Source organism: Podarcis tiliguerta (genome assembly GCF_965153285.1).
Source record: "Podarcis tiliguerta genome assembly, chromosome: 9".
NCBI classification, from domain to species: Eukaryota; Metazoa; Chordata; class Lepidosauria; order Squamata; family Lacertidae; genus Podarcis; species Podarcis tiliguerta.
In genome coordinates, this window is record NC_139542.1 from 32,648,339 (window position 1) to 32,720,427 (window position 72,089).

The window sequence follows — 72,089 nt, forward strand, 5'->3', positions numbered from 1 at the left end:
GTGAAAATAGAATAATTTAGCTTTCTGTGTCTATTTTTCAAACCTCACCACACTATTGCAGAAGGTGACAGTGACAGAATCACACAATGATGAATGCACATATTATCCTTTAATAAAATATATAGCAAATTGGTGAGATTCTAGTTTAATAGCTGAATGCAGGAAGTTGTAAATCTCACAGTCTAATCCAACTTGAAATCAATATTTGTTTTCTCAAGCATTTTAAAGGAAACACTAAAAAAAAAGAATATGCTTTGTAGGCATGCTAAATGTAATTAAATCTTATGAGCTAAATTATGCCTTCAAGTGCTATAGCTGCAGTGCAATGATGGAAAGCATGATGGGATAAAATTGCAGAACTCTTGCGACAAAGACCACAGCAGCTGAAAACAAACATCTAATGTGTTGTTTAAGCTGCAGTCTGGACTCAATGGAGACTACTTCAGAGTAGACATGTATATGACTGTGCTGTGAATTATAACTCACTGATGGGTTGCAATGTTCCTACCTTCTCTGCTATCAAGATGTTAGGTAGGAACTTTGCAGCCTTCATCAACCTGTTCTCCAGATTCATGACCTGTAACGGAAGGTAAAGAGAGAGTGTATGGGTAAAAAATTTAGGAGAGGGAAACAACAGTGACCTTAATGTGGGTATAAACTTAGGCAGGAAGAACCAGCTGCACAAATATAAGATGGGGGACATCTGGCTTGCCAGTAGCTCATATGAAGAAGATCTAAGGGTCTTAATAGAACAAAGCTTAACATGAGGCAACTGTGTAATGCAGCAGCAAAAAAACAGTAAACCTTGAGTATTGCATACATTTCTGTGCACCACAATTTAAGAAGGACATTGAAAAGTTGGAATGTGTGCAAAAGAAGGAAACCAAGATGATCAAGGGTCTGGAAACTAAGCCTTATGAAGAAAGGTTGAATGAGTTGGGTATGTTTAGCCAGGAAAAGAGGAGATATGATATCCTTCTTCAAAAACTAAAGGGCTGCCACATGGAAGATGGGAAAAATTCTGTCAGAATATCCTTTCTTGTAATTTGAAGCCATTGGTTCAGGTCCCACCTTCTGGAGCTAGAGTTCTGACTAAATATAAGGAAAAGGTTTATAGTAAGAGCTGCTGGATAGTGGAATAGCCACCCTTGGAAGATGGTGGACTCTGTTAGTGGAGGTTTTTAAACAGAGGTTGGATGGTCATACGTCATGGAAGCTTTAGTTGAGATACCTGCATTACAGGGAGTTGGACTAGATGACCCTTGGGGTCCCTTCCAACTCTATACTTCTGTGATTATATTATTTATCCAAACTGATACTTGGAAAATGGGAAAGGGTCAACCTACCTTGTCTCACGTCATTCTTTGTATAATTTACACAAAGTTTGCCTAACATATTGCTTCAAGCCAACTGTCATACCTCTCACATATAGGCCAAATCTCATTTGTAATGTTGCATCTCATCATCTTGTTTTGCAAGGCTCATAACTTGCAGACTCATTCTGTCCACAAATGTCACAATAAAAGCTGGAGGAGGAGAGGCTTGCTTCAGTAATTTTGAGTATGCACCTCATTTAGGGGTGAGAAGAATAGCGCCACTCTTCTCTGAGACAAACAGGACTCTTGTTACAGGAGCAATACCAATCTGTACATATGGCCATCTTTGCAAGATTCTCTCCTTTGTTAGGTCTCTACATTTACAGAACTTATGGGGTTTATTTTTTCTTCCAATATAGGTAGAACTGGGCTGAGTTTTCCTGGCCAAACACACACCTTTGCATTCATGTTCACCAAACAAGATATAAATTATTTAGAGGGGATTTTTTTTTGGGGGGGGGAGAGAAAAAATAATAATTGTTTTCCCTTAATGATCAGTGGCTGGGAGCTGCCATTTTAATGTCTGAGGATACCCGCAGACATGAAAACATAGGCCACCACTGCCCAAGTATCATTACAGATAAAGACTAAGAAACAAGAAGCCATTTTCATCCTATAAGTCCCCAAATTCAAAGAGAACTTTTGGCCCAGTTTTAATTTGAGAGACACATTTGTTGTTGTTAAATATTTATAAGTCAATAGAGTAACCTTTATCCTTCAGAGGCAGTTTCTAACAGTCAGTACACAACATAGATACCATTAAGCTTCAAAAACAGTAAAGGTAAAGGTACCCCTGCCCGTACGGGCCAGTCGTGTCCGACTCTAGGGTTGCGCGCTCATCTCGCTCAAGAGGCCGGGAGCCAGCGCTGTCCGGGTCACATGGCCAGCATGACTAAGCGGCATCTGGCGAACCAGCACCAGCGCCGCACACGGAAACACCGTTTACCTTCCCGCTATAAAGCGGTACCTATTTATCTACTTGCACTTAGGGGTGCTTTCGAACTGCTAGGTAGGCAGGAGCTGGGACCGAATGATGGGAGCTCACACGCCACGGGGATTCGAACCGCCGACCTTGCGATCAGCAAGTCCTAGGCACTGAGGTTTTACCCACAGCGCCACCTACGTCCCAAAAACAGTAAAACCACATTATTAAGAATAAGGAACTGAGAAGATTCAGCAATATCAATAAAAACAGTCCAATAAAAACACTAAGATCCAAAAAGAAAATGATAGCAAAGACCACTTTCTACGGTGGGATTTTATTTTTCTTTGTATGTTTACCTAAGATGGTCCCAATAAGCATCTTTGAAAAGATCTATTTTAATTTTACTATGTATGAAAAGTTGCTAACACCAGTAAGGTCATAAAGTAAAATATGAGAAGAATTAATACTCATGAGATGTAGATAAAAGCCAAGTATAAAAACATTTTTAGGAAGGAAGGAATGGAGGAAGAAAGAAAGAAAGAAAGAAAGAAAGAAAGAAAGAAAGAAAGAAAGAAAGAAATCTCTTATTTTTTGTTTTGTTTTTGTTTTTGAATCTGCTGTGCTGGGAATTGTATGGTAACATTACCTGAATACTTTAGCCTGAAGCAGTCATTTGTCAATACCATCAGCACACCCCATCTTTCAGCTAATTTGGTAAAGTTGGAAAATCAATTCTGTTTTAGAAATACTAATGCCACAATCATTATCTTTGCTCTAAGGGCTTATATTTGAACACAACATAATTCAGATTAATAATGCATATTTAATAAATGCTAGCATGGGCACCAAAGAAGCATTCTGGCTTTCAAATGAGACTCAACACAAGGTTGTAATATCTAATCAATAATTAATTATAAACTGGTTGACCCAATAGGCGTCTGGCAAATGTATATATTAAAGGCAAGGGACCTAGTAAGCTGATTTGGGAGGTGACTTAAAAAAAACAAAAAAACTCTAAAATAATGCATCATTTTATTTTGGAACTTTTCAGCAGTGAACCCCATAAATGAAATTAAAAGCACAATTTAATATATAGTAGCTGCAGTGCTCTGGACTAGTGCCACATCCATGACACATTTTATAACAGAAGACTAGATGGTATATGTTGTTACTTCCATACTGTTTTGAAGCAGATTTCACTAATAAAATGCATTAAAAAAATTATGGAGGTGGGCAGAGGGACATGGAACCAATCCTGATCAGGAATGAAGTACTCGATCCTTTCCCTTCCCATTTAATTGTCCCAATGAAAATTGCCATCACCCTCAAACATTTGGGGCTTGGGAAAGAGGGACGGCCTGCTTGGCTAGAGGGTAATGGCTGTCTGGAAACAGAGTTGCTATTCCACTTCCAGCTTAAAAACAGAAGAGCAGCAACTAGACATTGCTGAATTCATCCATGAGAGGAAGTCACCCTGTCTGATAACAGATTCAGGAGAGATAGTAGGATGTATTGCAGTGGGTTGGATAAGATGACTCTTTGGCTTTATAATTCTCCAACCCTATGCACTTAGGAATTGTTTGTTGTTGTTGTTTAGTCGTTTAGTCGTGTCCCACTCTTGGTGACCCCATGGACCAGAGCATGTCAGGTACTCCTGTCTTCCACTGCCTCCCTCAGTTTGGTCAAACTCATGCTGGTAGCTTTGAGAACACTATCCAACCATATTTTCCTTTGTTGTCCCCTTCTCCTTGTGCCCTCCATCTTTCCCAACATCAGGGTCTTTTCCAGGGAGTCTTCTCTTCTCATGAGGTGGCCAAAGTATTGGAGCCTCAGCTTCATGATCTGTCCTTCCAGTGAGCACTCAGGGCTGATTTCCTTAAGAATGGAGAGGTTTGATCTTCTTGCAGTCCATGGGGCTCTCAAGAGTCTCCTCCAGCACCATAATTCAAAAGCATCAATTCTTTGGCGATCAGCCTTCTTTATGGTCCAGCTCTCACTTCCACACATTACTAATGGGAAAACCATGGCTTTAACTATACGGACCTTTATTGGCAAGGTGATGTCTCTACTTTTTAAGATGCTGTCTAGGTTTGTCATTGCTTTTCTCCCAAGAAGCAGGCGTCTTTTAATTTTGTGGCTGCTGTCACCATCTGCAGTGATCACAGAGCCCAAGAAAGTAAATTCTCTCACTGCCTCCATTTCTTCCCCTTCTATTTGCCAGGAGGTGATGGGACCAGTGGCCATGACCTTGGTTTTTTTTATTGTTGAGCTTCAGACCATATTTTGCGCTCTCTTCTTTCACCCTCAATAAAAGGTTCTTTAATTCCTCCTTACTTTCTGCCATCAAGGTTGTGTCATCTGCATATCTGAGGTTGTTGATATTTCTTCTGGCAATCTTAATTCCGGCTAGGGATTCATCCAGCCCAGCCTTTTCCATGATGATTTCTGCATATAAGTTAAATAAGCAGGGAGACAATATGCAGCCTTGTCGTAATCCTTTCCCAATTTTGAACCAATCAGTTGTTCCATATCCAGTTCTAACTGTAGCTTCTTGTCCCATGTAGAGATTTCTCAGGAGGCAGATGAGGTGATCAGGCACTACCATTTCTTTAAGAACTTGCCATAGTTTGCTGTGGTTGACACAGTCAAAGGCTTTTGCATAGTCAATGAAGCAGAAGTAGATGTCTTTCTGGAACTCTCTAGTTTTCTCCATAATCCAGCACATGTTTGCAATTTGGTCTCTGGTTTCTCTGCCTCTTCTAAATCCAGCTTGCACTTCTGGGAGTTCTTGGTCCACATACTGCTTGAGCCTTCCTTGTAGAATTTTAAGCATAACCTTGCTAGCATGTGAAATGAGTGCAATTGTGCGGTAGTTGGAGCATTCTTTGGCACTGCCCTTCTTTGGAATTGGGATATAGACTGATCTTCTCCAATCCTCTGGCCACTGCTGAGTTTTCCAAACTTGCTGGCATATTGAATGTGGCACCTTAACAGCATCATCTTTTAAAATTTTAAATAGTTCAGCTGGAATACCATCACTTCCACTGGCCTTGTTATTAGCAGTGCTTTCTAAGGCCCATTTGACTTCACTCTCCAGGATGTCTGGCTCAAGGTCAGCAACCAAACTACCTGGGGCGTACGAGACATCCATATCTTTAGCAACTACTTAAATTGTAAAACCCTGGTTGACAATACTCTAGGATCCTCAAAAATGGAATTGCTTCCTCCTTTTGACAGCAGGAATCTAGTATTTTTTCCTCGGTACAAATCTGACTAGAGAGACTATGTACTTCATAAGACAGTAAGAAGAGTGGCCTTCTGAGGGCTCCAGATAGTAAGAAACAAGGTAAGCTAAAATATGATGCTCAGTATGATTTATAGTGTAGAAACCCCAGCTAAATGGAGGGCCCTGCTGTCATGTAATTATCTGAGAGTATCTCAGTTCAGAGATTCCCCATAGCTCATAATACGTTTCTGTTCACTCATTACAAGGCCAGAGAGTGTTTCCCACTCTCCCAGTTGTAGAGAAATTTAAAACTTGGATAAGTTGTCAAGCATGAGATTGTCCCACTTCCTATTCAGCAGCAGATTTCAGGATGCAGAGTTAGAAAGGTGGGGAGGATTCTACAGTCAATGATACATCTATATTCCAGTCTCACCAGGGAAGTCATAGCAATTTCTTGCAAGGAGCCTCCCAGCACATTGCATTCTTCCAACACACATTTGTGAACGGGTACTATAGCAGGAAGGGGGAACCTGTGACTCTTCAGTTGTTGTTGGACTTGGACTCCCATCAGCCATAGCTGCTGGCTAAAGGTCAGGGATAAGGGGAGTTGTGGTCCAACATTTGGAGTGCCATAGATTGCTTATCCCTTGAATATAGAAAGGATTGAATATGAAATGCAAATTCTTGACTTGAAGAACAGTCCTGTGGGTTTCTGCTCAGAATAATGTCCTCTTGAGTTCAATGAGGCTTAATCCCAGGTATGCAGGTAAATGGGGCTTATTTCCAAGCAACTGGAATAATTCTCCACCCTGCTTTGGAATAATCTTAAATTCCAAAGCAGAGTGTAGAATTATGGTTTATTTTTTCAGTTACATTGGCCCCATGTGTCTATTCCAGGGAACAGGGACTTAGGTCTACCACTCTGCCAGGTATCCTACTCCAAGTTGGGGATGAAGCTAGAACTCATCACAGTACCACAGGCTAGGATGCCATATCCTATTAATATTGCCTAAATAACACCAAGGTTGTTGTTTCTAAGCATTTCAGAGATTGATCAAACATGGAAAGTCCTTCATACCACATGTCAAAGCCCATGTTTGTGCCTGTGTGTGCTGATGTGCACCCATACACTTATTTGGGTGAAGGAATTTCACATCACACCAACTTCCATCCATTTTGAAAACTTAAGCCACAGTTAAGCTGAAATGTTCACATTTCAGGCAGTCACTGCACATGCACAGATGACAGTGCATAAACAGAGGTTAGTTTCATTGAACTGGAATTTTAGGGGGGCTTGCAGGCACAGGGAAATAAATTAGGTAATGTGCAACAGGTGAAGATGCCCCCTTCTGGGGTGTTCAGCAACATAAATATGCAATTCGAAATTCAGCAGAGGGGAACGACGTTGCTGCATTTCAAGCTGTTAATGCTTGCATTCCTGAAGTCTCACAAAGTCCATTTCCAAATAGCAGATGGGAGCAATTGCAGCCCTACAAGAACGTGAAGGCCATGATTTTTAGGCGAAGCTGAAATCTTGACAGAAAATTATACCTTCCATAGAAATCTATCCATCTGGGCTGGCAAACAGACTTCTCAGGATGATTTTGCAATTGTAACTGCTGCCTTTCTAGGGAGGGTTAAAAATTGGTTTGCAAAATGACAATCTGCCGAATTATCACTTGCATAAAGGGGTTGATTTTACAGAGGCATAACTAAAGAAGATAGCAAAACACACCACATAATATAGCACAGCAATCTGTCCTGTAAATTGCATACACATTTTAATGAGCATGCTCTAGGGGCAAAAAAGTCTACAATAAGGGAATGGGGAAAACACCTCTTTATTCAAAAGACAGTACAGCAGCAAAAGGGAGTATCTGAACTTCTGACATGCTGGCCACAAGGTAGTTAGAGGTCAAGGCCTAAACTCTGAGCTGTCCTCCCAGGACTCACACCAAGTTATGTATCCAAGGGCTTGCTTGCTAGCTCATTACATTTCTTATCACTCACTTCATTTCTCTGCAAAGCACTCCTTTTTTCAGTTGGGCTTGTCTTCTGCATTGCATTAGCTCAAGGCATAAGCAAGAATAAATAAAGGTAGCCATCATGGGGGATGGGGATAGAAGAATACAGATTTAATAATCCCTATTAAAATAATACCTTAAAAAGATGTGTGCTATATGAGCATAAACATGATCTATAAGCGTTTACATGTTTTTCATGCAAACATTACTGAACCACAGAATACCTGGCAACAAATCCTGCTGGCGTACACAATCCCATGGTAGATGCTAGCATGTAGTCTGGAAGGCTAACAGGTCCAGAATCTAGTCAGGTCAGGTTCCCACCTCTGTAGCCAATCCAGGGGTCAGGGCACCTGGAGGTGAGTCCTGCACAAGCACAGCTCTGAAGAGCTCCTAGAACATCCAAGTCCTGATCCAACCAATGTGGAAAGTTGAGCAGACAAAGCATCTCACTTTCCTTCCCTTTTATACCTTACATGATGATTGCAGCATCTGGGCTTGATGGGGCATGTGACCTTCATCTGTTCTGAGCCTACTCCAGCTGAGGAATCACACACCTCCTCCCAGACCTAACACACTCGACCTGGCCAGTTAGGGGGCTGGCTGTGGGCCCTTGCCTACCACAGCCTCCTAGAGCCTTCCTCTCACTGCCCTTATGCTTTAGAGTCCATCATGTTCAGGGAGACAGGGGGCCCTCTGGCTCTGGTGATGGGACCCCATCCCCTTCCTATTCTCCATTGCCCCATTAGTATTTTCTACACCAACCTCTCCTTTTCCATCTCCAGCTTGCCCCAGTGTGTCCCTGTGCATCTTAGCAGGGTTGCTTTCACTAGTTTGAAGCTGGATTTGCAGGTTGAGAGCTATAAAACATTGTATTAAAAAGTTCTTGTGCAGAACATGGATGCCACAGAGAATTAGGGACTCAGAAGGTTAAATTATAGAAATGATATATAATGTGTAAGTTACTTTCTTTCACCCAATTCCCCAACCAGTCTTCCTGTCTTTCTGCTTAAGGGGCAAAAGTGCACCTTGCTACCATTAGTTAACCTTTGTTTCACACAGTTCCCCAGCCCTCCTTCCTAAGAGGCAAAAACACATTTTTCCTACAATTTGTTGAGCTTTCTTTCACACCTGACCTAAAGCAAGTTATGTCATTGCATTAATTCTGCAGCCAAGTGTGCGCAAATTAAATATGCCTTGGATTAAGAGTCTTACACTTGGCAGAAATTATGCTTCTTGGGTTCCATGCTAAATTTTCTGCGACACCACCAGAGACAGGCACTTGATTTCTACCATAAAGTTACTGACTGGTACTATGATTCTTTTATGGAGAAAGATTCTTTTATGGTTCAGTGGTAGAACATCTACCTTGGAAGTAGACAATCTCCAGGAAGGCTTTGAGAAGACTCTTGCCCAAATGACTTGGTAGTTCCTGCATGTCAGCAAAGACAATACTAAGCAAGATGGAACAATAGTCCAATAAGGTATAAGGTAGCTTCCTATGTTCTGGTGCTATACAAAATATGACTGACCTATCTTCTAGGGAAAGTACTGTTAGAAGTAGTATTAGAAGTTATAAATGAGATTGGCTATCCAATCTTAGTCATGCTCAGACAGCAGGATGGAAAAGATGAAATTGGAATGGTTCGTAAGTCCTAGCCTGACATTCTTTCTTAATATATGATGGACTCCTAGAGGTTCAGGAGTAACAAATACATTGCAGGAGGCTGGGTATGCTTCTTTGTGAATTAGTGTTGTGGGGTATATTTGGACAAAATTGAGAAATAAATAGACAAAGGTGTTGGTTTCTGTTTTCCTTCACTGTGCAGCGAAAGGGCTTGTCACGAGACAGGTGTTTACATTCCACAGTCTGTACTGTACTGTTGGAGTTTCTCACGGGAAAGGGAGACTGGATGTGACGTACACTGGTTTCCTGTTTTTCACTGTGTTGTTTCTCTCCAAGCTGTCGAGGAGAGAGGATGCTTTTCTGCTCCGGCAGAGGCAAGATGTCTTTCTGTAATATAACTGCTTTGAACTGTAAATAAAGCAACCAAGAGTATGCAGCACGTACTCCTCATCCTTCCGCTGGGCACGGAACTCTGCTTTAACCAACACGTGGTTATGGGCCCAGAAGTCGAATCGGAGTGCCGGCAAAGGATCGGAATGCAGAGGGACAGATCGGATTGGAATCTGCTCTGCGCATAAACATGATTGATGAGGTATGTTGCTACTGCTCCGGGCAGCCTGCCAGCTTCTAGTTAATGGCTTTATGGCTGGACTTTGAACTGTTAAAGCCGTTTTGCCGGGAATAGGAAAATGGCTCCCAGGCTCAAGTTACTATGCTGGGGAAATCGAAAGTAACTTTTAAGTGCGCTTTTGGAATAAAGCAGGTGCAGCAGTGACGCAGCAAGATTTAAAGCAGCATATATGACGCTGAAGGCTAATGCCAGAGTCATGATGGCCCTTCAGGATGCTTGTGGGATTCCTAAGCTCAACAAGAAAAATTATGCCGACTGGGTTTTGTATGCAGAGGCAATTCTGCGGAAAGAGGGTTTGTTTGAGGTCATTACAGAAACCCCCCCAGCTCCAGTTACAGATGCATGGAAAGTTAAGGATTCCAAAGCACGGGGAACACTTACATTGATAGTATCCCCAGAAGAGCTCTGTCTATTGCGTGATAAGACCTCAGCCAGAGAAATTTGGGATTCTTTGAGAGAGGCTCACTTAAGGACAGAAGCTGGATCTACTATGTTTTACTTTAACAAGCTGCATAATATGGCTCTTGCTGAAGGTGGAGATGTGCGTTTACATCTGATGGAGATGCAAAATCTGAGACATGAGCTGCAACAGAGAGGACTCAACTTTCCAGAGGCTGTGTATTCTTTCATGATACTACAATCTTTGGGTTCAGGTTGGGAGTCTGTTGCAACCCAGATTGCTGTGCAGCCAACAGCTCAGCTAACAGTGGACTTTGTTACTGCCGTGGTGTTAAATGAAGCAGATCGCCGGGGTGCTAGCTGCATGGGCAAGGGGGAGTCTTCACAGACGTCATCCCATAGTGCAGTGGAACCACCAGATGGCGCCAAAGCTTTGAAGGCAGTGAAATGCTACTCGTGTGGACGTCTAGGCCATATGAAGAGGGAATGCAGATATCCCAGGGCCAAGACAGAGCAGCGCAGCGAAAGCTCATCGCGTGGAAAAGGCCGAGGCAAAGGCAAAGGTCCGGTGTCTAGGACAACGCAGCACAAGGCTATGGTTTCACGCTTCACTCCAAAGGTTGCAGAGGTCCAGAAGACGTCTAGATCTTTCTTCGTAGTTGATTCGGCGGCGACCCACCACATGTGCAACGATAAGAGACTTTTTGTGTCTTTTACACCGCAGGAAGGTGCGATTCACCAGGCGGATGACCACACTATTCCCAGTAAAGGCTACGGAACTGTTGTTCTTCACAGTTTGGACTTATCGATACAGAATGTCCTTTACGTGCCAGACGCCAAACATAATCTGCTCAGCGTTGGACAACTGAATGAGCGGAACATTGACGTTTCCTTCAAGAACAAGAAGTGCATCATCACAAAGAAAAATGACTATGAATTGCATGCTGAATATGTTGATCGTTTGTTTGTTTTGTATTATGATGATGTTGTGCAGGATGACACTTGTTGCATTGCAGGTTCTAACAAAAGTTTGCATGCAGGATGTATTCATGATTTTCATCGAAAATTTGGTCATTTGCATTTTGAGGCAGTATCTAAAATGCCTGCCTTGGTTGAAGGTATGACTATTAGACCCTGCAGGTACCACATGAAGTGCAAAGCATGCGCAGCAAACAAGGTGAAAATGGCTGCGAAAGGTAAGGTGTCTAGTAGGCAAGCTACGGAACCATACCAGATTATTCATGCTGATTTGGTTGGACCACTAGCGCCCTCTTTGGGTGGAAATAGGTACTTCATGGTTCTCATTGACGCATTTTCTAGATATATTTTTGTGTACAATCTCAAGCAGAAATCAGAGGCTTTTCCTAGGTTCAAGGAATTCTGTGCTTGGTTGGAAAATGTGCATGGTAAGAAGATAAAGACTCTTTTCAGTGATCGCGGGGGAGAATTCACTTCTCAGCAGTTTGAAGCTTTTCTGACTGAGAAAGGAATTCAACACGATTTGTCTAGTCCTCGCTCGCCATGGCAGAGTGGACTTGCGGAACGGGCAAATCAGACATTGCTTCAAGGGTTAAAAACCTTGCTGCATGATGCCAATCTTCCAGAGAGTTATTGGGCCGAATCTCTCTCGTGTTTTGTTTACAGTTACAATCGCAGGTTATCTTCAGCGATTGGTTGTACCCCCTATGAAAAGATGTTTGGCAAGAAGCCATACATCAAACACATGAAAATTTTTGGTTCTGACATGTGGGTTCATTCACCACAAAATTCAAAGTTAGACAAGCGTGGATTGCATGGTATCTTTCTAGGTTATCAGAAAGGGTCTTACAGAATAATGATGACTGACTCTAAGACAATTAAGCTCACGAGAAGTGTTGAATACAATGCAAAGTGGGGGGAGAATGTGGGAATTTTCCAATGTTATCCTGATGACAGTGATGAGACTGAGGATAGTCAGAAGCAACCACAACAACCCACACCCACTGATGAAGGTTCTGAGTCTGAATCTGAAACTGAATCGGGTGATTCAGAGGATTTCAAGAGTGCGAAAGCCTCTATGCGACCCTCTGAAAGCTCTGATCAAGAATTGGAAGAACCATTGTTCACAATAGGTCGCTTTTCTCCTAAGAAGGAAGAGGAGAGTGTTGAAGACTTAAGGCTAATTCGTAGGTCACAGAGAGCCACAAAAGGCAAACCTCCAAAGAGATTTGCTGATGAATTTGCTACGATAGCAGTAACAGCTGTTAAAAGCTCCAAGAAGGTATTTGAACCTTCAAGTTTCCAAGAAATCCAGGGTTTGGATTCAAAGGAAGCTGAACCATGGTTAAATGCCATGAAGGCTGAGCTTGATTCCTTGGAAAGGAACAAAACATGGGAGCTAGTTCCAGTAGTTCCAGGAATGAAACTGCTTGGAAGCAAATGGGTCTTCAAAGCGAAGACTGATCAAAATGGCAAGATAGTCAGACACAAAGCCAGATTGGTAGCCAGAGGTTTTGCACAAGTACCAGGTGAAGACTATCACGAGACCTACTCACCCACAGTGAGGTATGAAAGCATTAGGCTTATGCTCAAGCTAGCTGCAGAGGAAAATCTACACATTAGTCACCATGATATTAATACAGCTTTTCTGTACGGATCTCTAGATGAATCACTTTATATGCTTCCACCTGATGGCGTACAGGTAAAACAGGGATTTGTTTGTGCTCTGAAGAAATCCCTTTATGGTCTCAAACAAAGTGCACGGTGTTGGCACACAAAACTCACTGAAGTATTGTTTTCTCTAGGTTTTCAGCAAGGGAAAGCTGATCCATGTGTATTTGTCAAAGAGGAGGGGCAAAAGAAACTGTACTGTTTGTTTTATGTTGATGATTTATTATTCTTTTGGAAAGATGTCGCAATGTACAATAACGCCCTAGCTCAACTGAAAGAGCACTTTGACATGAAAGATCTTGGTGAGGTAAACAACTACCTATCTCTGGAAATAGAAAGAGATCAAGATGGTAACATTCTAGTACACCAGTCACGGAAAATTGCTGATGTGTTAAGCAAACTAAACCTGATGGATACTAACCCTGTAGACACACCGATGACAACAGGTTATCAGGTAGATGACACTGGAGAAGCATTTTCTGACTCTACACTGTACAGAAGTGTGCTAGGCAAGCTAAACTTCATTGCCAGATGTTCAAGACCAGACATTGCTGTTAGCTGTAATTTGCTAAGCAGACAAGTCAACAATCCTAGTGTCAAGGATTGGAAAGCTCTGAAACGCATAGCGCGGTATTTGAAAGGCACTATGCATTACAGACTGAGATTTAACAATCAGAAGTCTGGTGGTCTTGAGATATTTGCAGATGCAAGTTTTGGAAGTGACACTGAAGACAGGAAAAGTACGTCTGGAGTTTGCTACATGTACAATCAGGGTCTGTTTGATTGGTCATGCAAGAAGCAAACAACAGTTAGCTTAAGTACTTGTGAAGCTGAACTGAATGCACTGTCTTATTCACTTAAGGATTGTGAATGGTTGATACAATTGTGCAAAGATATGAAAATTCCTGTCAAATGTCCAATCCAGGTTTACCAGGACAACAAAGCATGTTTGGCTTTGCTGAAGTCTGAAGGTTGTAAGCAAAGCACGAAGCACTTGCAATTAAAATTGCAGCATGCTAGGGAATGTATTCAGAAGGGACTCGTAACGGTGTCCTATATGCCAGGTAATAAAATTCCTGCTGATGTATTATCCAAGATTGTATCAAGGGATCAACACTGTACCTATGTGCAGAAGTTGGGTTTGTACTGATATTGTACGAACACGCTGCCCAGTGATGTTCACAGAAAGGGGGAGGATGTTGGTTTCTGTTTTCCTTCACTGTGCAGCGAAAGGGCTTGTCACGAGACAGGTGTTTACATTCCACAGTCTGTACTGTACTGTTGGAGTTTCTCACGGGAAAGGGAGACTGGATGTGACGTACACTGGTTTCCTGTTTTTCACTGTGTTGTTTCTCTCCAAGCTGTCGAGGAGAGAGGATGCTTTTCTGCTCCGGCAGAGGCAAGATGTCTTTCTGTAATATAACTGCTTTGAACTGTAAATAAAGCAACCAAGAGTATGCAGCACGTACTCCTCATCCTTCCGCTGGGCACGGAACTCTGCTTTAACCAACAAAAGGACCAGTTAAGACATGTAAATCTGACTTGATAACATCATTCAGTTGAATATGGGAACTAATTTTGCATAATAGCAGCAACAAAAAATGAGTTTCAGCTGGTATGGAACTTTTCTCTGCATATCTCATTTGACCAGCCTTGCCTCATTCACAGATTTTTTTTTTTTACTATAGCTAACCTTTCCCCAATAGATAATATGTGGGGGTATGTAGTCAATGAAAGCTATAGTAGGACCATTGTAAATAGCTGCATAAATATTCTTTGATCGTTAAAGCAGAGGAAAAGAAATGTGAAAACACACAGTTAAGCTGTCATTTGTCAAACTATTGAAGAATGTAGAAAATCAGCTAATTTCTTTCAAAATCAATATCAGAAAACCTAGAGATTTGGTCGGTGCTCACAAAATGGCTAAAACTTTACCCATATTCCCCAAATGCTCAAACTAATGATAAAACACCATTCAGAAAGTGTGGCATAGTGCAAAAAAAAAAAAAATTATATGCAATGAAAATGCCTGCATATCATTCAGTATTCCTTATTACAATCAGGCATCTATTCATCGTCCCTAGATATGCTCATGAATATGATGTATAATGTACTGATACGTTTTCCTGCTCTAAGAACATGTTATCATGTTCAGTAACATTAAAAAGAGGAAATTTGTATTCAGTACTCAATGTGAATGGTATTGCCCTCAATTTGTTTAAATGAATAGAACTATATACTATAATTTTGTATATTTATCTCCATATAAATTAGAAAAATGTAATCACTATAAACTAAACATTTATCACAGAAGACAACTGAGACTGTTGAGTGAATAGGGGAAAGAGTGAATAGGGGAACGTATTGAAAGCATTGTCCCATCTTGAACAGTGTTTAGAGAGTTTTATTTCCTCTGTGTGAAAGAATATTCATTTCTACCCACAAAAAGTGCTACTATATTCACGATAGTGTTAGTATTCTTAAATCCATGCACATTAAATTCTTTGAATTATACCCATTAAAACAATTAAGCTGCCACCACTTATATGTATTTCTGAAAAGACTAATTCTTTCTTACTAGGAGTAGATGTGCATATATATATATATATATATATATATATATACACACACACAACATGTACATTATTGTGTGAAAGGCTTTTCCTCTCTTATGAGTTACCAAAGAGAACTCTGAAGATCAACAAATACAAGGCTCTCCTCTCTCTTGCTAGCAGTCTAAAGAAGAGGGGTTGGGAACTATTTGCTCTAAAAATTAAAAGGGACGTACAGTATTTCCCTGCTCCTCTGCTATAGGTGTTGGATTCAAGAGGAGAAAGAAGCACACAGTAAAATACCACCCCCAACTTCCTCAGTCACCATCCTTTTCCATGACACATGAAATCTGTGATTGGATTAGGGCTTGGGAAGTTCATTTTAAAAGGAACTAGTTCAAGATCAACATGCCTCCAAAGGAACTAATCCCAGTTAACGGTCATGCTTTTACATATGGAGCTGGTTCTTCACTTCAACTCAAGTTCATCCAAATGATCTTCAGCAAAAACCAGCATTGATAATGTTACAAGCTGCTGTGCTGAAGTATAAAATATAAATAGGAAGACTAAGAAAACATCAAAGCACACACAAATCACAGTGGAATGTGAATTGTTTAATTTATTGTTTCCCAGCTGATATGATTTTTAAGATCTAAAGAATCTAAAAACCAAAAAATACAATATGAATTAGTGATTGTTCCACGTTCTCAACTTGATTCACCTGGTTATGATGGAAACTACTTTCAGACATAGTTCAAAAATTTTGAACTAATTCAATGCACTTTGTTAAACATAGTTCCTCCCAAGCACTGGATTGGATCTCCTGGATTTAGATGTAATAGTCAGAATTACAAAGAAAAATATCATGATCAGGTTTCATAGAAACTTGAAAGGGTCAGGTCATCTAGTCCCACCCTCTGCAATGCAGGAATCTCAGCTAAATAATCCCTGACAGATGTCCACCCAACTAATGCAACTAGTATGTGATGCACTGTGCCATCAGCTGCAGCCAACATCAGCAAAGGTGGAAGGTGATGGAAACTGTTGTCCAAAACACTGCGTTGGCTACTCTTATTATAAGCCACTAAGTTGTTTGACCATGCACAGAAGGTCCAGGAGGGACAAATCAAGTAAGTTCATTCCAGAAAGCAGACCAATCATAGTAATCCCTCCTCCCTGATTTCCTTGCTTTTTCTTGTTTGGTCTGGCAGCTCAAACACATTCAGAGATTGAAAAGTTCCTTTGCTTCCTAGGCACGGGAACTTTCTTGTGCTACATCCTACAGGATGGCTGAGGAAATGAATTACTCCCAAAAACTTTGTAGTCGGCCTTTGGGCTTTGTTTTCTTTTGTTTTTGGACACCTGCTCGCAGGATAAGGGTGACACCCTGTGTTTCTTGGAGAAGAAATGGAACGGATATGAAACACTACAAAAAGCAAAAGATTCTCATTTCATACAATAGCCAGTCTAATAATAGATATGGAGCAATCCCTTCTTCAACCTGACACACCTATTTTCTCAAATCTTCTTAGTGCAGCATATTTCTCCAATAATATTGTATTATGAGATCAGTAAATCAAATGAGTAATTGCAGCAATTAATTATTTCGTTCAGTCCTGGTGCTAATAAAATTCATCTTTTGTGGCATAAAACCTAGTGGAAGCTGTTCTGCACAGAAATTTTCTGCTTCTGCTGTTGCTTCAGAATTTTGGTACAAGTTCTCTCGGTATGATTCAGTAGCATAGGTAATATTTTTTTAATAACTAGTTGAGAGAGATCAAAGAAGACACCGAGAGTTACATGGAATTGGTATTGATCAACATGGCTGACTTCAGGCAAAGCAGGACATTCAGTCAGTACTGCACATGTTGTGAGTCTTGACTCATGCCTCTGTGTGTGATATTAATAAAAAAAAACAGTCAAGAAAAGCAATATAACTGAATAAATCCAAGTATATTGACTTAACCTCATGGGGCATCTAAACCATTATCTGTATGCTTAAGAGTGAATGCTTACTCAGAAGTAAGTAGGGCTTTTTTAGCTGGAACTCACTGGAACTCAGTTCTGGCACCTCTCAGGTGGGTGCAATTGCCATTATAAGAGAACAAGGGAAGCATTCATGGTGAGTTCCGGCACCTCTTTTTCTACAAGTGGAAGTAGGTGCTGTTGTGTTCAGTGGGCTGCTCCCTAGAAAGTTCAGTTCACAGTTTCATGTGAACCACTGAAGCACTGTGGCCCCAATCCCCACTTCTCTGAGATACCCCAGAAGGACATCATGATCAACGGTATAAAAAGGTTGCTGAGAGATCAAGAATGAAATTCTTGAAATTCTCTTTCAAATATCATCAACCAGGTTGACTAAGGCAGTTTCAGTGCCATGACCAGGCTGGAAGCTAGACTGGAATGAATCCAAGTAATCCATTTTCTCCAACCATGCCTGAAGCCACTACATTCTTAAGCACCTTGCCCCCAAAGAGGATATTTACTGCTGGGGAATGGTTTAACCCTTCTGGGTCCATGTAGATCTTCTTAAGGAGGGGACATATCACCACCACTTTAAAGGCAGATGGTGCCTCTCTCTTCTCTAATAAAGGATTATTTACTCCCTGGAACCCCCTGTGCCCAGTGAACCCCCTACAGCTAGCTCTAAGAAGCCATGATGAGCAAAGGGGACAGATATCCAGTCACACTTCATTCCAGTGTAGATGGAATGACAGTGTTCTACATGTTAACTTTGGACCTGCTCAAACTGTAGCATCCAAATCTGTCTAAAGCTGAATTCCTCTCAGAATTGTTAGAGCAGGCTGCTTAGGGTGTCAAAACAATGCTGTTTCGTCCAGATGACAAAAACCCATTCATCACTTAGGAAAGCTTGGCCAGATGGATACTCACAGATGCAGTGGTGGTAGAGAAGTAAGTTTGCTTCACCACTAGCATGTGATAGGTGTGATGATGTAGCCACACCTGTATTCAATCATTATGTCTGAGCTGCTTCTCCGATGGTGGGTTGTTGCGGTTGTTGTTGTTTGAAGCCAAACTAATTGTTTTCAAAATCACTTACTAAAAATTAAGCATATTATATGAATGGTGCATATAAAAGAGTTAATCCTCATGTAATACTACTGCATAATTTTACAAGTATTGATGCATAAATATTTATATACATTTCTATTTATGGAATTTGTTTATGTCCTAATTACTTTATGTGCATAATATGTCTAATAATGTCTAATAATGAATATAGTATGTGAGAATTGTTCATTTTTTAAATTTTAAATTAAAAACAACACAAAACCCTTCCTTCTCTTGAGAACAAGGAACAAAATGGAAATTAAACATCAATGTTTTTATTTTATTTTTTAAAAACCAGGAAATAATGCATTAGAGAAGTTATGATTTATCTTTTGCTTAATTTACACTTTTAAAAGGAAAGATCAGATAAATAGGTTGCAACTGGACGACTAAAAGTCTATAAGATCAGAAATACACATATGAACACATGCATTATAATTTTCAAGGCCATGAATAACACAGAAAATAATAGGCTTCCGGTAACCTTTCATTGCCCTTTTATAATTTGATACTCTTTGATGATAGCAAAAATACTCTAAGTGCTTTATACTAGTACCTCTTCATCCTAACAACAAGAACAGACATACAGTATAAATCAGTCTCTCACACAACAGCTTTGCTGGTAATCTAAACATAAACACAGACTTCCCAGCACATCAAGGACTTAATTTTAATAAGTGATGCTTACTTAATGGCCACAAATGCAGCTTTCTGAATGATTGGCAGCTTAAATATGCAAGTGCTGCCAGCTGTTATCATCAAGTCAGGAATAGAGGCTATCGACTCAAAACTGAAGAACTGGAACATTAAATAGAACAACATGGGAAATATAAACAGTTCTAAAATGACAGACCTGTGTGTATCAAACTCACAATTCTTTTCACGTGGGATTTCCTAAGCTTTTCCAAAGTGACAAGCAATAACTGCATGTCTGTTAGACATGCAGATAGTCATTTGTGTTTTCTAGATATTTATCCACTATACTGCTATTATCATATAATTTAGTTGTAGCCAAGATGTAAAAAAAGAGAAAAATATCATCAATAACAGTGATGAACACTCTCTTTCTGCCCAGTTCTCTTCAAATGATCTTGAAATACTGAAGAAATATAGAGGCTTACATTGAACGAAATTGAGTCCAATTGGATCCCATCAGATCCCTAGATGGAGATGCAATGGGCTCCAATATATGTGGGTCTTTCATGTTCCCTCTAATGGTCCACTTATGAGTATCCAACTCTCTCTTGCAATGGGCTCCAAACACTGATGGCCTTCTTCCTCCAACCCTCCACTGATCCACCTATGAACTTCCACTCTTCCCATGCATTTCTGCTGATGCTCTCTCAATAGTGGTAGTAGCAAGAAGAAGAAAGGCTTATCTTATCTCCTCCTCCCCCCTTCGTCAGCGACACCATCAAACTAGGTATTAAGAATGTTGGGAGATGTAAAATAACTCAGGAGTCATTCTGCTTACTTTGTATTTAAGTCTCTTGAGCATCATGTTCCAAGCCAAGCAACACAAATGTTGGGTCACAACACTAATCCAGGGTTATGTATGATCCCAAGTCCAGCCTGCCCATGACATAGGCTGAGGCAGCTGCCTTGGGAAGCAGAACCCTAAGAGGTGGTGCCCCTGTGGGTGCCCCACCTGCCCCGCCATCCCACCTCCAGTGGAGAAGTGGAAGTGGCAGCAGTTTCTGGTGAGATCTTACCAAAAAAATTCATGTGGTCTCATGAGCTCTGTAAGATCTTTCAAGAACCAGCCACTGCTGCTTTGTTGGTACTGCCACACAACTCAGTTAAGGATGGCTGAGGGGTGGGGGGGCTTCAATGGCATAGCAGTTGTGGAGTGGCAGGTTCCTATTTTGCCTCAGGTGGCAAAAGGGGATGCACCACCCCTGAATGACCCTGTTTCTGCCTGACAGGGAGGGGTGGAGAAAAGCCTGATTCTGGGCAGATTCTAAACTAAATCTCCAGCAAAATGAATTCCTGTGCAACCAGAATAAAGAATGAATGTTAATACTATAGCGCCTATCAAGGCATCAGAATCTTTCCTTATTCCCACAATGCTTAAAGCATTTAGTGCAGAAGGGTGAGAGAGAGTGGCTTGCCCAAGTCCTTGTTGACTTAATTGCAGACATGAGATTCAAACAAGGATATCCCCATTCATAGCTCACAGTTTTACTCAATATGTTATATAGTCAAAATTTAACAAAACTGCTTAAGTATTGTAATTTAATGACTTACTCTGCTCCTTCAAGTTGTGGAAGGTTTTTTGTTTTTAAAAAGGGAAATGGCAGATAGGAAGTCTAGGGAAGAATAGAAAGGGATGTAGGAAGAGAAGCCCAACATGACAGAAAAGAAACTAGAGTGAGGGATCCTGTAATAAAAAGTTACTCCAAGCCCTAGTGGTTGGAATTGCACCAGACTCTCTCTTAATTTAAGATATAGTTTGGAGCTCTGAGGATGCATGGGACCTCAAAGCGGGTATCTGATTCTTACACTCTTTTTTATGTCTGTGTTCTGTAGACCAGATAAACTGGAACTGAAATGCACAAACAATTTCGGTTGCACTGCTTGAGATTTTTTAAAAACAATGTATGCACAGCTTTGTTTATATTGTTGTCCTACTGACACAGATTAAATGCAAAAGGGCCCTCATATTCAGTCAAAAGATAAACCAATTAAAACTTCTGAGGAATCAGCATTCATATACTTTGATGTGTGTTTTGCAGCTCAGGTTCCTCTCTGCACATTAAATAAAATATGCAGAAGCATTTTCAAGAATTCCATTTGGAGTCTTAGCAATTGTACTTAAAAGAGATTGCAGTTGCTTGAAAATCATCATGAAAAGAGCCTGACAACCTCCAGTTCTCCAGACAAGTATCCAATTTTTGTCCTCTGCTCTGCCTTGTCTCAGCACCTCTAGAGCAAAACAATAGACAATCACCTGCTCCTTGAATTAGCCAGCAGGTGTTACCTTTGTACTGCAGCTATATAAAGCTCCTGCCTCAGCTGGGTTTCCACTGTACATCTCAGGAAGTTAAAAAATAGAATTGGAATTTTGTTGCAGCTCCCGACATGTTCCTGGGTCAGAACTGGCCGTCACAATGGGCTTTTTTAGACTCGGGGCTTTGATATTGATATTCCATACTATGCTTTGAACTTTATTTTTCAGAGGCTGTTAAATAAAGGCATGCAAGAAATGAAGCAGCACAATTATAAGCTATCAAGGGGGGGAGGGGTGTCTTCATATTCTGATCCACAGTGCAGGAGGTAAATCTGGAATCTTTTCACCTGGCTTTTATCTTCCCTCTTACAGCACAATTTTCTCCGTTCTCTTTCAGACAGTCAGCACTGTCTGGGCAAATGCTTTTACATTACCTATCTAAATGCACTGATAATAGCAACAATTTTGGGTTAAGTACGGTTTTTATCTTTGTGCTGCAGTCGTTGGGGTTAAATCTCATGGTAACATGGGAACAATCCATATAATTATCTGCCCAGTCATTTAGTCAATGATCAATATAAGCCTGACTATAAATCAATATGGGTGTAATCTCCAATCTGTGGATTTCTAAGAACAATCTCTTGGGTATTCTTACCACAAAATCTATATTCGCTCCTGTCTTCATTCTGGCTGATTTACACTCTGATGTAGTTCACTTTCAAGGACCTCCATTGCTCTAAGTGCTGCCTTGTAGGTAAGCAACTATCCATCAAATCACTACCAACATCAAGGAGGCTTATATTTAATTACAGATAACAAGTCCAGTGGGGCCGAGAACAAAGTGGCAGGACCTGAGATTTTATATATGGTAAAATATTGAGAGAGGCCTTAAATTGAAAGAAAATGCCCGTGTTTGCTGTCAAAATAACTTTCTTTTATGCTACTCTTACAGCCCATAAGAATTTTTACAAGGTGAAACCTAAATTATATAAGAACCTAAGAAGAATCTTGCTGAATTCAACTTAATTCCTGTATTGTCCAGCATTCTATGCCCACAGTGGCTCACCAGAGGCTTATGAGAAACCCACAAGCAGAACAGGAATGAAACAGCACTGTTCCACTTGTGTTCCCTGCAACTGGTATTCAAAAGCATGCTGCCTCTGTGGATGATACATACCCACCATTACTAGCAATTATTGCTGTCTTTGTAAAGCTGTCCAAGGTAGCCAAAATAATGTTCTTAGAAATCCAGTGATTATAGAGGAGCAAATATTTATGAACTATTAGAACTAGCAAAAGAAAAGAATAGCCATTTACCTATATTGCCTATAAGTAGCCTCGAGGTCCAGTCACATTTGGCAATCTTCAGTGATATGTTAATAGAATCTAACTTGGTTAGAGGAGGGATGGGGAACCTAGGGCCCATTAGATGTTGGGTACCAGCTCCTATCGGTTCTTGCCAGCATAGCCCATAGCTAAGGATGATGGGAGCTCAAGTCCAATAACATCTGGAGTGCAGTAGTTTGACAGCTAGAAAAGTAAAAAGGTAAAGGACCCCCGACAGTTAAGTCCAGTCGCAGACGATGCTGGGGTTGCGGCGCCCATCTCATTTTACAGGCCAAGGGAGGTGGTGTTTGTCTGCAGGCAGTTTTTCCGGGTCATGTGGCCAGCATGACTAAGCCACTTCTGGCGCAAAGGAACACTGAAACCAGAACAGTGCATGGAAATGCCGTTCACCTTCCCACTGGAGTAGTACCTATTTATCTACTTCCACTTTTTGGCGTGATTTTGAACTGCTAGGTTGGCAGGAGCGGGGACTGAGCACGGGAGCTCACCCCATCACAGGGATTCAAACCACCGACCTTCTGATTGGCAAGCTCAAGAGGCTCAGTTGTTTAGACCACCCGCATCTCCCCCCTCTAGTTTGGCAGCTAGCATCTTTTAAACATGGGCATATTGAAAGTAATGTTGCATTCAGACCCCAGATATGTCATTTTGCTAAAATAATGGTATGAAGGTGAAGTCTCTCTGGTGACAAGCATGCAGCTTTCCTGGGCATTAGAATGTGCTGCCCCTCAGACATCACATTTGAAGATAATTTGAGAGAAAAGGGGTGAATCCTTAGGCTGTAGTGCTATACAGATTGAGTTCAACAGAATGTACCCCAGTGTGGCTTACATGTATGGAATTGTGTATCTGGCATGGTTTCAGGACATTTGTAGAAGAAAACATAAAATAATATTTAGAATTATGGATCACTACAATAGTCCATCTCTGAGTTTATTAGGCATCTGTATCACTGCAAGATAGATCTCTCTAGTTCTCTGAATAAATCTGATTCCCTATAAGCTTATTCAGAATTCTGTAGCAATACTTAGATCAGTCCTTTAAAAATGCATATACCTCCTGTGTTCTTCAGGTCTCCCTTTTTGCTCTGCCAGTACTCTTTTCTTGGGGGTGAGTAATTTAATAAGTTAAGTTCCGTGGTGAAAAGATAATGCATTTGTATGCATTACTATCTTGGTCTTCACCTGAGGTAAGTGTTTCCACTTCTTTTCAGTCATGACTCCCATCAAACTGTAAAATACCGGGACAAAGAGAAAAGCTTTCCAGGAAGCTTGACACAATCCTTGTCATTCCCAAGCAGATCTAGGCTAGGAACATAACATTATCTTTTCTTTTTTGGTACTTTTTTTGTTAACTAGACCAAAAATGTAACTTTGGGAAAGAAGCACAGCTGAAATAGTGCTCTGTAACATCTTCTTTCTGACCCAGTGAAATAATGATCCAGAGAACAGGAAATCTATTGTGCTTTCTTACAGTTCACTGCTGTCTGTCGATGGAGCACAGAGAACATCATGAACCTTGTGAGATCTAACACCTAATGGGTACCACTTGCATTCTGCTTCAGTGACAATCCCTGGAAGTTTCTTAAGAGTAAAGAATCAGGATTGTCATATTACTGCTGTTCCAATCCTTTTCTCTTCCAGAGAACAGTAATGATTTAGATCATAGCTACATATGGATCCCTTTTAATTATTATTGTGACAAAATTCCAACTGGCTAATTAGCACAGTGCATTTATAACCTCGCTGAAATATACGCAATATGTTGGGAAATGATTCTAAAATGAAGATCTCATCAAATGAGTGTCATACCGAAATTGTAGATGTGAAATGTACTTCCAAGATGATTTCATCCAGCCCACTGTAAGATCAATTACTCTCATTCCATCTCCTATAGATCTCCCCCCTCTACCAAATCAATGCCAGGAGATATTTGACCAATTCTAATGCAAAATAAGCAGAGCAGCTGCAATGGCTGGCATATACCTAGATAGTTGTAATTAGCACAAGAGAGCAGTAGATAATGATACTTGTGCAAGAAAGGGGAAATAGCTACAATATTTCATGGTTTTCTGCCAATAGGCATGAGGGGATTCATGACATATGTTATTTTTCTGCACTCATTTCATGCCATCTAGCATTTTTCTTGCTATTCAAACAATATCTATCTTTGCCATAATAAGCTGCATTGCAGATGATAATGTACTCGATATATACAAATGACAAGTAGTGGTTTATTACAATTATAATACAATTACATTCAGTTAAATGCTCACTCTGAAATGAAAAAGACAGCACACACTTACCTCAACAGAAGTTGGTCCAATAAAAGAAATCACTTTACTAAACAGCAGCAAGTGACTCCACAAAACAAATATCACAGCAGATTATCAGTCTCAAAATAAAAGATAATGCAAGAGTCATTTTTTAAAAAAAAATGAAAAAAAGATTAAGGGGGAGTTTTCTGGAACCTTAATGATTAACAGCTTTATTCCTGTGTAAGTTTTTGTGGACTACACTCTACCTTATCAGACACATAGAACATTATCCTGTTAAAGGCAGATATAAAAAAATAGTGTGTAGGATTGTAAGCAAAGAGTTCACAAGGCAAAAAATGCAGAAAAATACAAATGATGATAATTTTGTAATTGTGAGCCCCCCTCCCTCTCTCTCTCTCTCTCTCTCTCTCTCTCTCACACACACACACACACACACACACAGAGAGAGAGAGAGAGAGAGAGAGAGAACAATTGATAGCACAGACATGCAGTGTGATTTTTTAAAAAAATAAAAAATAAAATCAATTTTCTCTATGCAGCCCTCAAGAGATATCACTTAATTCTTTTTATAAATAGCAATTAAGTGTTTTCATGTTGCAGTTAGCCTCTGAAATTCCTTTGTTCCAGATTGGCCACCTTAAGGTTGAAATATCTCCCTCTACCTTCTATTATATCACCCTTTCTGAACTCATTTCCACTGCGCCCAGTGTTTTGTATCACACTACACATGTTAATTGGCTAACCAATGTCAGCATATTTCTGTCAACAACTGTGAAAACAATTGTGAATGGCCACAATTCTGATCACCAACTGTACTTTTCTGCATTTCATTTTGCATACCATAATACATTTGTTAGTCTTTAATATCCCACAAGACTTTATTATTTTGCTCCAGGAGAATAACAATCTTTCTGGAGAGGAGTGGTGAAAATGTTAGAAAATAGACCAAGAACTGCTGAAACCAACATTCAGTTGCGACAATGTCCAGGATGCTGGATGAGAGTTAACAGCAAGGGTTTCAGGACCACAGACAGCAGTGCAATAGCTGACAGCTAAAGGGAGCAGCTACTCATTCCCTTTGTTGCAACTTCCATAGCCCAGCCTGAAGAATACAGGTTGAAACCCCACATTCAGGCTGCTGCTTGGCTTAATAAAGATTTGGACCCTAGTCTTCATTCCAGGGGATGTGTGGTTGACCCTCTTTCATGTAATATTTCATTGACCTAGTCATTACATTATTGTTTATAGTATTTATTATTGTGCTTATATTTTCTTCACTAGTCCAGAAAGACAACTTTTAAATATGTATGTATGTATGCAAGTAAGTAAATGCTGCTGCACTTGAAGTCCAGAATATTATTTTCAAGTTGGGATTGACTGATAGTGAAAAGCTAACAAAACTAAAAGGAAGGAAGGAAGGAAGGAAGGAAGGGGGGGGGGGGAGCCAAGAGACACAGAGAGGAAATATCTTTGTATGAACATTGTAATGTTTAGTGTTGTATTTTAGAAATTGAAGAAACATTCAGTTTAGTTATATGCAAAGGAAAACTTACCTGGTTTGCATTTTACAAAGCAATATGCAAACCAGGAACAACCACACTTTCAAATCCACACTGAATTTTGTATTATTAAATTGGGGGGGGGGGAATTTGCACCCTTCCCATTTAAAAAATAAAATAAAACTGTTTGTGCCCCCAATAAACTATTTTTAAGCCTGCAAATTCAAGTGCACAGGTCTCATTGGCTTTAAATGAACTGCATGCATACACACCCTAGAAATGCAGAACTTGGCTATCAGCCAAGTTTTGGGGGAAAGTTTTTCAGCTAACGAACAAACAACAGATTTGAAACTCAACCAATGGTGGTGAGTTTTTAATAGCTGATCCACAGTGCAGTCACTTTGAGATCTGGGATGGTTCTAGGGAAGAGGGGTGTGTGTGTGTGTGTGTGTGTGTGTGTGTGTAGGGTCGTAGGTAATCTAAATCTCCAGCTTCATTTGTTTATCTTTATCACCACGTTCTTTGCAGAACAACAGAGAGAATTTTCTCCCTCTTTCTTGCCTCAGTAAAGTATGCTTTGGACAGCTGTTCTTGTTCCCTGTGGGGAATCCAATAAGCTGCAATTAAACACAGGTGCTTGGTGCCTTTGCTCTACCTAACAACCTAAGGAAGCAAACAAAAGAACCAGTGAGACAGGAAATGGCCTTATGAGTAACAGTGCATGAACACTTGGCATCAAGACAAGTGCCTCCCTCTTCTTTAAGAGTTTACAATCACCATTTTTTCTCCTCAGTAAAAAAAAAAAAAAAGGCAGGGGCTTGCATTGCATTTATAGGTTCGCTGCTGCATAGAGAACAAGGTAAACAACAGATCATTTTAAGCCAGAAGTCCCCTCAGGTTTCTCAACATCTGCTAAGGGAAAAAGAAGAATCTGGGGCATCAGATTTCTCTCAGATCCTGGATAAATAATGTGTGTGAGTGTCACAATGATGCTTGCTATTTTTGTATCTATTTACTGGTATCTATATTTCTAGCCAGCTTTTACACAAAAGTTTCCAGAGCAGTGTACAGATAAAATCAAAACATTGTCATAAAACCAACAATGCAAAAATGATACAAAATATCACTGTGCATATGGAAATAAATAAAACTAAGCAACAACAGAAAACTACATAATATCACAGCTGGAAACAAGGAGTCAATACTCAAATATTTCCAACAATTATTTCACTATCTGAAAAGTTGTAACGTTTCTTCATAGATGAGTTGCTGGAGCCCCTTGCTCATTTTATTTGCCATTTTCTGAACCATTTTTTTAAAAAGCTCTCCAACATCCTTTCTGAGGTTTGGCAACCAAAACGGTACACAGTGTCCCTTGCATGCTCACAGCATATCTGCAGTTTTACTTTGAATTCCTTTCCTAATGACCCCTAACATGAAATTTGCCCTTTTCCCAGTTGCTGCACACTGGGTCAACATCTATTTGCTATGAGCTATTCATTATGACCCCCAAGGTCTCATTCTTGGTCATTCATTGCTAGTTCAGACTCCATGAGACTATGTGAAATTCAGGAGCTTTTGTCCCAATATGCAGCACTTTACACTTGCTTACATTGAATTGCAGTTGACAGTTTACTTCACATTCTCCTGTATACTTGGGTATCATCAACAACCTTGACTACCTCACTCTGGATTTTAAGAAAGTTGATTTCAAAAAGCTTAAGGAACTACTGGAAGATATCCCATGTTCGGAAATACTCAAAGAGAAGGGGGTCCAAGAAGCGAGTTTCTTAAATGTGAAATATTGAATGCACAAATGCAGACAATTCCAACAATTAAAAAGTGGAATGCATCTAAAGAAACTGGTGTGGCTTCCAGGTGAGCTGAGATTTAAGAAGGGCATGTATAAAAAATGGAGAAAAGGAGAAATAAGGAATGGAGAATAATTAATAATAATAATAACAATAACAATAACAACAACAACAACAACAACAACAACAACAATAATAATAATAATAATAATAATAATACTTTTATTTATACCCCACCCTCCCTGGCTAAACCTGGGCTCAGAGCGGCTAACGTCAAATGTCAAATATCAAATAGAATCAGATCAGGATCAGAATAAAATCCAATCAGATGTCAACCCACAGATTAGGGTTGGGGACCTTAAATGCTCACCAGGCCCAACTGTTTGCACTGAACTTACATAGGCCTGTGAGAAAAATTGGGAGGCCAACAGTATACATGAATAGCCAACAGTTACAGGGAGATCAGGCAGGCCAAAGTTCAGAATAAACTCAGGCTTGCAAGAGAGGATACAAATAATAAGAAAAGTTTCTTCAGGTGTGTTTGAAGCAAGAGGAAGAACAAGCAACTAGTAGATTGTTTGCATGGAGAAGGCAGAGAAATGCAGTTACAGGTTGAGGCACCTGTAGGCCTCCATGTATTGTTGGACTCTAGTTCCTGTCAGTCCTACCTAGCATGGCCAGTGTTGAGGAATGTCGGGAGTTGAAGTCAAATGATATCTGGAAGAACACAGGCTCCCCATCACTGTAATAAGACTTTGCCCAGAATACTAGGTAATATGGCAGCTACATTTATAAGCTGACAAGTTTATGAAGTGACATTATTATGTAGATTGTGAGCCCATGGGCAGGCACATTTGGAATTTATTCATGTGTGTCATCTAATATACTTAAGCATTTTAATTAATGATAATATGAAATAACTTGGCTTTTTAAAAGATAACTGGAAAGTGTGAATAGCATCTCAAGGATGTGTGCAGCTGTTGTTTAGACATGGATAGAAATGTCATGTCACCAGGTTATGGTTGATATCTTGAGTTGTGGATTTAAATATATCTAAAATGCCACCAAGGGCAATATGCTAGCTGCTGATACAAGCACTTGAATTCATACACTTGAATTACAGGTGGTTATTGATGTCTCTGAAATTGCCTTAAACTAGTTTAGTGGGGGGGGGAGCCCTTGAGCATGAATTTAGCTCTTTGTGTATACTCTACCCCCCAGATTTCATTATGGAGTGTCAAAAAATGGAAGAATAAAATTGAAATCATGGATGTGCTTTAATTAGGCAAATAATATTTCATAGACTTTGACACTTGTTGCACAAAGTTCAGCAAAATAATAGCATTTAGCACAATCTTATTCCATACCACAGTTTTAACAGCATCATTACCATTAAAATGATACAAGGAAATAGGATTGAAACCAATGACCTTCGCCTCCTGATTCAGAGAGCAGCATGCTGAGCCACTTAGTAAAGGGAAAATGCTTAAGTGCTCCACCAAATTGTCATAGTATTGCTGAGTGTCAGCAAATAGAGCAGAGACAGCATGCCAATGCATTATAATTTGGCACCAGTACAACAAACAAGCTGTTGGTTCCTTAAAAAAAAAATCTCTTGTTAAAATTCAGTAAGATACATTGGGCCAAAACATTTTTGGAACATCCGCTTTATAGAATGGTAACCAGATGTTCCAGGAAATTATCAGTTGGGAGCAATGAATGATGGCAGTTTGAGTTGCAGTGAACTTTATATCAGATGCACCAGAGGAAGAAATTGGAATACGGTATGGGACAGTGCTTACTTGCACAATATCAGACAGTTAAAAACAAAATAAATAAATAAAAAGATTTTAAATCAGTAGGCTTCAAATCCCAGCAACGAAGGACAGACAAACCTTTGCAACAGTCTGCCATAACAAAGATTTTGCATGTAGCTTTACAACCCATGTTTAACTTCAAAACCATTACAGAAAGCTTGCACAGTTAACAAACAGAATTTACACAGCTGAGAAATCTTATCCCAACTCATCTACTTTTCAAGTGAAGACCTGATCAGAATATTGGATTTTTCAACAACAACAACAACAACATTTCTGCAACCCTCTACCCCACTATCTCACTATCTATTGGTATGTTGAAGGTAGATCATGATAGAGCTTGGGTTCAGAGAATCCAATGCACTCTCATTCCCCACGGGAGTAAAACTATGCCAGTCTTGGCAATTTGCATTGTAAATTTTTCTCCCATGTTAAGCAATGGGATTGGAATTCTGGAAAACAAATGTGCAAATATTGGAGGGGAAATGCATCTGCTCCCAACTTCTACCCTGGCCAGTATGAAGTCAGGAGGACTTGCATATGGTAGATTCTCTTCCATAGACTCCTCCCTTTCTACCATGGCAGGATTGCTCTATTTTTAAGAGGTATTTGCTGTTTGGCATCCCACCTTTCTCTAAAGTACTTCTCACATTGCATTTCATGGAGTGGAGAGAGAGAAGTGTGGTATTTTTCATTTGGTAGAGAAATAAAATTGGAAACGATATTTGATATAGCCTATTTCACGTTAGTGAGAAATTCTTGAAGGTTTGAATACAAGGATGTGTTTCAAGGATCTTCATCTGAAACTGCTGTGCAGTGTTACCTTGTACAACAAATGGGAAGTGTACTCTGTAGGTTATTCAGGGCATTATCAATGTACAAGATCATAAAACATATATCTGAAGGGCTCCTTTTAGATGTATATCCTCTTCGTCTCCTCTGCATGCTGCAGAATAACTAGCAGGACACCATATGACCCTTTATTCTCTGTACTTAACAACAGAAATCAACAGCTACAAAGGAGCTGACAGTTATTTAGCTTCTGTAGGGTCACTGAATCTTTTCACATGCTTTTTTTCCCTAATTAGGGAGAAAACTGGAATCTGGTGCTTCTTTGGGGGGAAAAAAGTTAAATGTCACCAATGAGTTGCCCGCTGGAAGCAAAAACAGTTTTCTCAGTAGAGTTTCTGTGCCAAGTGAGCTGGCTTTTATGTGGATAGTCCAGAGCTAGCTAATGAGTCGAGTATCTTGTTGTCTATTGTATTTCCCTCTCTATTCTTCCTCACTGAAAGTCTAAGTCCTAGCCTCATAGGCACCAGGCTGTACCAAATCTTTGGAGTTCACATCTGACTGATGTAATCACATCTAGCATAGAAATGCAGTCCCTGGTAATTTGTTCATTTTTTTATCCAGCAGATGATGCAGAAAAATTATATTAATTTGGTTTGGAAGCAGACCCATCACTGAATTCTTTCAACTGAACACGCTCTGATTTCGAACTTCAGTGGTACAGAGGCAAAGCTGGAGTGGTACGCTGGATAACTCCATGTAATACTCAGGCTGGGACAATCCAGAAGAACAAAGCTCAGATGTTGCTTTAGCAGCATTTAACCTCAGGCCAAGCCTGAAATAGGAACTGCAGTTCTGGTTGCCTGCTCCACCTTCAGTGCGTGGGGTCACTTCATTAAAAGGTGTTCAGCCTTCATTAACAGTCATTGGCTCTATGGGAACAGGGTTGTAATTCCACTGCTACGGCTTCTGAGCTGAAGCCCTCTGATTCAGAGGCAGGCAACAACACAGCCTGAGCCTGAAAAAGTGTATTTTACTTACCTGATCCCTGAGTTAATGTAGCTCTCTTTATGGAGGGGGGGGGGTAGTTCATTCAGAGCTATATGGATTATAAAAAGAGTTTTGTTTTGTTTTTTTTAAAAAATGGCACTTAGTTATTTTTTGATAATTGTATGATCATAATTTCCACTAATAAAACAAATATACACTAATGATACCTATATCGAGTGTCTTTTTTAAGTTAGGGAAGCTCTCACACAGAAAGTGGGGACCAGAGCGGGGGGGGGGGACAGGAAGTACGAGTAGCAAGCTAGAATATATCATTACGCAAGTCCTCTTCCACCATTCTTTCTTCCATGCATGAGAAGGGCACCAGGGGTAGAAGCATGTGTTCTACTCTCTTTCACCATTTGTGTTATCCTTCATAAGCATGAAGCAGTTTGAACAAGTCTGGCTATCAGAAGCTGGAAGACTCCCGTATTTGTAGAAGCTCCCCATGCATTATAATGAGCCATGTGGGATCAGGCCAAAGATCAATCTAGTTCACAGTGGTGAGCAAGATATCTTTTGGAAAACCAGAATGAGGACTTGAACACAACAACATTTCTCCACTTGTGATTCCCAGCAACTGGTATTCAAAGGCATTCCGCCACAAGTACTGGAGGTAGCAGGAAAACATCATGGCTGGTAGCCTTTGATAGCTCAATCTGTCTTCTAAAGCCATCCATGTTGGTGGCCCACATTACAGACTGTGGCAGTGGAGTTCTAAAACATGTGGAGAGTTTCTACAAGTAAATATGTTTCCTCACTTCACAAGTTTGCACTCCAATTCATGGAGGGTGATCATAAAGAGGGAGGGGTGGAGGTAGCATGCTCATCCCTGCTGGAGAGAGAGAGAGAGAGAGAGAGAGAGAGAGAGAGAGAGAGATTGAAGTGGATTACTGTGTTTAAATAATGTTATGTTAATGTTGGAAGCTACTATCAAAATCTAAACAAATGCACATATTCAATTATATACTATTGACAAACGTCTTTGTGTTACTCTAAATCACATGCACTGACCAAACAGTTCAGGTCTAATGATTGTTCATTAAACATTATTTACTAATTTGGGCACACAGGAAGCAAACTGTATTCCCATTCTATGTGCCACTAAAATTGATCCAGTGCAATTTAATACAAGAATTCTCTGTGGACTTGAAGAGATAACTGTTAGGTAGATTTATAGCTGGTTGATTGACCAAACCCAAAGAGTGCTCACCAACAGTTCCTTGCTAACCTGGACCACAGACTTAACAAGCTTAATGATGCTGCAGAAAAAAAGGTTTAAAAGCTGATGCTATTCTAGGCTACATCAACAGACATACAGGTTTTTAAGTAAGAGTTGGATGACCATCTGTCATGGATGCTTTAGTTGAGATTCCTGCATTGCAGGGGGTTGGACTAGATGAGCCTTGGGGTTGCTTCCAACTTTACAATGCTGTTATTCTATGGAGCTTGTTTCTGAGCAAACAAGTATTGCATTAGAGTCTTACTAAGTTTGACTCAACTATCCCAAAACATCATGGATTCTCTAGCCATGATTCCTTCATTGCAAGGGGTTAGAGTAGGTGATCCTTAGAGTTCCTTCTAACTCTCCAGTTCTATGATTCTGTAATCTGAGGACTGTTGCTAAAATCCACCAGGCAAGTCACTTTTTATATATCTTATTAGGTCTCTAGGGTGATGCTTTTAAGTCCATAACCATGCATTTCCATTTGCTGTTTCCTCTAACTGTCAAAAAAAACTCCAGTGGCTTTAAAAGTGTATAACTTTATAGCAGTTGACCACATCTGACTCGATCCCAGGTTTCCCAAGGCTCTCACTTCACTCCTATTAAGGTCACAGTGTTGCTATCACAATTTTATTTGCTCTGCTCTTAAATCCGCCCAGCTGTCAGTCAATCTGATATTCTAACACCCAATTTTCCAGCACTTTGAGTTTAGGTCTTTAAGCTTCTATTGCAGTGTGGATATTTTATGGGAGATTCTGAACACATGCTGTGAAGAAGGCACCAAACAAATTCATAAATGCTGCACACAATCTTGTGGTTAGCTATTGGGGTACCTCTGCTCATCTTGCTGACTGCTCACATCCCATTTCAGTGCAATTATCTGCAATAGATAAGATCACCAAGTGGCTGCTATCAGAAGTCTGTTCCCTTCCTCATGTTGATGGTGTGATGTTATCAGGTATTGACTGATCAGTTACAAGAGGAGGAAAAAGATCAGCAGTTGTATACACTCATTGTTTCCTTCTAGATAAAGTTGAAAAAGCTATTGAGCCGGCAACAAATAAGCCTAATTTTTAATTTCTTAAGTACCAGGGGCTGCATTCATTGTTAGCCGTACTCAGAGTAGACCCACTGAAAGTAATCAACATGACTAACTTGAGTCTCTAATCTCAATGGATGGAATTCAGTGTTGGTCTTTTCCAGCTGAACAAGCATTCCAATTTGCTAGATGGAACAATCCCACCTCCTCCCTGTGCTTTCCTGTAATGGGGGTTCTTCCAACCCCCAGAACCAATTTTTGGGAGCATGTGGAGAGCACTGAGTGAGAGGAGAGGGAACTCCATTGGACAAGTGGAAGTCCTTGTGCAGGACTTCTGATGGGGCTGGTTAAGCAAATCCTGCCCAATGGTTCTGCTTTGAATAGAATTTGGTTGGCCACAACCCTGGGGGCTTTGATGAAACCCAGATTAGCCTAAGTATGTTTGTCTCCTTGACTGAATTTAAATTATTAGCCAATTTATATCCCCATTTGGAACAGAAAAGCCAGAAAAAAAGATTAGAAATTAACAGGCCAGCAGCTGGAACTGGTTGCTGTTATAGAAATGGGGCATGCTTCTGTGGTAAATGCTCATATTTGATGGCGTTAGAGAATGTGATGGAAAGAGGAATTCCTTTAAGCATCGTTGCCTGATTATTACACTTCTCCAGAATCCATTGTTGGCATCCATCTGTCTCAAGGGACAGGTATCCTTGGATGAGTTGACAAGAGGAATCTCTTGGACATCTCTTGACCTTGGAATCTGAGGACAGCAGGCTAGAAACACCAACTGCTAAAAGAGGCAATAGACAAGTAAATATATCACACCAGAGGCAAAGCTTGAGTTTCAGTCTCTTCAGATTGAGTTGCAGATTGAGTTTCAGTCCTCATTTATGTCTATGGCAACTGATGCAACAACTGAGCCCAGATGTAGATGGGTCTTCACACCCTGACTGATGCTTGCTACTAGGACCCAGACCTGTGCCTTTATTTCCTTTCAGCATGAGGTCTTATCTTGAACCAGGACACCCACTGCAACCCCTGCTTCATCAGGAGCTGCCATGCAACTATGACTACCATTTGAAACAGAACCACAGCAGAGTTGGTGCCTCTGTTTAATATATTTCCCACAAGAGCCCCAACACCAGTTTAATTTGGCTTACCTGGTGGTTACTGGGATGCCAGGATAAGGGAATAGGTAGGGAATCTAAAATGGGATGCTTCCCAGGCACTCAGCTGCAGTTCACTTTGCTGAAGCAAAGGAAAAAGAGGAAGTGTGAGAGAGCAGGTTGAGATGGGCAAGACGGATGCTGTGGACTGCTGGCATGCTAGTCTGTCAGTTAAGTTGGGAAGACGGGTGCACGACACAGCTAAACAACCTAATGTGATATATTCCCTCAGGGCTCAAACTAGACATGACAGCTTGCAGTTCTGCTAGTTTAAACACAAAAGTGCCCCGCTGTGCCCTCACCCAGGGACATAAAGGCAAGAAAAATGAAGAAAGAGGGATTTCCACAAGGGCTGTGACTGATTCTCAGCTATTCAAAACTGGGATCTGTAATGAGTGAACTCTTAGCATCCAAGGAAGGTGACCCTCTCTGGGCTGAGATAGCAGCTGCTTTGTGACCAATTGCACGAGTTACACCCTTCGCTGAAACTGGGAGTAGTTACTGCTAACCACTTCATCTTCTCACAACCAAATGGTAACTAAGTTGAGGGAGTCACCACCAGTCCCCAAGCTCCCCACAAACCCCTAAGCTCTGAACGAGCCAGGCACTGCTATGCCAGCTGTGACCAAGGTGAGCTGTATAGATAAAGGGCAAGGTGCTGTAGGAATTCCTACTTGGCTTGTAAGCAGCCCACAGTACTTCAGAGGTGAATCAGACCAGCATCAAGGGGATGGGCTCACAGCTTTATATAATTGCTGAATAGCCCACCTACACTGCTGTATGTTGCTGGCCATAGTGGCAGCATTATGAATCATCTTAAGGCCAAGTGCTACTTGACTCCTCAAAGAAATTTGCTACTCAGATAGGTGGGGAAGAAGTTGATTACATACAGAAAAGGGAGATTGGACAGCACCCCCCAAAATCATATAGCTGTAGGAAGTGGAATTCTCTCAATTCCTGCAGCTTATCTTCCTTTATCCCCTCTTGGAGGGAAATGTTTGAAGATTCAGGGCAGATAAAAGGAAGTATTTGTTCATGCATAGCACAGGAGGCAGTGCTGGCCACCAACCTTAAATGATATTGGATAAATTAATGGAGAAGGATATCAATGGCTACCAATCCTTATGGCTATGATCTGTCTCCATAGTTGGAGACAATAATGATTCTGACTGCCAGTTGTTGGAAACCACTGTTGGGTGGGAGTGCTCTTGTGCTTCGGTCCTGCTTGCGGGTTTCTTATAGGCAACTGTGAGAAAAGGATGCTGGAATAGATGGGCCATTGGCCTGATCCAGCAGGATCTTCATATGTTCTTATGTTGTTCCACTTGTTGGCATGCAGCCAAGGAAACGGGGGCAATTGGCAGGGCCCCAGCTGGCTCCAGCCCACCGGCTGTTGTGCCGGGCGAACTCCAGTCCTTGGTGCAGAATGAATGTGCGACCCGAGCTTCAGAAGCTAGGGCACACTACTCAGCAGAGTAAACGCTGCGCAACAGAAGTAGCAGGAGATGCTGTGTGGGCATATTTATAAGCAGTTTATTCAGCGTACATCAGGACAAATGGAAACATGTCTGATCTCCTTCGTGTCCAAAGCAAAATGGCTAAAGCAAAAGCTGTACAGAAACGGAAGTTCCCAGCAAGCTGTGCTGGAATGTAAACAGGCATGTGACACACAACAACCATGCCTGTTCCTTAAGGTGGAACGGAATATCCCAACACTACTAACACCCCGTTATTGCACACACGCATGCACGCACATGCACACACACACACACACACACACACACGTGCACACAGACAGACAAACACCCACCCACCACTGCAAGGCTGACCACCAATACCAGAGATTTGATGGGAAAGAGGTTGATGTGACAATGCTACATATTTTCTTCCTGTTCTGCCTGTTCGGCTGCCCTTAATATCTAATAAAACTGTAACTGCTATTACCCAGGACATTTTTCTCTTCCTTCAGGCTATTGCTGCAGCTTTTTTTCCTTTTGTTTCTTAATCAAAATAAGAAGAGTGTAGTGTTGACAATTTGAAGACACATCATGAATTAAGTTTTCTTCTTCTTCCATGCACACAAGAAGTTGCTGGCATAAAGTGGCCCTGACAACACAAGGAAAACAGACATTTTCTCTTGAAATAAATACTACTATTATGGCTTAAGCCTATGCATTATTTGCTTCTCCAAGCCAATGTTTTTTGGGGGACTCTTTCTTCTCAAGCAATGTGGTGGACTCCAGGGAATGCTCAGCCTAATGTGAAATATCAGAAACCTACATGCCATTCTTTGATCTTGACTGCACATGACAGCTGGGAAGGCACTTTTTTGCACTTTCATTTTTAGCCAGTCAAAAAGTATTTACCAATATGGCAGTGTTGAATAGAAAAGGGCCTTTATTAATTCAGGCATCTGGTTCAAAGAAAAACAAGCTCTAATATGGATGTGATATAATAGTCACGCAGGCAATTCCTGAAGTGTTTCCCTTGGGCAACAAAAATTAAAATTAACCACTACAGAAAGATCTGTGTTACTCTCTGAGTTTGGAAAGAGGAAATGAGGAGGATCTATGTATATCCTTCCAAATTTGCTCCCCTGCTTCAGAATTCTGATGCCCATTTAATGAGGTTCAACTTTGTAAATTGTTTTGGAAATAGATCCGTTGCACGCAGCAAAAGAGAAAGTACAAGGCTGCGTGCAGAGTATTAAAACCTTTTACCCCTCCCACCAAAATTGCAACATAACTTTTACCCCAGCAACCCAGTGAACCAATCACTGCCCCAGGCCATCTTTAGAGACCCTGCCTGGTAACAGAGGGGTGGCTCAGTAGACCCCACCGCAACACGTGCTCTCCCTGAAGGAGAACACGCTTTTTGGAAATAGGTTTTAAAATGGCTAGAGACTAGTATACTCATTCTGACTGGAAGGATACTAACCTGCTGTTTGTGTAGAATGCATTGTGTGGTTTTGAACTAGCATTATTGAAGAGCAATCTCCTCCCACATGAACATTACCATTTGTTGCATTCATTATTAGAGGTTCAGCATTCCATTACTAGTCAAGCAGTGAATATGGGTAACACAGGGAAAAGGAATTTTAATTGTGGCAATTTGACTCTGACTTTCCTCTCTTCAGCTTTGGAAATTCTTGTGTGGGGACACTTCCAGGGTTGTTTTGACTATGCACAATACCCAAAATGTAACATCCATGCAAATTATGAGTAAACTGTACTTAAATACTTCCAAACTTTTAATGGTGAATCTCATTCAATTATCAACCTTCCTGAACTTTCTCCCACCATCGTTCGATGAAGACTGTGCTAGACATTTTTTTTAAAAAATAAAAAAACTAAAGAAAGAAAGAATTGACTGAAGCAGACTAGCTGTGGAGATGCAATGCTGCTGCAGATATAGCAGTCCCAATTCTAAAGGCTTGGAACAGATTTGGGGACAGGCCAAAGGCACAATGCACGAGGTGCTAAATTAATACCTGATGAGTAGTAGGAAGGGGTGTGTGGTGGGTGCAGGCCACCCTGGGTGTCATCAGTGAGTGGGGTGACAAAGTGGCAAAAATATGTGTTTTTTAAAATAAGAAATTCCCATCGCGAAAAAAGTGCTTGTGCTCACAATGTTAAGTAAATAAACTAGAAAATAACACTTGTAACTATATCTTCTTTTCCCTTCTTTTAATAATTTCAGTGGGGGGGATGACAAGAAATTTTCCACACCGGGTACCACCTGACCTTGCTACACCACTGCAGGTAAGCTGTAGTGACACTAGAAGTGAGGATAACAGGCTCACCACATGGGCTGCTACTGCACATAATGTACACCACATGAGCAAATCTAGCACAAATGGGCATAGGGTAAATGAAGGAGGTATCCTTGCCCGTCCCTCTGACTTTGTTTCTTTATTTGTTTGATCTAGCATAGCTTATAGGCAGAAACACACTTCACCTTTCCAGGCTGTAGCACACCTGTGTTGCAGCCCACCTCAGGCTGTCAAATGCCAACCAGACATGCAAGACAGAGAATCTATCATTCTCTTCCCTCATCCATCCCTAGTAACTGGGGACCAATTGCTCTAGCATTAAATGCTGCCTTAAAGTAAAGTCCATCCTCTTTCATAATTTCCTGCTATTACTGCTAATTTAACATATTAATGCTGTAGAATTTCCGGGGGGGGGGGGAGTTCCAGCTGAAATAAGTTTTAATGAACACCTCTGAACTTTTGTTTATTTAGAAAGTTTTCTCCCTTTTCTTTCCATGGCTTAATGCAACATTTCTGCTGTTAGCAGCTTTCACATTTAATGTCACAGTGATCTTTCACTGTCAGTCAAGTCGGCATCTTGCTATGATTAGTCCTACAGTACAGCTAATCATACTATTCAGTGCTATGACCATGGTCTCCTACTTATTGCATTTAAGAGTCAGTGGCAAATGGATTAAACTGACATTAGGTCAGAGCCTGCATCTTTGTAAATACTTAGCAGGATCAAAAAGCAAGGAGACTCCAGTTCAGAGTGTGTGTGTCTGTTTTGTTTACTCTTAGCTTATTCATTACCACTGTCACTCCAGACGATCCTCAGTGTGCCAGTACATTCATACTTCAGAATATGCGGAAGCAAGGATACTGACATATACTGCTGGGTCTGTTCCTACAAGAGTTCAGAAACTCTCTTCATCACTGGATTTCTCACCTGGGCTTGCTTTTATACTACTCCCCATATTTTCTTCCCTTATGTCCCATTGACAGACAGTTCTACACCCACTCCTGGTGCCCCTTGGACTCTTAATCTCAGACACTCATTCATTAGTCTCAGTTTTCTATTCTGTTATAGATGCCTTTATCTGAGAGGGCATCATCCTCTTCTTATCCTATGACCAGCCTCTTACTGGGTTCTAAGGTACCGCCTCCGAAATACCTTTCTCATCTCACTATTCTTTGGATTCCGCTTGAGAGGGAACCAGCTTCTTTTCGCTGTTCCCTTAAGCTGCTCAGCTTGTAAGTGAGAAGGAATGAATCCCAATCTCTTCTACTCAATTTAATCATCCTGGAAAAACCCCAAAACCCAAATGCAACTATACTTCAAAATCTGCACTTCTCTGAATTTTGGGGTGCAGTTCTCCTACCAAATAATATTTACAAAAAATGTGTACACCAGGGAATAGTGCATAAAATGCATGTACCAGTAACTGGGGGAAAATCACATACATTAATGTATTATGTCAGTGGAAATTGCTTTCAAAAATGTGTGAAATAGGCAAAAATGCACATAAAAGTATGTATTTTAGGAGAAAAGCACAATAGAAGTCTGATTAATTTTCATGAATGTTTGTTTGTTTTTAAAAGGGGTATAAACTGATAAAGAAATGAACAGAAATAAACTTAATATTGGGTAAATGGAATCCACACATTCAGATGCTTGTTTTTATAAATCCATTACTGGAGGGTATTGGATTTCATGCAAGCAGGCAAGCAGTACCCACACACTGCCCTATAGCTGATGTTGAACTCACATCAGACCTGGCCAATGATCAAGGATGATGGAAACTGTAGTTTAGCAATATCCCTGTTTATAGACATCTGACTGGCCATTGTAAGAATCAAGATGCTAGACCAGGTGGATCTTTGCACTGATGCAGGAATCCCCTTAATTACCAGAAGCTAACATGTGTATTTACAGAATTGTGACAGAAGCAGAGAAATGCAAGCTGGAATCAATTGTGATCTGGATATATGCTGACAATTTCCCCTAAAGAGTTAAATACTCCCGAATGAAATAAAAGGTCCAAGTGTTGACTATTTATCTTGCATGAGTACTAGAAAGTGTGCAATAAGCAGGTCTCTATCTTATTTTAAAATAACATTACACGAAATTGAGTATCACTAGGCAATTGCATAGACACACTCTTGTGGGCATCTGCAGTGTTTGTACAGACCAAGAGTGGAGCATGTTCTGTGATTAAGCCTTGACCTACAGAAATTCAGTTAGCTCAGTTTCTTGCTGTGCTGTTGGCATCACCACTAAAAAAAATGGTACAACAGTCACATGTTGATTAAAAGTGGGAAGAGACTCCAAATTAATTTAGCTTAGACTAATGAAGGTCAATCATGTTGCTGTAATTAGTGGAGGCAAGTTGTTAAAATACAAGCCCATCGGGATGTAGAATCTCATGTTTCTTTTCAAAGTATTATGAGTAGTATGGGGTTTTGCCATTGGGCAAATCTGAGTGTTTTTGCACTTTAATTATTGGCTCATGTCAAATTTATGGAGGCTGTTCATCTTTTCTGAAAGTTGATAACAGGAGCAAACCCACTGAAAACTTACCACATTTCAATTATCAGTGATGTGGATATTTAGTATTTTTATTAGCAAATAGCAAAGCCAAATAGCTAGTAAGGCTGAGTAAAAGCTTGGAGTTTTACATTAATTTTGATACTACTGGGAGTTTAATAATAAATAATGTTTCGAGTGTAAAACTTTTTGTAACAGAGATTTAGAAAATAGAAAGAAAAGAAAGTATACTTAGTCCTTATTTTAAGCAGGGTGTGGGGGTGATGAATTGTGAAACATTACTGGATAATAAGTTATAACTTCTAATTATTTGTTTATTTTAAATATTTATAAACCACCTCTCATTAAAATGATGCCAAGGTGGAGAAAACAATAGGAGAGATTCTTAGTGGCATGCCATTCAAGCCCTGGTTAGTCTCAGTCTTGCTTAATGGACAGTAAATCACAAGCACACTCTAGAAATACCTTGACTGCTGTTGTGAATCCAATTGCCTTTCAGTCCAATTAATCCTTATCAGTACTGCTATCCTTCACATCACTCTATGGACAAGAACTTAAAAGAGAAAATTAGAGACAATAACAGCACTGCATTTTTCAAAGGTGGAATGAAAATCACAATAGGCTTCAATGGTGTCGTGCAATAAAACACATTGGTATCTCTATATTATTACAGGGTAAAGACAATTGCAAAATGAATTGAATACAAATGAGTTATTTAGCCAGGGCTCACAAACTGAATTAAAAGCTTGGGACACATGACTTAGTTCTGAGTAACTGACCAATAAAAAATGGCTCAGGGAGGTACAAGGATGTGAGCATGCAGAAAACGCTTGTCTCAAATGGGAGGGGATTTGGTTTCATCACTTATTGCCCCTCCACACTTGAATTTTTATTACAAAGTAAGATAAGTCAAAAGTATTTACAAGATTCTGTTTTGGAGAAGGCAACCCCCCCCCCCCAAAAAAACCCTACCCTACCACCCATCCCTGTGAAGGTATATTCACAAATTAAAAGTGGTGGCACTAGTAAATACAAATATTATCCATCTCTTTTAGCTACTGGTAAATCTCAGTGTAGAAGTGCATATTCTTTAGCATCTCCCCAAGCAAAAACTCTAGAGACAGTGTGAAATACATGGGGACTCAACTGGACCATGCTTGCTTAATAAGGAAACAGGAGTTTCAGCCTACCATTGCAAATATCAGCTGCAGTTAAGTGATAGTGTGGGACTGCAACAGTTTACAGCTTATTAAGTCAGAGACAGCTACCCTGCCAGGGAGACAAATAGCTTTACACAGGGGAGACCCAAGACAACACCAAAGGAGAGCATCATCCATGGCTAATAATAAACTAGATATGATGCTTACTAGGCCTTTTTTTCTGCCAGAGGAAGACTATCCTGTGGGACTCCTGGTTCCACTGCTACTTCATTTACATGGGTGAATACATCCAGCACATTTATTTTATAATTCAGATAGCAGGGGCTGTCTTGTTTCTGTTTTGTTTTTTCAGATCCCATTGAATTGCTGTGATAAATTTTTTGTCGATCTCTCCAATTTCTCAAAAGAAATTAACCACAAGTATATGAGCAGCATGGGGATGGGGGATGTCATGGGACATTCCCATAGTAGTGGTGGAGTAAGATTGACAGCATGCTCTAATAAATTTTCTTTATATACCAGGAGCAGCTAACCTTTCTTGGCCTAAAAGCTCTGTTGACGGTTGGCCATCTCTCCAAGGGCTGCATACCAGCATCCACATGTGCATGTCACATGTACATGCAAATACACTTGCGTATGCACAAACACCTGCACAGCTAAGACTGACTAAGTGATTACCTTTAGTCATCTTTAGGGTGATGGCCAATTTCTATAGCCTGCCATCAGGGCTCTGGGATCCATGGACAGCATATGGGTCATCTTTGGGACCATCTTGTCTTACATAACTGAAGGAGGCTTCCCTACTTACTTTCAAAGGTTTGGCTGGGTGGGGAGGAATCAAAACTGATACTCCCCTTTGACAGGACATGCTCATCATAAGGAATTACAGACTAGATTGCTTTCTGCTACATATATGTTTTAAATTAAATAAAGCTGCCTTAGGTCAACCCAACCTACAGCAGGTTTTCTTCTTCAGGTCTTCTGGTCACAAATACTTTCTCTTCTATGTTTATGGGACTTTACCCCCATGGTTATGAGTCTAGATGCTTGGATGAGCCCAAGTTCTAGTGCTTTCCCAACATGAAGGATAAAAAGAATGAGAAAAATTCTTTCTTTTGGCTGCGTTCGTGTGTGTGTGTGTGTGTGTGTGTGTGTGTTGATAAATGTTTTAGCCCCACCTTATCTATTCAAAATAGATTCTATTCATCCCAACAGAAACATGAAGTAAACTGTACATACCAGCACAAGAAGCATAAAAGATACATCAAGCAAACATAATTGGTAAATCCTTCACAGTAGCTTTTAAAAATTCATAAACTGAAGAAGGTGAGTGGTAATTATCTTTATATATCACACGAGTATTTTGATCAATTTAAATTAGCCACTAGGTGGTCATTCATCGCAGATGGAAGTATGGTCTTTAACAAAGAAAACCCATACATTAATAATCTACAAATGTATTTTTTATCATGGACCACTTTTAGGGCCTCTCTAAGAAGATATGTACAACATGGCAATGTAGATAAATGGAGAAGTGGTATGAAATTCAAGATGCAATTGTTAAAACCCTGTCCTTTGTGCAAATACTAACTTTAGAAGAACTATCAGCTTGGTATTAATCTCAAGTGTGCAAAGGTAGTTCCTTCCCTCTGTAATTCTAAACTCCTGTCCTTTATTGGATTAAGTTAGGCAGTTCATAAACTTCCGAGTACACTTTGGATTTATTGTGCTTTTTATTTCCTTTATTTATTTATTTCAACTATTTCGTGCTTTACTTTTTTACTTGCAACATTTTTACCACTAAAATAACAAAGGTGCTGTGGGCAGTTTACAAGTTAAAAGGTTGAAATCAAGTTGAAAGGTTGATATCATGAACTATAACTGATAGAAACCTAGACAAATTTATTTCTTTCAATTAGTGAACAATATTTTCAGGTTCCATGCCATCTTCATGGCACTGACTGGAGCAAATCTACCCCCTGTCTTCAAAGCTTCAGGCGAGGGAGCATCATTCCCCAGAGTGTAACAGCTATAGGCTAATAGTTTCCTTCAAATCAGGGTTGTTCTTTAGGTTAATAATCTGATCCAATGTAAGATGGCCAAAAGGGGAGAGTTATATTGGCAATTAGATGCTCACCTTAATTGCCAGTGCTCAACAACTCAGCCTGTTGTTTGTGCATATATTATGTTAGCCTTGTTAGGTTGGAGAAGAGATACAGATGCATATCCATATTATAGTCTGATGTTTTAGAAGCAGAATAAAGCAATTTGAACTCTGCTTCTGGGAAAAGCATACTTTAATCTATTGATTTTGGAGAGTAATTGGTGTCTATTGTTGTATAGGGAAATGTGTAACCAAATGCTTCCAAACCTGCCTTGCTACATCATTAACAGCACATTTATGTCTCAAGATTCCCCACCCCCACCCCCACCATCCTAGCATAACATATTAATCAAAAGCCTTTTGGCTCAAAGAATAAAGTGAAATCGTGACCAAATGACACCATTTACATGCAATGGAGTTGATTCATTCCACTTTCTCTTTCTGTCGCAACAATAAGGAAATTAAGAAAGAGCAAAATTGAGCATAATTGCACTTCAAATCCATTAACATTTGCTTTGTATGAACAAATGCACAGGTCTATAAATATAGAAACCTTATAAATTTAAGCATGATCAATTAAATGTTAAGTATTTTTTCCCCCACCACACAGAATCTTTTCATGAAACAAAAGATAAAAGATAGCACTTTGCAAAGTTTTTTGAATTAACAGTATGTTCGTATTAAAAGCAAAGGAATTTTGCCAATTAGCTTCTAATTAATTCTTATAAATGCAGATTGTGTAATTTAAAAAGTGAAATACCCCCTTCCCATAATTCAAACAAAAGAAAGAAGAGAAGAAAGAAAATGGGACTCTGGGCACTTCAGATAGGTACAAGATTTCCTTCCTGGCCTCCGTTTTATAATATAAATGTAAAATGCAAAATAACATGACATATTTAGAAAGTCTTAAGAATGAGTTATTAACAGTGGGTTGGAGCTTCACTTAGCCAAACCTAGTGTAGGCCCAATGAAGTCAACAGAATTTAATTTGGTCCTGACTAACTTAAGTCCTATTAGTTTCAATAGGTTGTATCCAGGTTTTTGTTTTGGTAGTATAAAAAATTATATGCTGCCTTTTATGAAAACTTCTCATGATATGAGAAAATCCATTAAAAATACAATACCAACCATGACATGAATCCAGCAGCATTAAGAATTAGCAGAAAAATTGACTAAACCAACTATGGCAAATGGGTGGTATCAGAAGCCAGCAAAATCCGCAGCAAATTGGTAACTTTTCATGATGCATCAAAATGGTATCACTGTTGGCACATGCCTTGTTTCTAGAAAAGACATCACCCTGGTTGTTGTAAGATGTGCTTCTTCATGCTATGGTAGCACTGGGAGGGTCCCATAGTGACTGTGCAAGTCCATCAAGGAAAACTGATCCCCAGTTGTTTAGGGATTTTTAGTTCAATATGAAAATCCTCAGATTTGACCCAGTAGTGAACTGAAAGGCAGGGCCTTTAATAATTAATTAATTAATAGCATTATAGGCCCACAGCCAGCAGTTCTATTGAGCCACCTAGCCTCTGCATTCTGCACTAATTGCAAGTTCTGGAACAACCTTAAGGGCAGCCTCCACACGAAGGACACTACAATAATCGCAGATCACTGTGGCAAAGCTATCCATTTCTGGGAACTGCCTTAGTTGGTGTATCCCAACCTATGATGGTAAAATGCTAAAGTGCGGGTAGCGCTGTGGTCTAAACCGCTGAGCCTCTTTGGTTCCCGTTGCTCTGTCCTAGCTTCTGCCAACCTAGCAGTTAGAAAGCACACCGGTTTAAGCAGATAAATAGGTACCGCTGCGGCGGGAAGGTAGATGGCGTTTCCATGCACTCTGGCACTCATCATGGTGTTCTGTTGCATCCCAAAGCGGTTTATTCATGCTGGCCACATGACCTGGAAAGCTGTCTGTGGACAAATGCCAGCTTCCTAGGCCTGAAGCGAGATAAGTGCCGCATCCCATAGTCACTTTTGACTAGACTTAACTGTCCAGGGGTCCTGTACCTTTTTTTTACCTGTATGATGGTAAAAGGTAAAAAAATCTAGCCACTATGGCCACCTGGATCTCCAGTGACAAATATGGGTAACAGAGTACACACACCAACTATATACATCTTCCTTCATATGCAGTAAGCTCAAGCAGAACAGGTAAATTGCCCATTCATGCCTATTGTACTGCTGGTTGGTGATCAGGGACTTTGCCCTAGGGAATGTCTCAGGGAAATGCTGTAGCTCAGTGGCAGAATGGACCAAAGGTCCCAACTTCAATCCCCAGGATAGCCTGTTAAAGGTGGGAAATGCTGCATGAAAGGCTAGAGGGCAGCTACCAGTCAGTGTCTTCCCTATTTACCCCTTAATGTTAGAATAAAAATAAGCTATGGTTATTTCTGTGAAAATGTAAATTGCCTTTTAATATAAATTTCCCAATAAACACCTATTTATTTATGCAAGGAAATAGAAGTTGATGCGTTGCAAAGACTTGAAAATGGGGGCAAGCATTGTCAAAAACAACAATATGATACATAACATATTTGCACAAACCACACTGCTATACAAACAAAAACAATAATCCTTTATTAAAAGGGAAAGCTGATACTAACGCTACCGGCAAGAGGATGATTAGTTTTGAATTTATTTTTAATTAAAAAATCCACAAATATCATTATATGGACAACTAATCATATATGTAAAACTTGCATAAAATATTCATAAGGATGAAAAGTGTGCATTCTTTATGAATTTTCACGCTTTATGAAAATTAATAGTGCATGGAGGCACGGGGGGAAATAAATGCAGAAACTGAACAAAAATGTGGCCATGAGAAAAAGTCAAATTTAAAAAGTAAGAGATTATTCCTTCACAATGGGGGTGGTTGGCAGAGTCTATGGCAGAGCTAGTCACTTTCTAAGCCCTGTCAGCTTGCTATGGCCCAAGTATGAGCTTGAGGGCAACATTTCCAAATTTTCCCCATTTTACTTGTTTCCATTTGGCATTGAATGGGAGGGCACATTCTTATTCTTATTCTTATTAATAATAATTTTTTAAATTCATTAGTCACTTTTCTTTTTTACAAAGGTGACTCAGAGCCACTTACAATAAATAAATAGCCCATTAATTAAAACCAACATAAAACAAAACAGGGGAAAAGCGAACAGACAACTTTTGAAAAGGCAGAATGAAAACATCCTACCCACTGATGAAGGCCATAGATAATTAAAAGCCAAAGACCTGGTGGAAAATAAATCTTTTTGCTTGCTATTTCATGGTAAGTAATGATGACATCAGATGCCAGATTTAATTATGGTGCTAGTACACCTTTCGTAACTGTCAAGGAAACAAGATGGTCCATTGTCTCCTTCACTGCATGACTGATGAAACCCTGCAAGTGGTATATCTCAGGCCATAGAGGTTTTCCTGTCATACTGGGGCGGCTGTGGCTGTGTGCTCCAGCACGACAAATGCCAATGTGTAAGTGGGCCTCCTATCCTAGCAGTGGAATTGCCCTTAAACCACATCCATTGACCCCTCTGCTGGCCTTTGGTCAGATTTAGGATTCCAGTCTCTAAAGGTAAAGGGACATTTAAGTCCAGTTGGAAACGACTCTGGGGTTGCGGTGCTCATCTCACTTTACAGGCCGAGGGAGCCGGCGTTTGTCCACTTCCGCAGACAGATTTTCCAGGTCATGTGGCCAGCATGACTAAGCCGCTTCTGGTACAGCCAGAGCAGCACACAGAAACACCATTTACCTTTCTGCAACAGCGATACCTATTTATCTACTAGCACTGTTGTGCTTTCGAACTACTAGGTTGGCAGGAGCTGGGACAGAGCAATGGGAGCTCACCCCATTGTGGGTCCTCCAACCGCCGACCCAGCAAGCCCAAGCTGCACAGTTGTTTCAACCACAGCGTCACCTGCGTCCCTATTCCAGTCTCTTTGTCACCTCTAAAAAGATATCTTTTTCTTAAATCATAGCCAGATGAATCATTATGCTATCATTTCTTGAGAAGTACAGCTTGTTCCTAGGCTGGATCATTGCAATAACTTCTCTCAGTAGGAGTAGACTTTGGTCTTTCAAATTTCAGCAGTTTCCCACCTACCTCTTGCCTTCCATTCTGCTCAGGTCATTATGCTATAGTTGTGACACCTTGCAGTTTCCCCTAGGCTTGGCACCCACTGCAGTGGAACCAACTGTGCACCCCTAAATCTGCCTCTTCTCTCAGACTGAGAGAAAGCTTTGATTTTTCTCTCAAAAATTATGCTGTGCAATCCTTTCTAATCCAAGATGAATTAACGTGTGTGTGTGTGTGTGTGTGTGTGTGTGTGTGTGTTATATTTGTAGTCATTTTAGAATCCAAGGGGAGGCAACTGAAGTAGTGATGAGGCACATGGGACTAAAGCAATTGGGAGGTAAAGCTTTGTTGATTAATATAAGCTGCTTTTGTCTTGATTATTCATAACTTTGTAACAATTAACAGTTCACTGGAGCTTTTTTCCAATAAGGAAGATGGGGGGGGGGGAGGTGTTGGCCAAGGGCAAGTCAGTACTGCCATTGACAGAGCTAGCCATCAATGGAATAATGCCTATCATTGCCTGCAGGCTCATAGCTTCGCTCCTGCTAATTGGGTCTGCTGCTTCCTTTGTGGACTGCTACATTTCCAGTTAAGTGATTTGGTTGGGAGCAAGAGGGGTGGTATACCTTCTGTGCCTCTTGAACCCTTCACCTTTGTGAATGCAATTTGTCTGTCTGTCACTCATTAGGCAATAAAAGTTATGAGCTTTTTGCAGTCATCTGAGTTGTTGTGTTTCCCCCCTCCTGTGTGAGGGAGTATGAGTGCCCCTTTAAAACTTGCATCTTTATCAAAAGAAAGGTGTACTGTACATTCCCTGTGAGTTCCACAAAAAAACTTAGCACAAAAAAGAAATGTCTTTTAAATATTCCATATGAAAGGCATGTATGTAACAGACAAGAAAAAACCCTGGACTGATTTGTGTGAAATTTGCCAGGCTTCATTGTCTCCAAAGATAATTGATTCAATTCTGTTTATGTTTTTTAACCTTGTATGTTATGGGCACATTGTGATCTTTACATTTAAGTCAATTTAAGTCAATGAGAAAGGCAAATGAAGTTCCTCTTATGAAATGAAGTGGCCCTACAGAGTGGGGATGGCACAAAGCAACATAAGCCCACAAAATAACAAAAGAAACTGTCTTGAAGCAACAAAATGAAGGAGCTACTTGAATGACTCCAAATCAGATATATATTTGCGAAGTCCTACAGTATATGAATCAAAGATGAATAAAGGCTGTCATTTTAAAACATGAGTCCTAATTCCTACTTACTGTCAACTCAGTGAATTAGGACAGGCATTAGTGAAAATACTGCCATAATGGTTTAATTTTCCTATCTATTTTATTTTCTCTTGTCTTGGTTTATTCAAAGTCCTAGTGAAATGCTTATTAAAATGATATGTTTCAAAAAAGGAAAACAAGGGTGATGGACACAAGCTCACACCAGGTAACTCACCTCTGCCTTTCTGAAAAATATCTGAAATGCCTACCCATTATAGAGGTGTAAAAATGTTGCACTAGTGGAGCCGAGAGCAAAATCTGGTGGGTCTAGTTGCTTGTTAGACTCAACGGAGGCTGCCCGTGAGAAGCATGAGCATACAATCTAATCAAAAACCCTAGATCATCTTGGCGACACAACAGTAAATACAATGAGTTTTCGTGGTTTCCCCTTTCCCTTAGGAGTATACAAGAACCCACTGTCTTGGAGCTTTCCAATTTGATTAAATATTTCAAAAGGACACAATCTATCAAAAAGTTTCACATCCCACCTACAGAAATGCTACTTTTTATAAAATAGCTAAAGAATCTGACATGGTTGAAAAATTGAGTCCTACTTTCTAAAGGTTATTTGTTAGGGCGGAGGGAGGACAATATGCATATGCCAGAATGGCAAATGAAGATGGTAAATAAAATAAATCTTGAACTTAATATATAAACTACACTTCACTGTAGTCCATAGCAGAACCCCACACTAGAATACACCAAGAAAAGCCAAATTAAATTACTAGGTATTTTAGAGATATAGTTTGCAGCCTTTAGAAATGAACTTTGCAAAACATTTCTGGGCTTCCAAAACAAAACTGCCAAACTTGTAAATAATCACACATCAAATGGCCATGGCACGACCCCTGGTGACGTCAGGGGAGAGCCTATAGTTGTATTATCATCAACAGGCTCCGCCCCCCTGGTGATTCAACCCCTGTGGTGGACATCCAATGCCTAAGCCAATACCTTTTTCACTGCTGTAACCAATAAAGTTGTGGCCTTTTCATGCCCATAAACCATATATCACGTGTCCTTGTGTGTTCATTTCCACGGGGCGGGGGTCGGGTCCTCGAACCACAAGTGGCTTTTATATCACATGAAAGCTCAGTTAGAATGGAAAAGGCATGAAAATGCAGCCTCTGACTAGCTCTACCACCTTGCATCCATGCACACAGCAGAGATATGCAAGGAAGGATCCTTTGGGCACACATCTGTATATGTGAAGGCTACAAAGGCCTACAAAGATTCATACTGTGCACACAGATGAGTTCCACTCCCCACTTAGTCACTGACAGAACAAATGAGCAGCTCTGGGATCAAAAATTGACAATACTTCTGTTTATAATATGCAAGAAAAATATTTATGTTTTACTATAATCAGATTAGCAAGCTATCCCAGCAAATAACCTTCAGCAGGGTAATTTTGGATCATGGGTGGGAAATCTGACTTTCATATATGCTTCTAAGGCCATAGCAAAATCAGCAGTGTTAGAACATTGTCATTAAATCATCAAGTAACTCTCACAAGAACTTCTTAAAAATATTTTATTTCCTTTCGTAAAGAAATATTGAATGACAGAGCTCAGTCTTTTGACTTTACATTAACATGATTGTAAAAGCATAGCATAAGAAGTTATTAATATTCAAGGACTGTTACCACAAATCCCTTTATAAAGCAGCATTACTTAAGCATTTGAATGGCACTGCGACATTGTTTTTCAAGGAGACTGTCCTTGAGAGCCAATAAATTCCATTTTGCTAAGAGGGTTAATTAGGGTCATACTTATAATGGGGTAAAATGGAACCAAGTGCTAGACTAAAAGTTGCCTTATATTAGTCTTAGATTTCAAGGTCGTGGTTATGTGTTATTTCTGTGGGTGAGAGTTGAAATGGGTGGGAGATCTGAGTTGTGCAGGTTTTATTTTAAATAAATAAAGTTCCGGAACTCATGGCTGTACTTTTAAATCTATAAACATCTTGGGATAGATCATAATTCTGACATATGCATAGAAGAAGGCCTGTATACATTACTCTTCTGAGGTGGCAGGGGTTTCTACTAGTCAGAAGGTTTTCCTCATTGTGGTATCCACTTTTAGAACACCTTGCTGAGAAAAACACATTGATGAAGACCCGAAATATACCTTGGGGACCCTCATACCAAAGTCTGCATTTGTCTTAGTCTTAATATGGACTGTGCAAAGAAGCTCTCGCTGCTGCTTTTCACATTTCAGTCTGCAACAAGGAAGGCACAACTAATAGCATCTCTAAAGAGTGATCAGTTCTTTTAAAGAAGGTTTTTATCTCCTAATAGTTTTAAAGGGATCAGTCGTTTCCATGGCTCCTGCTATTGTTTCATTGTATTTGCCTTCATTTTATTTTATTATTATTATTATTTGTAAGCCACTTTGGGGGATCTTTAATAACTGTGACATAAGTAATTATTAATAATATATAAGACTAGAAGGTTTTTTAAAAAAGTTTTTTTTTTAAGGGCCCTTGGTATGTATGGTGTTAGTTTCAAAATTCTTCATTCAGACATGTTAGTTTTACTGGTTATAATGCTGGTACTTCTGTCCAAATTTCTAGCATTTCCTTTATAATGCAGCATCTGTTACATAATGGAACTGTGGCTTTTTGAGCAATATACTTCCATGTCACACTAAATTTTAAAATAGTTGGAAAGTATTACAGTATATGCCTCAATATCACCTCAAATTTTGTCATGTTAAATTACAGTGCAAAATTCCCACAATTTTCTGAGTTCAGAGAGTTCAAAATATATCTTTTTCCTGGAACAAATTAGCACAGAACTGAATACAGATCTTCCACTAGATTGCACTAGATTTCCGAAAATAGCTTTTGCATTGTGTGAAAGATCACATGACATGCAGAAATTAACAGGTAAGGAAATGTCAGGAAAACAAAATAATGTGCTGTCTGAATGCAACTGCGCTGCGCATACACACAGAGATGATTTATGTGATTGCCTCATTTCCTAATTCTACTTCTTAAAAGTAGTTAGGTTTCATTATCATGTAACAGAAAACATTTGCCATCTCTGTCATTCCGCCTACCTCTTAATGCTGTCCGCTTGATCTAACACTGAAGAAGTGTAAGTGAACGAGAATGTTCAGGTGAGAGTGCACATTTTACAGGTGAATGAGTGAGTAAATCGGACAGCTTTTATTCACAGTCAAAGGAGGTCTTGTCTCAGCAGGAGCAAGAACAGTATGTATTGTTTCTGTCGGTCCTTCTATAGACATTGGTAAGCAGCATGGGGGGGGGGGGGGAGACCAGGAAACAGAAAGCACAGGAGGCTCTTCTGTACCAAGTTAGGCCTATCTCTCTCGGTACCGGTTTTCTTTGTCTGCCCAAATTAATTTAATCTCCATTGAAAAGATTTCAATATACACTGATTAAAAGAGAGAGCTGGCTTCAAACAGAGAATATAGAAGGAGGGGACCGTGGGGTTGGCTATGCAAATGCAATCATAGCCTGCCATAGGCAAGATGTTTTATGTCCAAAAAGCAAGGAAACAAGCAAGCAAGCAAAATTCCAAGACATTTGATGTATTAAACAGCCATTACTAGGGATGCATAGAGAGAGAGAGAGCATAATAACACAGACAGTCCAAGTTGGTAATCATAGGGAAAAAATGCCATAGTCAAATCTGTTTCCGGAAGAAATGACCCATTTTAAATAGTCATTTTGTGATCATTTGGAAAAGCCCAGGAGGCAAACTGTGATTCATTCTGAGTCAGATCAACATTTTGTAACTTTTCAAGTTCATCATTTCTCTTGGATCAGGTTGGTAGGATGTTTAGCCTTGAGCATGGCTATAAACCCCTGTATTGTTAACAGCTTCCCTAATCCCTGTTCCCCGACTGAATACAGTGAAGACCAAGTAGGTATAGGGCCAGGACATTAAATTGGTGCAGGTCCATATGATGCCTGCACCAATCTGGTCTAAAAAGAACCCAACAAACAGTCTAGACTGCTGCAATTTATTTTAGCTCTGTGTGCTCATTTCTACCAAGAACTGGAACCTATTTTCAGTGACAGGATTACCCCTGAGATATAAACTAATGATAAAACAGAACATTAGATGACACTTAAAAAAAAAAAAAAAAAATTATTGATTTTCTTTTTTCATAACAATTATTCAATATCATCACTTAGCATTCATTTTCTAGTTTTCCCCCTCCCTGTTGACTTCTCCCAACTTCCATTTCTGGTTTGTTACACCAGATGTTAAATTCTGCTGTTTATATATAATGTTCTGTTATCACCTGTTATATTTCTTGTTCTCTGTAAATAAAGTTGTAAATGTTTTGGTTTTTTTTTTAATCCTGCCAACAAGTCCATTTTTTTTTGTTTTGTTTCTGCAAGTAAGTTGTAAAAGGTTCCCAATCTTTTTTCAAAGTCACTATTATTCTTTTCACACAGTTTGTCCGTTAACTTTGCTAGCTCTGCATAGTTCATCAGTTTTTCTTGCCATTGTTCTTTTGATGGTATTTCTCCATTCTTCCAATTTTGTGCTATTAAGATTCTTGCTGCTGTAGTAGTGTACATAAATAATGACCAATTTTTCTTCGGCAATTATTGTCCCAAAATACCGTAGTTAACAAAATAAAGCTTCTGGTTTTTTAACAAAAGTTATTTTAAACATTTTTTTTCAGTGCATTATATATCATTTCCCTTTTTAAAAAAATAATCTCGCAATTCCACCACATATGATAAAATGTGCCTTCTCCTTCTTTACATCTCCAACAGGTTTTTTTTGTTATGTTTTAGACATTGTATAAAAATGTATGAATGTATCAGATGACACTTTTAAGCCAATAGAAATGAATCTGTTCCTATCAGTACATCAACATGTAATGAGATCAGTAATACGGCTGTAAAGTAGAATCCATCTCATATTCACGCGAACAGTTCTGCAAGGGGACAGATGCATAATGGATAAATGGGTGCACTTTGAATCTCTGAGGTGCTTGTAATGGTTTGCTTCTGCAAGGATCAGTACCATATCACTAAAACCAAGACCATATCAGTCTATACCTCTTGTATTTCAGAATTTTGGGCTATGTGCAGAGCCTGAAAAACAAATGAGCAGGTGAGAATGTAGTAAGATATTCTTTCAGTTTTGAATTAAGGTGTCCCACCAGTTTCTAAAGAATAATAGTCTTTGTCCCTTGTTATTCTTTTTTTAAAAAGCTCTGTCCATCCTTAACATGACAAACGTTTTGTGAAAAACTGCTGGTGAGGTAAACACATTTCAGTGCCTCTCCCTGTCCTGGGAGATAAAGCTACTGGCAGGGCTTTTTTTCAGGGGGAACTGACAGGAACTCAGTTCTGGCACCTCTCAGGTGGGCACCATTGCCATCCTAAGAGAATGAGGGAGGTGTTCATAGTGAGTTCTGGCACCTCTTTTTTCAGAAAAAAAGTGCTGGCTATTAGTATCTGTCTTGCTAAAACAATACCTTAACCAACAATAATAACAAAATTAAAAATGTGGGGTTTCTTTTTGCAAATGCTTTATAAGGGCTTCATTTTAATGAATGCTTGCTATCAAGGCAAAACATTGATTTATGCTCCATATTTACAGTTGGGAGGAGGTAATTTCACATGTGTATACTGTACAAGAAATGGAAAGATACTGTAGTTCCCTAAAGACATTTCCTATTTCTTGAGTCCATAATTTTAAGCCAATACAAAACTGGGGACAGAAAGAAACAAGCAGTGTAAGGAATTCTATTATTCTCCCTCTGAACTTCCATATTTATCCTGAATGCAATGTCCTATAGAACAGGATTATGATACCAAATGGAGATTCTTAACATGCTGTAATTTATATAAAGTCTATCTTCCCTTATCTATTCAGCTAACAAATTTATTTTTGTGTTGTTAAATATTTCTGACTAGCCCAGAAAAGGATTGGAAGCACCAACTTTTCAAATTCCATTCTAGTGTGTGAACTCCAAGACAAACTAATGCAAATTTTGCACGAGTGAAAATAAGTGAGTCATATCAGAAATGCACAGCTTCCATTTTTCTGCCCACCATTTATCTCATTTGTTCATGTTCAAAGTGAAAGAATGCCTATTTTAACTAGCAGTAGTTTATAATCAGATTGCAACTCTATGGTTATTTATTTATTTGAGAGCCCGTTTTAGGTCAACTGGACCTATTTGGGTAGACATATATAGCATTTCACAGTACCTAATTCCTGCTACTAGACAAAAAACCAAGAATAAAGCAGTCCTTCAAATGGCATGAAAAATACAGGGGCGTTATTTCCTTTCATGTGCATCATGACTGCATGGCCGAAGAGGTAAGCACAGGGCTCAAAGAGAGTTCTTGTCTCTGTTCCTTCTCCTTGGCTGGATGCTTAGCCATGTCACACTGTTGCACAAAATAATCTTAATAATGTTGTGAGATGGCACTATGGGATAGATACTATGGGTGTTAATAGCCCCTGTGGATTGATTTGGGAGTCCTCCTCCCTCTCTTGATTTGAAATGCAAAGTCAATAACCTCCTGAGTCAGATCAGGGCCCCTACAAAGTCTCATGTCCGCAACTCTGTCTTGTGTTGTTTTGTTTCTGAATTTGTATCCCTCATAGCTCTCTCTCTATTTTTCTATATCTCTATGCTTCTCTAGGTCCATGGGCTTTGCAAGAAGTAATACTGTGCCAAATGTTGCCTGAGGAACACTGAAGAGGGCAGAATTGTTTTGCTGAAGTACAAGGGTAGAGGTCTTTTTATAAATTAAATGGTGTGTGTGTGTGTGTGCCAAAAACAAAACGAACAAGCCAGCCAACAAAAAACCCATTGCCATATCTTAATTATTTTAAAGTAAGAAAGAACAATAGTCAAATCTTCAGATCAGTTCAGAACGCAGAGCACAGATCAAAATGAAGGGAATACAGAAAAACTCAGAAACAGATTAACTTTCTTTTTTAAAAGAAACCTCACAGATACCAATACATGGCAAATTTTGGGGACTGTGCACACTACTATTAAATGTAAAATGGGTAATCATTGGACATTGCCAAAGTAATGACAACTTTATTCTCCTATCAATAATTTTGTTTCAACAAAAGCCATTGTATTGAAATAGCTTTGACACCCTAACTTGATTAATGCTTACAGATTTATACATAAACAATATAAATTGTGTTTCTGACTATAGCCAAATATTATTTAAAAGGGCTGCTCTGTGTACTTGACATCAACCTTCATGAAAAAATAAATTTAAAATGCCAAAGTTTTAAATCTACTTGTTCTCTAACAATATTACTTCTCTTTTTAAACAAGGGTTTTATTGGACGTATCCATGGAAGTTTTAACGGAAGTTATAATGGGCAACATGGTTGACTGAGTAATTAAGTGTTCTCTGCATTTGATAATGCAAAGCGTAAATTATGTAAATTGCCATCATTTCAAAATTAATTACTAGTGTTCATTCATACTACATAAAGAACACAAAAGGCACTTGAAACATTTGTCATGTTTCCAAATGTATCACTCTGTTAATAAAGTTGGACCTTCTGAATTCAAAAGAAAGGAGATGCATTCTCAAAGTCAATTCATCCTGAGAAATGGTATTCACTTAACCTCAGTGTCATGACTAATTTCCCACTGGGATCATTATATCCTACCCACCTCAAAACCCCAGTACACAATAGTTGCAATTAGACACATTATTCATTACTTCCCATCCCAAATTACTGTGTGAAAGTGTAAAGTGCAATATTCAAGTGAATGAACTTTTCTATATAAATGGAAGGTTATTAGGAATCTATCCAAAGCAGGAAGCTGTGTTGATAGACATATTATATGCCTACTTCTCCAAGAATGTGCTGAATCCTACAATTAACAATCTGCCTTTCATTGGCTAGCCAGTTACAGATTGACAGTCCTGTTCTTATAGTGACATCGAGCTCTCAGGCTTCTCACATACACAGGCAATTTATGCTTAGAGAAGCGTTTCTGGTAATAATAATAATAATAATAATAATAATAATAATAACCCCGCCCATCTGGCTGGGTTTCCCCAGCCACTCTTTGTGACTCCCAACAGCATACTAAAAACACAATAAAAGATCAAACATTAAGAACTTCCCTAAACAGGGCTGCTTTCAGATGTCTTCTTAACATCTGATGGGAGTGCATTCCACAGGGCGGGCGCCACTACTGAGAAGGCCCTCTGCCTGGTTTCTACTATGTGCTGATATGTGAGGAGCTGGTATTTGCACTCATCCCTTAATGTTTCATTTTAATTAATTTTAATCAATTTGTAATATTTATTGATAATAAATATATGTATTGTGTGAAAACCAGCCTCATATAACCAACTTGCTTAAGTCTAATTAATGCATGAAGGGGCTAATACCATAGCTGCCCTACCACACTTAACTAAGTCAACTTCTCCTCACGTTGTAACGAACTATCATCATAAAACCTTTATTGGTATCACTTACAAACATTCAGAATAAATAAGCCAGTGCTACCTCATCGCCATTTCAACAGTACAGTCATTTGCCAAAAGGAAGAAGAGGCAAGCAATCTATTTCATCTCTGTGGGTCTCCAGCAAGGGCAGGATCCTGTAGCGTATTTCGGCAACAAAAAAATCAAATAAAGGAACTTAGCTACTGTCTTGGTGAGCTCCTGGTCTCTCCCTTGTAGTAAGAAGCGTATAACCTCCGTCTCTGGTTTCCATGTTGAAATACATAGATGGTCTAAAAATTGTTGGCAGAGATCATGATATATTAGTAACAAACTAGATAGCCAAGCCTCCAGTCTGTGAAGAAGTTTGAACTGGCTGTTCCAGTTCATACTGCATGGCTCTTACAAGTCACTCTTGAGTTCCTATACCAATAATATAGGAACTTTCACCACTTTGTAACTAATCTAAATTTTACTACCTGTGCATATTTTCTGAGTAATGCATGGAAAAACACATAAAGCAGACCTTTGAAGAGTTTGTAAGTAAACTATTTTAACTTTCTAAACAGAGGAGGAACAGAGGGACTTTGGAAGTAACTTAAAGGACATATTGTAAAGGTCAAACAACCTAGATTTCCACACTTTACTTTGATGCATGTTTTGTAATTTTGAAACTCTGCTGCGGTACTTGCCCCAGTCTTAGATTTTGGCACCCAGGATTCTGGATATTCCTTTTTTTTTGCACCAACTAAGGCAGTAGTGAATTATGAATGTTCTTGGGGTGGGGTGAAGAAGAGTGAGCCCTAAATGATGTTGTTATTGCTGGAGGTGGCAAGGTTGTTCCAACTGCTGCTGCTCAAAGGTTTAACTGATTTCATATGGGACAATAGCCTGCCCCAGTGTGTACTACCTAGCAACCTAAACCCAGGTAGTAGGAATGTTTTAGTCCATTGGAGAACAGTCCAAAGGTAATCTAGAAAATAAAAAGACAAAGGATTTGAATTTTTATTTTTACAAATATCATAACTCCCAAGCAAATCTCCCTATCACAGTCTCATAATCCCAAGCAAATCTCAGTGCTCAGAATGAATGACTCATGATTCTGAACATTCTCATATTAATGAGTCTATTGGTCTCACTTCCAACCTTTTTAGTGTAGAAAGCTAAAATCAGACTTCATGGGCAGAAATAAGCGTGTAAAATTATTTTAGGCACTATGAAGCAAGTGAAAGCAAAACATGCTTCCCCTGGCAGTGTAAGGTGTTGCACATTGGCAATAACTTGTTACAAGGGGGTAACAGTTCTTTGTATACATTCTCTGAACTGTATACAAAATCTGCTCTGCTTATGCCTGGTTTTAACCACAAGCTATTGAATAATGTAACTGTGAGTCCTAAGTGGTATTGTAAACCTGGAGCTCAGTAAAAAAATGAACAAAAACATTTCTCTTTATACTATTAGCAAATGAAGTGTGATATAGCTGTTTTGTTACCTAGATCCCTCTATTGTACATTTTCAGTGCACTAAACAAACTATCTTCAAGGTATGAATGAAGTCATATGCCTGTAATAAGAACACACCTGAATATTCAACTGAAATACAAGCTGAACTTCCCATGCGTGTTAATTCTCTGTGTAAACAGTTATATTTCCTGTTTCCATTGGCAAACTATAGTTCATTTTTAGTTTATTTGAAGCTGGAACTTGAAGTGCAAATAGTAAAATACAGCTTTAATAACCTTGTAAAACCATTATAGTGTGATTCACAGGAACTTGGTGGTTGTGAACAGTTATAGGCAATGCGGTGTCATTCAGTATTTTTCCATCTTTTCCCAACCTCATCCTCTTTCTTCTTAGCTATATTATTTAGAAGTGAGTTCTGTTAAGGTCCGGCCCTTTAATTTTCCATGAACAGTGCTGCCCCCCCCCAAAAAAAATTACCCCTGATTTTTTGTTTTTATTGATATTGATGCTGCATTTTATGTTGTATTTTATGCTGTTTATGCTGTTTTTAAGTCACATTTTAATCAATGTTTTATATTTGCTGTTAGCTGCCCTGAGCCTGGTTTTAAAACGGGAAGGGAGGGGTATAAATAAAAAAATATTATTATTATTATTATTCATAATATAGACATGAAAAATGCTTAAGAGCTGCCAGTTTAGAACAAGACCAGATCTCTGAGTACCACGTTTTCCAATATACAACCCAAAACTTTCAATTTACTTATTTGCTAATTACTCTAATTATATCCAAATTTATCTTAATGTCCTCTGGTGGTATCCCAGTTAATCCCTACATGTGCATGCCTCCATTTTGTGAGTTCTGATTTAGCTTGTGGGGAGGAGAGAATATTCTAGATGTCACATTTACACATGTAAGGTGAGGTTCATCTATGAGCTATGAAAATATTAAAGATTTCAATTTGGAGGCAGGAGTTTTGCTCCTCTCCTGTATTTTCTTCTCCATTTCCCCCCTATCATCCTTAACTTCTACCTAATCCTTCCAAACGACCAGTTTCTTTCATTCCTCCTTTTACTAGCTGCTGGATAACTCAGCTGGATAACTCAGTCAGTCTCATAGTTGTGGATTTGAGCCCCATGTTGCATTGCAGGGGGTTGGATAAGATGACCCTGGTGGTCCCTTCGAAGTCTAAAATTCTATGACTCCTCCACTTCCTCCTAAAGCTGCTCCCATCTCTGATTCCATTCCTTTCTATTATCAGTTCACAGTTGTATTTTCAAAATATTAACCTTTTATCCCTCTTCCCAATGTCCTTAAGCACTTCCTCTGGTACTTTATCCATAAGCAATGAATTCTTCAACCCACCAAAAGAAAACCTCTTTCTGTCTATTAGTCACCTTTACTCACAACATGGTTTTATTATTATTATTTTTCTGTTACCGAGGTCCACTTGAAAGCCCACTAGTGTACTATAGGATAAATATTTTCCCATGACAATTCCTTTATCTGTGTGTGAGTTCTGCACCTGCCATGGTCTAGATCAGACACTGAAGTTCTACCTATGATTCTCAAGATTAAGTTAGACCATTTTAAAATATAATACTACATGTGCAAAATCATAAATAAGATATGCTTTTTCTTGATCTTAAGAAACTATTTCAGTTTCACAAAAGTGCAATTAGAAAATCAGAAAGGTCTCAGGGTAGATTGTGAAATGAAAACACTTGGTTCAAGGGAACATTCGCAATATATCTCAGCAGCATTATGATCACGAAATACCCTCTTGTTAGCACAGATGGACGAAAAGTAACAGGAGCATAAGCTGTCCAACAGGGGCAGAGCCAAAAAGAGAAATCACTTCCATTTATATCAGACTTGGCAGTACAGAGATCCGTATAATCAGAACACAAATCAAATATATCAGGGGGCAAAATGGCATTATTTCTTTTTATTTATTTATTTTAGATGGTTTGGATTCTGGAAAACGTATGTATTTAACAACTACCAGCAAGCAAACTGTATTGTGGATAATAGAGAATGCTCCTAAAAGCTATGAATAACATAAACAATTTGATGCAAAATAATGTGAAGTCAATTGGGCTTACTTCTGTGTGGTATATACTTCGACTGCATCAAGTTTAACTCTTTTGGATTCTGAGTCAAAGCGGTGTTATGTTCCAAGAAATGAACAAACCTGACAGTTTTTTGTTTCTGTCAGTTTCTCATTTTTCCTATCTTAAATTCAGTTTACCCCATTTCAGTATTAGTTTCTGAACTTTAAAAAAGAGTCCACAGAAAATTTGTACATTATTTTTTAAAATATATTATTTCATGTGCACATTCCATATGTGTGTGTGTGTTTGTACCCATACTATGTTTGGAGAACTGCATCATAAAATGTGAATAAGTGCAAAAATTAAAGGATAGGTACATTTGGGTTCACATGTTAGATCAGGAAGATTTAGTTAATCCGGTTTACATTAAAATGCAAACAGTATAAATTAATCCCACATCCCTAGCTGCTGCCTCTCATCTTAATTTCTAAGTCTAATATCTACAATTTTAGGGTCCAGTTGACTGATGAATGAATCTTGTCTAGCTGTATAATAAATGGTGTCCTCTCTACACATGTTAAGGTCATTCCATGGTTAAAAATGTGCTTTAAAAAGGAATTGATTCTTCCTAAATATATCTGGAGTCTAATTTAATTTAATTATTTATTTTATTTCAAATTTTTATACTGCCCTTCGTCTGAAGACCACAGGGCAGTTTACAACAGAAAAAACATTAATAATGACATACCATAATGACATACAATACCCACCCCAGTTCTCTATCACACACAATTTAAAAGCCCATAGATTGTTCAATTAGCAAAAGGGCTGGAATAAGAGAAATGTTTGCCTGGTTCCTAATGATATGTAACAAAGGCCCCAGGGAAACCTCCCTGGCGAGAGCATTCCATAAACAGGGATCTACCACAGAAAAGGCCTGTTCTCGTGTTTCTACCCTCTGGACCTCCGACAGAGGAGGCACATGAAGAAGTGCCTCAGATGATGATCACAGGGTCCAGGTTGAGTCATATGGGGTCACTTTGAACTGGGCCTAGAAACTAATTGGCAGCCAGTGCAGTCAGGCCAGGATTGACATTTTACGCTTAAACTGTCTTGCCCCGGTGAGCAACCTGGCCGATAAATTCTGTACCAGCTGAAGTTTCTGAACCATCTTAAGAAGCAGCCCAACATACAAAGTTTTGCAGTAATCTGACCAAGAAGTTACCAGAGCATCCCTGTCCATACTAACAAAATATCCAGATTTCCACTTATCTGGAATAACACATTTATTGAGCAAATCAGAAAACTGCCTTCCTTTTTTTATTGCTTTGATTTAATTTTTCATTTTCTCCTATGCTCAATAAAGCGCAGAAACCAGACTTTTGAGAACAACGGCAAATGAAAAACCATGATTTCCCTTTTCCTTTTGCCCCCGTGTCTCCCTAAGCCAACAAATAAATATGACTAGATATAATTTTTCGATTCAACTGTGGGTAGAAACTACAATTGAAAAATGATCATGTCCCAAGCTTGCAAAAACCTTTCAGGGTGAAACAGGGAAATGTATGGATATGACATACAGAAGTGATAACATCTGTTATCTGCAAAAAGAGATTGAATAAACATGTATGCATTACTTAATTTCTACTTGTCTCCATACATTTACCCAATCCTTAACTAGAACCAGAACCAAATAGATTAGACTATTAGGTCAACAGTGGCCAGTGAAATTGTTTGCTAGTAGGTACAATTCACCTGTGGGACAATCAAGATGGAGACGGTAAGGGTATTTGCACAGGCAAATATGGGAATGCGGGCAAGAATGAAAGCAGGGTATGGCTCAGTTAACACCATGAATTGTGCGATGCCTGCCTATAAAACAACTAAAAGCTCAGACATTTTGCTGCCTGTGGCACAGCAGAAAATGGCAGGCAACACACAATTGGTCAAGTTATGGTTAAAATCCTACAATGCTGACATACAACACTGCTTGCCTGATTCCACTGACATTCTGATGACTATTGATAAGATTAAAGATGGGCTTCCCCATATCTACATTCAGGTAGTTCCCTCTAAAGAGCCATATAACTAGTAGTTTCTGATTTCATATTTACTTTGCAATTATATGCTGGGGTACGTCAGGAATGTGCTTGTTTCATTCATACCCACTGTTGTGGCTGAGTTGATAATTCATTACATACTGAGGAATCTAGTGCTCAGCTATGAGAACAACTTGCTCTACATACTCTGCTACAGATTTATCCCTGAAGTCATGAGGACTTACTGTGATGAATATTTACCATGCATTAAAGCATCTCCTCATCTCTCCACCCTGTTCCCTCCTATTTGTCTACTGAGACAGTAGGCTCTCAGTCATACAAATCAATGCACTTGCTACCCACTTAATCACAGCAAGATGTGAGGAAGTTGAGAAGCTAAATTACTTAGCCCAGTGCTGTGTGAAGTAATAGAAAGGTCATGTAAATGTGAAGATCACTTACTACTGTGCCTACAGAGATGGAAATCACATCAATTCTGAACTCACCTCACATATATACCATGCTATACAATGACTTTGTACAATGGTATCTGGCAATGATGTTCATTCATGCTGCATCATTGGCATTCTACCCTGGGCACATTGTGGCATTCCACTGCCAGATCAATTACTGTGTCCCATTCCGTAAACAGTAAATTGTAGGGATAATTTCATTCTGAATAAAAGTAGAGAGCAGTGGAGCATACATTTCGCAAGCAGAAGGTACCAGGTTCAATCCTGAGCATCTCCAGGTAAGGCTAAAAATACCCCTGAAACCAAGAAAATATACTGCATGCAAATGATCCTGAAATTGGTGGAACAATGGCAGCTTTCAATACAAATGTTAGTAGAATGTAGAGACAGAATACTAGGGCTGAGCTGCCTTTCATAAACTTCACTTTTCCTCATCAAGCATTGCCTTCTCTTTTTCTTTAGTCACTCCCACTAAATGTTTCCCGTTTTTAACAATAACTGTTTGAGCTGTTACTAACAGAAAACAAATCAGTTATTTATCTGCTCTGTATTCATTTGTTCCATCCTGGATACCCAGAAACACAGGAGAAGGTTTTGGCATGAAGTCCTGTCTAGTGATTAAATTAATTTCTTGAAATACAATTTCCCATAATTCTGATACTATATGGCATTCCCACCCAAATTCAAAATAAGTTCACAATGGAGAAAACCTGGAGCTGGACTGGTGTATACTACCATGTAAATAATGTTTTTAGAGCAGAACCTTGAATTTAGGTTGAGACTGTCTTCACAGATACTTTAGTCCAAACTTCCCTAGCGTGCAAGGTCAATTGTGTTGTCTTTTCAATGCAGTAAATCGTGTCCTCTATCACGGAGGGCATGTGTTGCGGTGAGATCATCTTAAACTGCCTCCCTGTGGTGGGGCAGGACCGTTTGGATGGCCACAACACCCCATTTTTGCATCTCAGTTGCTAGGGCAAAAATTTGGGATGGCTATTGGCTGCTGAGGAGCTATATAAGTTGCAGCACATTGCTGGAAAGTTTCACTTTCTTGTGACGTGCAATGGATCACCCGCCCTCCCCTCCCTTTAGTTAGGTTTGTCTTCTGACCTTGCTATGCCTGACTAGGGGTCGTCTATTTTTGGAACAGAGGCCCGGTAGGAATTTTGCCATTTAGCCAATTGGCTGGTGCCACTTGGTTTTTACCTACTGTGTAGCAAATTTTCAAAACTTTGTAAGGTTGGTGGTTAGGCATTGGTTCATTGTTGTTCGGAGTGGATGTGATTGGCTGTGCCTGCCCCTCCATTGCTGCTGCTAGGGAATTCCATTAAAGGAATCCAGGGGCTCGCCTTGCTTTTGTCCAAACCCTGTCAAGGGGCTAGGGCCACACCAGAGCCCCTGGGAGCATGTGGGATGAGCTGTGAGGTGGAAGCCGCTTCTCATTCCCCCGGGATGCTTTCCCTTACTGACATATGGTGGTGCCCAGTGTCAGTCCTGTTCCTGCCACTGTGCAGGTTCAGGTAGTCTGGAACCAATGCCTAAGCAACCAGTCACATGCTGTAATCAATAAAGTTGTGGCCTAATTTAATGCAAAAAACCTTAAAACTAAATTCTGTGTCTATTGTGTGTTTATTTTGGGGGTCTTCACACGCAATTTTTTTTTTTTTTTAAAAAAAAACCCTATGCAAGCTATATAATACCTCAAAACAAAAGCCTGATATCTTGAGATTGTTCGATGGCCTGTTAGAACCAGTTCATAAATGGTCCAGTTGGTGGTCAAGGGAGAGGCACAGAGGGAAGTGATCACACATCTTGGGATTATGGATGATGGGAGTCACAAGGGGCCGGAATTATGTGATTATGACATACAAAAGCAGAGTGCAAATATTTAAGTAAAGGTAAAGGATCCCTGGACAGTTAAGTCCAGTCAAAGACCACTATGGGGTTGTGCTGCTCATCTCGCTTTCAGGCCGAGGGAGCCGGAGTTTGTCCACTTTGACACCATGACAGAAGCCAGAGCGCATGAAAACGCCGTTTACTTCCCACCACAGTGGTACTTATTTATTTATTTGTACAGTATGAGTATTTGAGACACTAGATTGATGAAGGGAGGGTTGTTCAAGTAATTGCTAAAAGCTCTCTGTCTTAAAGCCAATCTTTGGCTCTGATGGCCTTGCTGACCCCAAAGGACATTGGGGCTTGGGGCTGGGGATGCTTCTCGTAGCTTTCTTGGCATTGAAAAGGGGACTGGACTAAGTTGTGCCTTCCTAACACTCACTTGGAAGTAAGCCTGGGCTACATGAATGCCTCTGAAGAGTTAAATGAGCCCACTGTATATTTTATATGCTACTGGAAAAGTTGTTTTCCCATTATACTGTTATTGTTCTTCATAGGCTAAAGGGGGGATAGGAAGGAGTGGTGAAATTCAATAAAGGAAAGGTACTTCAGTTTTCTATGATAAACATACTGAGTGGTATTTCAGTTGTGACTTTACAACCCATACTTAGAGTCTTATTTATACATTCTAAGTGTGGGTGCAAAAACCTTGGCAATACAGCTTTCAATAAGCATTTTTTATTTTTCCATCTAAGCTCTTAAAATGTGAAAGCTATATATAAGCATCTATAAGAAACTTGTAGAAAAGCAAACCATTCAGGCAGATATAGTAAATGATCATGGCAATTAGAGCTTTCCTTAAGTGTCTGTAGTGTCGGCACTTAAAGAAACAACTCAATCAACATTTCTGAATGGGAATTTTGACAGCATCAGATGCCCAGTTCCTGAGGTTTCAGCTTCCATGTGTTATGATTTTATAGTTCATGTCAGAGATCATAGTAGTAGTTTGCCTTGATAGTGCTTGATTTGGCATGGAAGTTCAGTAAGTCTCAAGTTATCCTGTTACCAAATTATCTGTCTGACATTGTAGAATTGCTGCGGGAGGGGGGGATCAAATGAGTATTAAGAGGAAAACCAAGATCAAGAATCAGAGAACTAATCTTAAGGGAGTTGACAGTTGGAGAGGACAAAGAAGGACGCATAGTCCAAGGATGGAGTGTTTTTCAGGCAAAACCTGATAGTTTTCCTGGGCTTCCTTGTAACACTATCTAGGCAGGAACAGGAACATCCAGTTAGGTTCTTGTGGGAGAAGCCACCTTTGACACTAGTATTAGGAAAAATGTGCTGTAATGAGTTATTCAGATGTTTATGACCATCAAACAAAAATCCTCAAGGAGATGGAAGGAATCCCTACCCTTGGTTAAAGCCCCCCCCCCCCCCCCGGGACAAACATAAGAAACCAGTGGGAAACCCACATATTACCTGGTGACAGGTAGATGCCAAAGGCACTAAACTCACATGAAACTGTTCTCAGTTTCAGTTTCTCTCAGTTTCTTATTTTCCAACCTTAAATTCTACTCTAAACCTTTTCTTCATGAAAATTCACCAGCATATTAGTGCACATTTCACATAACTTTGTATGCAATTTTCCCTAATATTGTGGCAAGCATTTCCCCATAATATTTTGCATGTTTTCCCCACTTGTGTCTGTAACTATGCATACATTACCCTAATATATGCATGTTTATAAACATTATTAGGTTGGATAACTTCAAAGAAAAAATTGGAGAAGTGCAGATTTCAAAGAATGGCTGTGTTTCAGCTTGCATATTGTTTCAGAAAGTGTGAATTGGGTAGATCTGCTTTAGAACCTTATTGATTTTCTCCCTCATCTTTATATGGGGCTGCCTTGAGACCAAGCGATTTCTCACATGCCCTATTTCAGAATCTGTTGTGGGCTCAATACATAGCACAGAGCATGTGTCTTGTTTTTCTTTAATAAAAAGTGCATGCTACAATTGTTATCAGGACTGCAGCGTCTAAGAAGCTAAAGGTTTATACCTTTCATTTGTAGCTGCAACACTTGAATATCACCCCTTTTTCCCAAGTGGCTTCAAAACACAGGAAAAAGTATTCCATTGGCGCCAGACGGATGAAGAAAAACAGAGGCAGTGGATGTGCTCATGAAAACTAGAACTTAATATCACCATTTGCTCCCAAAGCTTCACAGTATTATATGACAAGACTGTTGTTTACTACTTAAAGTAGTAAACTTTATTATGATTATAAATGATAGACATTAATGGATCATTAATCCATATAATAATCTCGCATTTTCACAAAGGCAATTTAAAATTGTCCTTAAGAATCTCACTGACACTTTCTACCAGAAAATTGCTTGCTTTTGTTTATCCCTAATCTTTGCACAGTTCCTTGCTCCCACTAATTAACAGTCCATTTTCTCTACTCTTTTTGTTCAGATCACCTTTAATACAATTTCCATAAATTAAAATAGAGCAGCCTGTCAAGTTTATACTAAAGGTACAGTATATGTTTTCATAGTTTAACTAGATTACCAACAGCAGCCATATTTCAGTGATCTGAGAAAAGATGTTCATTTCTCACAGTTGCCTAGATGAATGCTTATGCCTTGCCGATTGGCTAGCTCATTTTATTTTTATATTATACTCTCCTGTAAAATTAATGACTGAAATGATCATCAGTGTATGGAGCTACTGAAAGCTTCTCTGGCTTCCCACATTTCTGTTAAACCCCAAGGGAATGCATTATTAGAGACCTCATTCCATGGGTTGTCCATATCTGGAAGTGCAGACAACCAGGAAGGTTATAGCACTCTGGAAAAATGGAAACAAAAACACGTCTCACAACACAACAACCCAAATTCTAAATAAATTCTCAAGTTACATGAGAATGAGACAGAAAAATGGAAGCCCGTTTTGTACAGGATTAATACTGGAAAGTTTTTTCTCCTCCATCATTAGAACAGAAATATTGAAGGCCTTTTCAAGCAAGACAAGGATGACTTTAAACCTATTGTATGGCTAAGAATGGAAACAATTCCGATCTCAAACTCAGATTTGAAGGTTTCATTTGTTTACAACTAAAAATGCACCTCATACCTTTACAAGGAATATAGTTGATTTACTGAAAGGACAATTTATTCCAGAGAGTGAAAAGAGGAAAGCATAAGTCAGAAAAATGGTTCAAGGACTTCCTCCTACCTTTGTCTATTTCCCTTACAAGTATTTCCTCAGAAGAGAGGGCCCTGCAATATGTTTCCCATATTTTCTAGCTAATGTTGCTTAGATATTCTAGACCCCTGATTTGAGATGAAGTGACAAAGTGCTTTTCATTTTCAGAAGCACTTGGGTATCCCACTTTTTTAAAAAGAGGAAGAAGACAAGATAGTGCTGTGGTTTGAGCTCTTGATTTGTCCACAAACCTTTCATTCAACGTTGAAGGAGAAATTGAATTGCTACACATGAATTTCAACAATATTTATGAAATGGCTAAAAATAATTCTAACCATTTTCTTCTGTTTTCTTTTGCAGACATTTCTGAGCTAGTGGAAAACCAGGAAATTTCAACTCATCAAGATTCTTACCTACCTTGGGCTATCATAGATTGGGAAAACACAACATAAAATCCTAGAGCCTAACTAGTTTAAATGAATTGGTTGAATGATCTCAAGTATTCAAAAAACTGAAACCCAGCATCTGAGGTGTGTCTGCTTGTGACCTGGATTGAGGCCACAGCCCATGGGGAAAGGTTTAACCCTTCTTCCTCAACCATGATCCTGAAAAAAACCAACCACTACCTTTTTTTTGTGTGGAATATAGTGATAACAGCACAATAACTCCCATTGGTGCCATATTCCGATAAGGGAACTCAAAGTTCAGAAAAGGATTTGAGATTGAATAACATTTCCTTTTTCTGCCTTAAAACAAAATATGAACAGCTACACAAGACAAAACATTCTCTAAGGGCTTCCCTATGACAAGTTCAGTTTAAAGGTTTAGCATGGAAGAACAATGAGCTGTGTAAAACTTACCGTAATATTTAATGCTTTTCAGAAATGTAGTCTCCATAGAGTTAAGTACATAACAGCTTTCTGTCTTCTAAAACTATAACTTCAGTAGTTTGAGCTCCGTTAATCAAATATTAAAAATAATCTCGCAAAAAAACACAATAAAAAGTGAGATTATTTCACGAATGGGAAGCACAAATCATTTTTCTTCTACCTTTCCCATTATTAAACATTGAAATAAAGTCTCTAATGATGTCTAAGGAAGTGGAATATATTTTACTGAGTGAATAAGCTGGTGAGCTTAAAGCCAATCAAAAGTCAAGGGAAAGATACACTTTGATTCACCTCTCTGTGAAATTATGCACCACCTATATGTGTATGATCATGTGAAAGAACGGATGGTAAAAGAGATAAGTGATTTAACATTATCATCAGTATGTCCGAAAGGCCTATTGACCAAATAATGATTTGTTAAATAGAGTAACTGCTGTGTTACCAATTAAGCAAATAAAAGAATCTTAATAAGACTTGGCTTCTGATATAGCCCCAGGAGCTTTCTATCACAAATATGTACCCTGAAAGGATATTTCTCCTCTCTGTTCTTGGAGAGACCCAGCATGTTCTGAATAGTGAATGGTGGCTAGACTCTCGGTCCTGGCTTAAACAGGCATCCAACATATGCATGTCTCACTGAGCAAACTGAGGCTTACTCCTAAGTAAGTGTGTTTAGTAAATGGTTGTTGTGGTGATATAGTCCCTTTAAGATTAGCTTGTGGGTTGTGTGGCAATTTGTTAGAATTCCTGGAATAATGAATCTAAACACAGATGCCTCTCTTTAAGACCTCAAGGCCAGTGTCAAATGGTAATCAAATACGTGTCATGGGAGCAGGTGCTGATTTCGTTGGGCGGAAGGGGTGAACACCCATAGTCAGCATTCCCTTAAAACCTGGGCTGGGGATGAGCATGAGGAGCTCTCAGCATGGATGGTCAGCATCTGTTTGAACTTCAGAAGATATTTGTCACTCAGCCTGCTAAGGTTTATGCGTGTTTCTGTCAGCTAGCTGGATACGATAATTTTGTTATTTTTTAGCCTCTGGTCTTAATTTGTGTAATTGGTTGAAGCTTTTCCTTTTTACTGAGTTTTGTTTTAATGAAGTTCATTTTATGCTTTTATGGAAATTGTTCTTGTTTTAGTTTCTAAACCTTCCAATCTTGACTACACTTTTTGAAGTGGCTCATTCATCACCATTGTAAATCTTAGATTAACCATGAGTTCTCTGAGTGATATTTCATTATGAAATATCAATCTTGGATTCACCTTATCAACTGCAGACCAGGGACAATACATCTGGCCCAGTTTGTGGACCTGGGAAAA